The following is a 71,076-nucleotide window of genomic DNA, read 5'->3' on the forward strand; positions in this document are numbered from 1 at the left end:
ATAGGAGTGGTATACAGAAGATAGCCCTATTTGGTAAAAGACCAAGGTTATATTATGGCAAGAACAGCTCAATTAAGCATGGAGAAATGACAGTGCATCATTATTTTAAGACATGAAGGTCAGTCAATGCGGGAAAATTTCAAGTGCAGTTGCTAAACCCATCAAGCGCTGTAAGGAAACCGGCTCTCATGAGGACCGCCACAGGAAAGGAAGACTCAGAGTTACCTCTGCTGCAGAGTATAAGTTCATTAGAGATACCAGCCTCAGAAATTGCAGCCCAAATAAATGCTTCACAGAGTTCAAGTAACAGACACATCTCAACATAAACTGTTCAGAGGAGACTGCGTGAATCAGGCGTTCATGGTCGAATTGCTGCAAAGAAATCACTACTAAAGGACACCAATAATAAGAAGATACTTGCTTGGGCCAAGAAACACGAGCAATGGACATTAGACCGGTGGAAATCTGTCCTTTGGTCTGATGAGTCCAAATTTCAGATTTTTGTTTCCAACCGCTGTATCTTTGTGAGACGCAGATCAGGTGAACAGATGATCTCCGCATGTGTGGTTCCCACCGTGAAGCATGGAGGAGGTGTGATGGTGCTTTGCTGGTGACACTGTCAGTGATTTACTTTGAATTCAAGGCACACTTAACCAACATGGCTACCACAGCGTTCTGCAGCGATACGCCATCCCATCTGGTTTGCCCTTAATGGGACAATCATTGATTTTTCAACAGGACAATGACCCAACACACCTCCAGGCTGTGTAAGGGCTATTTGACCAGGAAGGAGAWTGATGGAGTGCTGCAACAGATGACCTGGCCTCCACAATCTCCCAACCTCAACCCAATTGAGATGGTTTGGGGTGAGTTGGAATGCAGAGTGAAGAAAAAGAAGCCAACAAGTGCTCAGCATATGTGGGAATTGCTTCAACACTTTTGGAAAAGCCTTCCAGGTGAAACTGGTTGAGAGAATGCTAAGTTTGAAAAGCTGTCATCAAGGCAAACAGTGGCTACTTTGAATAATCAAAAATATATATTTTTGGTTTCTCCATATGTTATTTCATAGTTGTGATGTCTTCAATATTATTCTACAATGTAGAACATAGTAAAAATATAGAAAACCCCTTGAGTAGTTGTGTCCAAACATTTGACTGGTGCTGTATATATATATTTTTTTGCTCAGAAAACTTGGGGGGGTCAAATAAAACCACCAGTGGCCGCCAGTTGGGAAACCCTGACCTATTTCCTCCTCCCCAGAGACTCAAAGAACAGATATACAAACACACACTGCAATAAAACACCACCATCTTCATTACAAAAAATAGTTTTTATATACTGTACGATAACAAAGCACTTTTCCATGGCACTTTGTGATCACTGTGACATCTCCATAGAGTGACAATAATTGTGACATCAAGCAAATTCAATAAGCAAACATTCATAATGAACCAAATACAAAGGAACATTTTACACAATGCAACCCATGAACAACCCATGTACAGTAGAGACACAACACCAACAACGTCCATTAATGATGACTGATAGAGGCTCCACAACAACAGTGTCTGAGGGAGCTCTCTCATTGGTGGATGGCACGTTTAAAAGCAAATCAAAACTCATGCTGGAACTTCTGACCACCACCTCAATTAACATTTGACCACAACATTTCAGAAAATAATTTTAATTTGGAGTATAATTACAAAATGACTGTCATTAGACATATTTTTAGTCGGTAGAGGCCGCATCTGGGACACGCTGTGTATGACACCGCAGTAGTAGAGGGTACTCCTCATACAACATGTATAATGGCATTTAGTCCTGAATAGAACGTGGTGAAACATATGAAGCCATGAGCCCCAAAAAATCTGTATTTTATTCCAGCTAACATCTTTACATAAAGTGATCAGATCATTTCTTCATTTCTTTGTAAATATGGCAATATTGGGGRAAGAAATTCCATTTGGATTTCCAATCCTTCCTTATGGCAATAATGAGTAAGGCTGACASGCTGCAGCTGCAGCATGTGATACACATGAACTAAATGATCTGAGCATGTTTCAAATATAAATTCACATTTTAAATACACTGGTAATGGATTTCTATCCAACTGAAAACACTGACATGMTTTTTCTCCTGATAGGGGTAGAATGAGGGTTGTCTAGTMYCCATAGGCTTTCCAAGTAGGTGGGGAGCAGACCAGGTGCTCTCTTTTTRACAATGTGGTTGCTCTGCTCTTTTTGACTACTCGCTATCTGATGATGCTATTTTAGGGGGACTGRCTCCCTACTGCTCTATGTCTCTCTCTCTATCTCCCTCCTTCTGTAGATGTTTGTGTCTCTCTCTTGCTCCTCTCTCACTGTGGCCTGGTGTGGTGTAACAGTTGGTGAGAGGTTTAGCTACATGTAGCCACCACAGCAGCCAGACTTCTGCTTCTCAGACGCAATGTAGTCGTGGATCTGGAACTTGGGCTCGTTGGGCTGCTGGGCAGCTCTGTGCTTCAACTCCCTGAGAGAGAGAGCGAGTGAGAGAGAGAGTGAGAGAGKGAGAGAGAGTGAGAGAGTGAGAGAGAGAGCGAGAGTGTGTGGGATGGAGCAGTGCAGAGCAGAGAAATTGAAAACATAAGGGAAAAGAGAAGGAGAGATGAGGAACATAATTTGGCAATATGTCTTTGCCCTTTCACATACAGTGCAACTTTCATTTAGAAATGACATGAGTCGTGACTTACTTTGCTACAGCCAGGAAGGCCAGCTCTACATTGACTCCAGTCTTGGCACTGGTCTCCATGAAAGGGACTCCATATTCCTGAAAAGCATCCAGGGCTTTTAATGGCACTACTCAAGTACACCCCATTCATCATATGAATGAACTCACTACCAAACACTCAGAGTGATACATCTCTCCAACACTTGAMGGAACATCAGTTCACAAGTGCAGTTTATAAATCAACATTTCAAGCTRGTTTTCATTTCACAGTGCTGTACAGTTGCTTTTGAAGAGGTTACTTGGTGTTTTGCAGTAGGAGAGTGGAGCAAACCCTTAAGTGGGCCTTGTCTCTTACCTTGGCCAGCTTCTCTCCCTCCTCACGCTTGATGACCCTCTCTCCGGCCATGTCCGTCTGTTTGGACAGAGCAGAGGAGAGTCATGGACACAACTAGTCCATTAGATCCAGAGAGGCACCACTACATCAGCCCACACAAGCCCCAGCAGTTCCCAGGGCAGTCTCCAGGCTGCCTCTGAGTGTCTGACCACAGGCCAAACACTGCTCAGAGAGAAATGTGCCCTGTCCTGCTGCTCTCCCCAGCTCTGGGAATAAATMATGTCTGGTGGAACGTGACAGCAATGACCCAGTGTCTCTGTAGTAGCACCACCAGAGGGGGCACATGATCTATGGGTGCTGCTGAACTGGAGATGCCACCAGTTCTATTTGAAATCATCACAACACATGTGTTCACTAGTAACGTTCTAATTCAGCTTCAATATAAACTCAGAGGCTGAGACACTGTGTGTGTGGGTGTGTGTAATTAGGCTACAAAGTCAATAGCAGAGACAAATATGTTTCTGTGTGTTGTGTTCTTATTGTTACTTTTTGGTATGACGACTTCTCTTGATACACTCTACAAATCCAAAATGATGTCTAGCTCACACCTTGTTGCCGAGCAACATGATGACCACATCCTTCTGAGCATACTCATGAACTTCAGTCAGCCAGGCCTATATGGGAGGGGGGGAAGAGAGAGAGAGAGAGAGAGAGAGAGAGAGAGAGAGAGAAAGAGAGCGAGAGAGAGATTTAAAAATGAGATTAGTCAGTAAAAATGCCAGTGCTAAAGGAGATCCTCTCTACAAAAACATAATCAATTTCTCTGCTCTGCTGCTTTGGTAACTACTCTCTATTCGGCCATTCTGAGCTGCACATCCTCTTATCCCCAAACCTTCAAAAACTTAAAAGATGGCTTCAGTAACTTCAGTAATGTAATGTGGAGGCCATATATTACTTGGCATGTAAAATGAATTCTGGGTTCTTCCTCTAAAAGGGGGCTTATGAGAAGACGTGAGGAGATAAGAAGGAGGAGTGAAGAGTGACATGATAGGTTTCTCACCCTGATGTTGTCAAAGGATGACTTGCTGGTGATGTCATAGAGCAGGAGGAGGGCTGAGGAGAGAAAGGCAGAGAGTCTCACACAGCCATGTGTTCTTAGCATTCTACAACACACACAACCAGGAAGTGTTTTAATAGAGCAGAGATTACCCTGTGCGTCTCTGTAGTAGGCGTGCGTGACACTGCGGAATCTCTCCTGTCCTGCAGTATCCCAGATCTGGGGAAAAGAGGTGAAACAAATTAATTATAACAATGTAATAAACCTGGAAAACGGGACAATATCCGAACCAGCAGCAACCAATGAGCATGCAAGTCATAATGGGAATACGTGAAATTAATGATCAATATATTTTACAGTGTAATACATTAGAATAGTCACGTGGCTTATTTATTTTATATTTTACCAGGTAAGTTGATTGAGAACACATTCTCATTTACAGAAATTACGTGGGGAATAGTTACATGGAAGAGGAGGGGGATGAATGAGCCAATTGGAAGCTGGGGATGATTAGGTAGCCATGATGGTACAACGGCCAGATTGGGAATTTAGCCAGGACACCGAGGTTAATACCCCTAATCTTACGATAAGTGGCATGTGATCTTTAGTGACCACAGAGAGTCAGAAGACACCCGTTTAACATCCCATCCAAAAGACGGCACACTATACAGGGATATATCCCCAATCACTGCCCTGGGACCAGAGGAAAGAGTGCCTCCTACTGGCCCTCCAACACCACTTCCAGCAGCATCTGGTCWCCCATCCAAGGACCAACACTGCTTAGCTTCAGAGGCTAGCCAGCATTGGGATGCAGGGTGGTGTGCTGCTCAGACAAAACCCACCGAAGGCATTTAAATGTTTGGCACCTCTCAGCCAGCATTGTTAATAAAACAGGATATGATAACAACGTATTTGCAATAGATAAGCTGTGGGTACATAGGGACACTTGCGTGTTGACCACATACGCCACTGCCCACTGTGTAATATTATGATACTGACTGTGGTTTAATGAATTAGACTGGTAGGGATAGGATCACAGGAATAGTGGCATCAATGTTGGGTGTAGAGGTCCCTGCTCTCTCACCTGGAGTTTGACCTTCGCGTTGTCCACCGTAACAACTTTATTCTGATGAGGAGAGGAAACAGTTAACCACAGGACTGTCTATGGGGGTCTCTTTGCATAATAGAGAGACTCAGACAAAACACATCACAGGTATTTAAATATTAAGAAGCTTCAGAAAGCAAGAATATTCTAAAGAACAAACAGAGCGGAAATGGCACAGCATGCTGTATAGCAGTGGCGACCCGTCATTCAGGGCAGGTGGGCCTGTGAGCCCCACCTTTTTAGCAAAAATAAAAAAWATAAAAAATATATTCTGTTTTTTTGGGGGGGCTTGCCTGTTTTGCATGTTATTTTGGCATTAATATGTGTCACGTATCAGTTTGCAAACAGTGTAAAAAAAAAATATATATATCATTGAGTTAATAAAGCTGCATTTAAACAGGCAGCTCTAAAATGCAGGTGTTTCAGCCTAGCTCAGTGCTTTATGTGGTGGTGGGGCAGGCCAGCAGAAAATAGGAGCATTGCACTGTGATTGGCTCAGTGTTCTGTCACTCATGGGGACACACTGTCACCCGCTTTTAGTAAGGGTAGACATCAAGAATGTGAGCCCTTTGGGTTCTGTCATAGACTTAGACTAGAAGTGCCCTTCCAAGAAGGCTCAAGGTCATTGGCCACAGATAAAACGACGTCAAATCACGTTATATCTACAGTAGCTTTGATTGGACTGATCATGTCAACATCTCACTCTCAAAGTCTTAGCTAGCAGTCATCATCAGTTGTCATCAAGTCAACAATCTACTGGCAAATCCTTTTAAATCCTTGTCATATGAAGAGAAATAATGAAGAGAAATTATAGATAAAACATATCGGTGCTCATCGGCCATTGGACATAAAGATTACACAACAAGTTGGAAATCGCAAATTCAACAATGAGTCGTTTGAAAGGAATCAGTGGCTAACTGCAAGCGTTGCAAAGAAACCACTAACGTTAGCCTGCTATTCAATGGAGTGGCTGTGTGTTTTTTCTTCAGACCCCCCCCCTAAATCCAGAGAATGGCAAAGTTTGGGCCCACCAAGATTTCCATGCTAAAATCGCCACTGCTATATAGACTCATACAGACAACATGAAAACTAAGAGGAGCTTCAGAGGCCGGCAAAGAAAGCCAATTGCTACACCCACACTACAGAGGTTCTGGAATTAGACTTAATTGCACAATAGTGAGAAAGAAGACTGGCAAAATAACAACCCACTCCCCCGCTAATTTCCTGTGGCTGTCAGGGACGCCATGTGATTTCCTGTATAGGCAGGATTCTAAAATAGTCATGAGTGAAAAAAATAATATTAGCTACGGATATGGATTAGTGAAAAACACATCTTGTGAAAGATGCTCTTCAAGACAATATAGAAGGAATATGGAAGATTGAGGAGGAATAAGATGCTTCCAAGTGAAAAACATATCTTGTGAAAGATGCTCTTCGAGGGAGTATAGAAAGAATATGGAAAATTGAGAAGGAATAAGATGCCTAAGTCATGTGAAATGATGTGTCCCTTCTAAACTAAGTCCCAAATATGTACGTACATACACCCACCCACACACACACACATACACTCACGAACAAACCCAATGGCACACATTCTAGAGGTCAACCAATAACAGCTTGTTGTAAGGTCAGTCTGCTGTGTAGGTGTCATTATTATGCAGGTAACTGAACCAGTTAACCTCACCCTGGCCTTTTAAACTTCCTGTTTTTATATTTCAGGGGAAAACAGGAGGAAAGTCACTAAGTGAAAACATGACACAAGCAACAATGTTGATATGAAGGAAGTGAACGCTACAACTGGTACATATCACTTCCTCTAAGCTAACCTCATTACTCCACTATCAGTACCCGGGTACAGTCAGCCCCTGCCTTTCCTGTGAGCACACTGTGACAGACACACACTCTCTCTGAAGTGAGTCCAATCTTCTAAAATGGCCCCTCTTAACGGGGGTCACCACCCATTGAGACTTCCACCTTGGCAGAACAGACATGGTCCAACCCCTGCATTAGTTGCCATGGGTTTCCATTTTTCCCTCCAATTATTACGCAGATTGGCCACACACGGCTTTGCGTTGACACGCCCGCATGCTGAGTAACTGCTACAAGGAAGCAGGGCCAAAATAGCCCTGCCACGTAAGCTAGTCACAGCAGTCTTCCCATCCACACAGGGTATTGACTGGTATAGCTGGAGGCTCAGCAAGGAACATATTGACTGATGATGTATCAGTCTCAAAATCATCTCTCCTTATAATCTTCTGTTCCATACAGATGCAATGCAAGTAGCCGTGGGTGGTCACTACACACAACTCATTGTTATAATGCACTTATTTATGAATCTCATGAATAGTTATTACCTGAAGCACAAGCATGGAGAAAATAATCTCCATTTGTCTACATAAACACTCCACACATCCCTATCCATGATGTACTCCCATCCCAGGCAGTCCTAATGTCTACACCATCAACACAGAGTGGTAACACAGTACTCTGCCTTAATGCAACATCATTTCCTCAAAACCGCCATTTTACCAGCCATTAGATAGAGTGTTTTCTTTGGAGGGTGAGCGGGTCCAAATCCACTGGTGCAAGAGTATTTCTTTCTGTCCATATTCTCTCTCTTTTTCCATCTCTCACTCATTTTCTCTATCTTTTTCTCTCTGTCTCTCCAGCAGCTGGTTGGAAGCTATGAAAATCTGTCCCCCACCAATCTGTCCCCCACATGAGAGCTGCTTGTTTATTTGACCCCAGCCAGGACAGAGCATCGTTTGTGGGGGTAACGTACAGCTCCTCCAGGCTGAAAACAATCATTCTAGAGCCATATGCAGCACAGTAGCAGAAGTGCTCTATGGACTTGACTGATTTGTGAAAGGGTTTGTACATTTTGAGCCATCATCACTGCATGAAAACACTTTAAAGTGGTTATTGGATTTACAGATTTAACTGAAATAGGATGGGAAAATATTTTATGTATGGATTCCTCAACAACATTCTAGCGTTTATCTTGTAAATAGACCATTTAGAAATTAGATAGAACAGAGAGAAACAGCAGACATAATGCATACATTATGAATGTATAGACACAAAGAACCTTCCAACCATGAGTTGACCCCACTCTGAGTCTACTGACATCTCTCTCACCCTAAAGTCTATTCCCACGGTGGCTATGAAGTTGCCTCCCAAAAAGGCCCCGTCTTTAAAGCGCACCAGCACACACGTCTTCCCCACCGCAGAGTCTCCCAGCAGCATCACCTAGAGAGGCGTCACAGCCAGAGGTCAGAGAGAGGGGTTAGGGGTCATACCTGGGCCCAACACACTGGCATCAACCCTCACATGACCAGAAGAATGGTAATAACTCCAAACAAGCTTTCACTGAACAATGTTTGGTCTTAAGAGATGAATCATWMAGTGCAACTGGTTCATATGCAAATTACTTTCTGAAAGTAARCTGTTGATTATTTCATGATGRTGTGCATCCATGAGAAGTGAAAATTATAAAACTAGAATTTCACGACATCATGGTGACTAGTGTTGTTAAGTGTCAAAGCACTGACTCATGATCCTATTGCAAAATGTTCTTGTTGTTTTAGCCTCATCTGAACTTCCTGGTTATTTATTGGGCGCCTGATTTAGTTTGGATATTTTATCCACCCGTTGATTTCATCTTTATAAGGTTGTAGACTAAATGATATGGTTGATGTGTGGGACTACCCTTATTAATTTGATCATTCATATTTCAACATGAGTAGTGTTCTGCAGTAAAACAGCTTAGAGAGGATATGTATGAGAGATCATATTTGCACAAACCATCATGAGACTGATGTGTGAATGACCTGTTGTACTTCTGCTTGGTCTAGTCCATTAACCACTCTCCTMATTCTGATCAATCCCCAAACGCTCATGATTAAAAGTACTATGTAACAATATGCACCTTTACTGTAATTACATTTTAAATACAATAACATGGACTTTTCCCCCTAAGATTTGGAGAGAAATGTACTATTACGTGGTATGCAGTTAACCTGTATTACCAAGTGCTACATTCTCCCTTGAGACAATATTTAGATATCACTAAGAATGGGAGGACTGAATAYCGTGATTCATATCATATAAACCTGTGTCACATTGGATACATTATCCAGTGGTGTAAAGTACTACTTATGTAGTTTTTTGGGGTATCTGTACTTTACTATTTATATTTTTGCCAATTTTTACTTCACTACATTCCTAAAGAAAATAATGGACTTTTTACTCCATACATTTTCTCTGACACCCAAAAGTACTTGTTACATTTTGACAAGTAAATGGTCCAATTCACACACGTATCAAGAGAACATCGCTGGTCATCCCTACTGCCTCTGATCTGTAGGACTCACTAAACACAAATACTTCATTTGTAAATTATGTCTGAGTGTTGGAGTGTGTCCCTGGCTATGCGTCAATAAAAAATTAAAACATTGTCCCCTCTGGTTTATACTTTTACTTTTGATACTTAAGAATCAAAAGTAAATGGAATTGCTCAAATGTACTTAAGTATACTTAAAACCAAATGCTTTTAGACTTTTACTTAAGAAGTATTTTACTGGGTGACTTTCACTTGAGTCATTTTCTATTAAGGTATCTTTACTTTTACTCAAGTATGACTTTTTCCACCACTGACATTATCCATAAGGGAGGGGTGAAATTGGTGTGCACTGGTGTGTGGCAAGGCACATAATTGATAGTGGTGTGGTAATTAAGAGTAATGTAAACAGAATAGAAGCTTGCCACAATGATAACAGCTGTTCTTATTCCATAGTGGTATATTGTGCTACATTAAGGGGAAACTTCACAAAAGCAAGGGCTACCCTCTTAGAAAAAAAGGTGCTATCTAGAACCTAAAAGGGTTCTTTGGCTGTCCCGATTGGAGAACCCTATGAAGAACCCTTGTTGGTTCCAGGTAGAACCCTTTTGGTTCCAAGTAGACCCGTTTAGGGTTGCCTGTAAACTCAGCAAAAAAAGAAACGTCCCTTTTTCAGGACCCTGTTTTTCAAAAATAATTAGTAAAAATCCAAATAACTTTGCAGATCTTCATTGTAAAGGGTTTAAACACTGTTTCCCGTGCTTGTTCAATGAACCATAAACAATTAATGAACATGCACCTGTGGAACGGTCGTTAAGACACTAATAGCTTAAAGACGGCGAGCAATTAAGGTCACAGTTATGAAAACTTAGGACACTAAAGAGGCCTTTCTACCAACTCTGAAAAACAGCAAAAGAAAGATGCCCAGGTTCCCTGCTCATCTGCGTGAACGTGCCTTAGGCATGCTGCAAGGAGGCATGAGGACTGCAGATGTGACCAGGGCAATAAATTGCAATGTCCGTACTGTGAGACGCCTAAGACAGCGCTACAGGGAGACAGGGCGGACAGCTGATTGTCCTCGTAGTGGCAGACCACGTGTAACAACACCTGCACAGGATCGGTACATCCGAACATCACACCTGCGGGACAGGTACGGGTATGGCAACAACAACAGCCCGAGTTACACCAGGAACGCACAATCCCTCCATCAGTGCACAGACTGTCCGCAATAGGCTTAGAGAGGCTGGAGTGAGGGCTTGTATGCCTGTTGTAAGGCAGGTCCTCAACAGACATCACCGGCAACAATGTCTCCTATGGGCACAAACCCACCGTCGCTGGACCAGACAGGACTGTCAAAAAGTGCTCTTCACTGACGAGTTGTGGTTTTGTCTCACCAGGGGTGATGGTCGGATTCACGTTTATCGTCGAAGGAATGAGCGTTACACTGAGGCCTGTACTCTGGAGCGAGATCGATTTGGAGGTGGAGGGTCCGTCATGATCTGGGGCGGTGTGTCACAGGCAATCTCAACGCTGTGCGTTACAGGGAAGACATCCTCCCCCCTCATGTGGTACCCTTCCTGCAGGCTCATCCTGACATGACAATGCCACCAGCCATACTGCTTGTTCTGTGCGTGATTTCCTGCAAGACAGGAATGTCAGTGTTCTGCCATGGCCAGCGAAGAGCCCGGATCTCAATCCCATTGAGCATGTCTGGAACCTGTTGGATCGGAGGGTGAGGGCTAGGGCCATTCCCCCCAGAAATGCCTGGGAACTTTCAGGTGCCTTGGTAGAAGAGTGGGGTAACATCTCACAGCAAGAACTGGCAAATCTGGTGCAGTCCATGAGGAGGAGATGCATTGCAGTACTTAANATTCCATTTCTGTTAGTCACAGGTCTGTGGAACTTGTTCAGTTTATGTCTCAGTTGTTGAATCTTATGTTAATACAAATATTTACACATGTTAAGTTTGCTGAAAATAAATGCAGTTGACAGTGAGAGGACGTTTCTTTTTTTGCTGAGTTTAGAACCTTTTCCACAGAGGGTTCTACATGGAACCCAAAATGGTTCTACCTGGAACAAAAATGGGTTTCACCTGGAACAAAAAAAGGGTTTCACCTGGAACAAAAAAGGGTTTCACCTGGAACAAAAAAGGGTTTCACCTGGAACAAAAAAGGGTTTCACCTGGAACAAAAAAGGGTTTAATTTGGAACCAAAGGGGTTCTTCTATGGGGACAGCCTTTTTTATAAGAGTGTACTGGTGTGCAGAGTAGACAGGCTACTGTATTTTAATAGATTTTCCTTCATTTGTTTGAGAGATGGACACCTGTACCACCAGTGAAGCTTCTCAATTTGGCTACAGTCAATATTAATACCAGCAGGCAGCGCCATAACATGATCATAAGCATAATACTGTTATAGGCACATAATAAACATAGCCTAATAATATATATCCCAATAATAAGAATAGCCTAATACAGACCTTGAAGGCAATATCAAAATACTCGCAAACCGAGGCGCATCTCTCCAACACATATTTTGATGTTCCGTTTTTAGTCTCTTTATCCTTCAACGATGCCTTCTTTGTGGACATCGCAATGACTATCACCACAGTATCACCGAGATCTGTCAGCGCACCGCGCGATGTTCCTCCCGAGATGCCAGTGACTCAAAACCAGTTAACACGAGCAATGAGTCCATCGGCAGTCATTTAGCGTTGTCCAAAACCACCCAGCGCTTTCTAAGAACAGTTTCTTGACGCTGAATCAACTAATGCCAATCATAGAGTCGTGGTTAAAACTTAAAGGGGGATTCTCTTGAGGACGCGGCTACATTCGTGGAGAAAATATAATCAATATGCGGAAACATTTCTCAGTTATGCAGAACGTTGGAACGGATCCGCATCATTCTTTACGCGTTGGCAGATGAAACGACGTTGCTATTGTCATTTGTCCAATGAAGATAATGTTATTTATGTCTATGAAATGAGGCAGTTTTTTGTAATTTTCATAAATGAAAACAACTAGGTCTTCAACCGAGCCACGGCCGCAACAGGCAGTGATGGCACGGGTTATTAGTCACAGGTGGACTCGTTGATCATGAAAGAGGAGGAGTTCAGCGAACGAAAAAAAACGTCTGTCAACGTGTTGCCACTGAAAAATACACTTTTCGGTTTCAATCCTAAATTAATGCTATTCCAGTGATTTCAGAATTCAGAAAAATTCCTACAATTTAATCCACAACATGTCAGGTAGGTGGTCTTTCCTCACCAATGTCTACTTTTCAAAGGATGTATGTAGCCTTGAGAAAATACACTATAAACAGACAGTGTTCATATGAGAATCTCATTTTCTTTCACTTAATTGACATGACATAATGTCAAAAAATGTTCTCCTAATTGCCAAGCCTGCTCTGGATAAGAGCGTCTGCTAAATGACTTAAATGTAAATGTAAAATGTATGATCATGTAGATGGATACCAGCTGAATCTTTGACTAAGAGTTTGTCTCCCCCCAGTGGTCAAAAGAGAGACGAGAAAAATAGATGTTTGTGGGTGTATCTCTCTCTAGCTCCATCACTTCACATTACAGGCAGTTGTGGGCTCAGACAGACAGACAAACAGACAGACAGAAAGACTGGAGAACATTGGTTAATCTTCTATCCACCTAGTACAACAAATGTTTCTGCAAGTGCAACCAAACCATTTTATACCCACTGCATTTTCGTCACAACATTTTACTGTATGACAAAGCATTTTTCGCATCTCCAAGGTAAGCAGCTTTTTGTGTCCTTTTTCTGCATTGCTTTTGTGTGGCTTATATGCCTTCAGACAAACAAAGCCTTTGTCATCACTGTCTGTCACAGCACAAAACATTCAGGTCTATTTCTGAAAATAGCATCACCCTGAGCTTTATAACTTTTACAGTCCCGTTCTTTCTGTCTTTCTTTCTTTCTGTCTTTCTTTCTGTCTTTCTTTCTGTCTTTCTTTCTGTCTTTCTTTCTGTCTTTCTTTCTTTCTGTCTTTCTTTCTTTCTTTCTTTCATTTTCTCTGTGAATGGAAGCCCACCATACATCACCACAGTGATAATGTAGACTGTATATGCAGACAATCAATCACTCCAGTTCACATTCACAACAGTGAGTGATACATCTGCGAAACACAGCTATCCATCAGGGAACAGACCAACTGGTGCATCATTAACTGTAATCATACACACGCTTTCTAGCAACACCCAACTGTGTGCTAAAGATCATTATGATTGCAGAAAGAGGAAGATGATTGGCACCTCAGACAACAGCATTTAGGYACCCTGGAAGGGAAGACACTTGTTGTCCCATCAATCCCAGTAACAAAGTGATCTGGTCCTTCATGGTCACTTGTCCCCTATGGCTCATGGCAGACAATAACGCAGAGACTCACCGTGAAGCCGATGCCCACAGTGGCAGAGAAGGAGCCGGGTATGAACTTGCCTTGGTCATACTGGACCAGCAGAGAGGTCTTCCCCACGCCGCTGTCTCCCACCATGATGGTCTGTGGATAGCAGGAAGAACAGAGAGCAGGTTAGCCACATCACAGCACTACACAGCACTACACAGCACAGCACTACACAGAACAGCACAGTGCACTCTTATAAAAAAGGGTTCTCCGGCTGCCCCCATAGTATAACCCTTTTTGGTTCCAGGGAGAACCCTTTTTGGTTCCACGAAGAACCATTTTGGGTTCCATGTAGAACCCTTCATGGAAAGGGTCCTACGTGGAACCCAAAGGGGTTCTACCTGGAACCAAAAAGGGTTCTTCAAATGGTTCTCCTATGGGGACAGTAGAAAAAACATTGTACTTTCTAGATAGCACCTTTTTTTCTAAGAGTGTACAGTACAGAACAGCACAGCACACTGCTCATCTATAGGCCTGTACAATGAGTGGGTGTAGCGTACCCTACTGTATATGTGCATCTGTTGCTTACAGTGCGGAACATGCCCTTGCCTGATGCCATATAATGTGTGTAATATAATGTGATGCTATGAAGGTCAGTTGGGTAAATACCCGACGGGAGGAGGGAAATGGCAGTGGATGAGTCTGAATGTACCAGGGATATAAGGCAGCTGCAGCCTGAGCATCATGTCAGCCATGCTACTTGGATTCAAGACGATGCTCCCTGTGCCCCAAAGGGAGCATTAAGAGATCTCTCCTTGCCCACTCAACTGAAAAACCTCTTACACAATGACACACAGCACAGACAAACACACATCAGCAGGCTACACACACGCACACACGCACGCGCGCGCGCGCGCACACACGCACACACATGCACACAGTGGTGTAGTGGAGAGTATACCCACTTATTTTTCGTTGGGCCTTGTGTATACTCCCTTCTTAATCCCCATGATGCATATCAAAGCAGTGTAGTGGAGGTATATGCTGTATCAATAAATAAGTCTGATGGAACAGATCAGAATGTTTCGCTTAAAATGTTGATAAACTATTATTTCTTCACATTTTAGGCGCAGCAATGTGCACGCTACGGTAGGCCTATATTTAGAAAGAGGGGAGATCTAAAGATGTAACAACTATCATGGGTTGCTAATATGACTAGGATAATACCTTTGGCTGCTAGACAATGAAAGAAAGCTCAAAGAAAACCAATAGAACAGGAGTATGCATAAGAGGAAGTCTTTAGAAAATAATTACCTTCAGGTTTCTATGGTGGGATTTTGGCTATATAGGCTACTTTGAAGCAAGGTAAGACATGCCAATTAATATAAAGTGATTATTTGCATCAATTATTGCCATTTGTTTTGCAATCTCCATCTTGTGCTATATGTGCTACAGAAACACCACTAACCAAACAACAGTGCTAGGTGCCTGCACACTTGAATTAAAGGGTATCTTCACAAACAAATCTAAATGTCTTACTCGGTTGACATCCTCATTTATCTTTCAATAGTAGGCCTACTATTAGCCAACATGCACAGTACATATTGGGTACCTGACTGTGAAAGACCAATATGGGATTGATCATTTTAGGTCAGTCAGAGTATATGTCACTGTTTCTCATAGAATTTTTCACACAGGGTGCCTTTCCTTCGCCGGCCGGGCCGTTTGGGAAATGTTTGGCAAAATTAGTATAGCCACTTCTCCAGGCACCTCTGCACACACACACACACACACACAGAGAGAGAGAGACAGTCAACACTCAGTCAAGGGTCCTCTTATACGATAGGAATGATTTCCCATTGCTGTGGGTCATGCGTCATCCCAACGGGGATCTGCTGTTGATTTGAGAGGGGAGCGTTGCACGTGGGCATCAATAAGGCCCTGTTGCCATGGTTATCAGGTTGGTGGCTMGRYTTGTGTGGCTAGCCTGGGGCTCCGTGGCAGCAGTCAGCAGACGCTCTTCGCCTCTTTTGTTGACATTTATCACCTCCCAGCAGGCGGCKCCACTGRCTCTTATCTGCTGGCTCATAGAGCCTCACAGCCCACRCAGCTCCCCAACACTCTAATCACTCACATCCCTTTTTCAACTTTGTCATTTTTTAGGCCTCAGAAAGAAAATGTTAATTTCTTCATTACTGTCTCACCAGATATGGTAGATTTAGCTAAAATACATTATTTCTAGTCTTCACCCAGATTAACTCTTTCTCTTCCTACAYAATACAAAGTGGAGACTGTCTGGGGATTGGACTAGATATAAGTGCTGACATTAGTGTTGACCTTTTAAAATCTTTGATTGAAAATCTCAGATCAATTTAAAATCTCAAATCAACCAATAGACACTGACCTTTTGAAGAGACTTTAACATTCACTTATAGAAAGCTTTGGAATACATAACGTGCCATAACATTTCTTTGTATTTGCAAGTTTTATTTATATTTTATTAAAGGTTAATTGTGGGGGTGGATGCTTAGGACAGGATAGCATTCATGAATACACGGTCACAACACCAACAACAGTCTGACGCAGACTTGCGGCTTCGTCTGGTGACGCATGGAGCACAAACACACACAGTGGGTGTACCTTGTGTGAAGGCCTGAGCAACCAGAAGCCACTGTCAACCTACAACTACATTACTATTTCTTGTCATCCTCATCCAACTTTAATGTCTGTATGAGGGGGGGGGCAGAGAGTTTGGGAAAATGGAGAGGAAGTGGGGGTGTAGCCTACCACAGGGGACAGGGGAGAGATGCTTTTACCATAGCAACACACAAGCTCTTGTAGTAAGAGAGCACCAACTCCCCCCTGAGTTGTTTTAGTTAATCAGGCATAACCCCCTAACCTGGGTACCTGTCCGTGTACTCCGTTTCTTCCAACAACCAAAGAACAATCAGCTGACAGGCCAGTCTCTGTGGCAAAACTTGTATTTTTTATTTCACCTTTATTTAACTGACAGGAGTGGCAAGGAGTGGAATGATAGCTAAACAGACTGGTTCCCAGACTAATAACCCCCACAGATGTCTCACAATTAATTAAGTCAAAAACAAACTATAAGGCTATGTGATTCTGTCAACCTAGAGGAAACACCCATATCCGTGCACATCTCTCTCTTTCTAATATAGCAAAAGGTTGTTGTTTTCCTTCAGTTAATGAGAATCTACCTCTGGGGTTGTCCTCATACACCCACTGAGTCATTATGCTGCATTGTTTGTGAAAGTAACACAGAGGGTAAATGGAAACATTCAACATAAGCACTTTCTGTTCCTACACCGGAGTATTCTCAGTCAGTTGGCGTGAGGGCTGGATTTATCTAGCTGCTTTGGGGAATGGAGTTGTTATAGAATGATCAAATTATTAGCATAACACTTGATGTCTATGGATAAATAATATATACTTTCTATGAATTTAAATACTTGCCCTAAAAATAAAGTGATATGAAAAAGTATGAAGTTAATATTATATGTTGCTTACTAAAGTAATTTACCCCAACAATGTTGAAGAGTATAAGTGGGTGTATTGTGAAAAAAATGATGTGGCGTTAAAGTGAATTTGGTCTCTAAAGGAATAACATGCCCCAAGTCTCATCTTTCTTTCATGACATTTCCACCCATCTACTTCCACCACACACCCACATATTTCTTGAGGTAAAAAAAAGTCATTAAAGATGCAAATTTCTCTAGAATAACTTAACGTTGGCATCAGTGCTAATGTACTAAAAAGCAGCCTTGGTCTTTAACAGGAAGATGTTCTATCAAGGCTATGAGATTACACATAGGAAGGAACAGAGAATGTAAAGGAAGCATACATATCAGGGTTGGGGTCAATTTCATTTTAATTCCAGTCAATTCAGAAAGTAAACCAAATTCCAATTCTAATACCACATTTTTCTCATTGAAAAGCATTGAAGAGAATTGGAATTTTTATTTATGCGTACTTCCTGAATTGACTGGAATTTAAATGGAATTGACCCCAACCCTGATACATATCCCTTTAATTTCCAAGTGTTCTCACACATGAAGTACAAATAAAAATGCAGTCAATAATGACAAAGTATACATCATATGAGTAGGCACTTGCTGGTGTATGTGTGTTGTTGTGGCTTACAAAAAACAAAAGGGGAGCAGTTCAACCATTACATTCCACTTTAGAAAGTGATAGTCAGGTTACATTTTCATTATGTAACCTGGAGGACAAAGTTATATCTATTTTTTGTCCCATTGCCATTGGACATGTACAGCTGTCAGCCTGGCTGTCCAGGGCCCCTGAAACCTGGCAGGTGCTGATTCAGGTGAGAGAGATGAATGAAGTCATGGAAGCTGGCAAAGGGAATGGGTTCTCCACAAGCAGTCAACCCACACTGAGATGTCCCTGCAATGCGCAACCATTCCAAATTGCTTACCTACATAGTCCAACGTTGGTATTATTACCTCTACATTACACATACAACTGAAATATCCACTCAAGTAGAATGCTGACTGTTGTAGCACCTCCCATGTCACATAATGAAGGCATTGTTCACACAGACAGAAAAGTTTACTTTTATACTATTACAGAGACACACTTAAATATTAAAATATATATTTACAAAAGAGTACAATTTAAAAGGTAGATTCTGTATATAGAGATAGGCTACCCCAGTAGAATTGGCCAATTTAGCACATCATCTTATGTGAGTTCAGCCTCTTTGGTGATTTTAAGTTAGCCTAAGTTAAGTGAAGTTATGAAAAAGTAGCCTAATCACCTTGTGCATTAGGTCCTCGTTATAGGGGAAAGTGATCTCGAGGGGAGTCAGGCAGTCCTCTGTATCCGTGTCCACCGCAGATGACCCATAGGCACTGTCCGAGTGAAGCGCCTCGCCCTGGTCAACACATTCCATTTCAGGGGTATTCTCCATAATGATATCCATCTTTATTTGTTCCTATAGAATCTTTTTGTCAACGAGTTGATAAGCTTTTTTTTTTTAATAAGCGGAGCTATAAGACACGTCGCTGCAATAACTTTATCTCCTTTCCCCGCCTCCTCTCGTTTGCTGTCGCTCTTCTCTACACTCACCGCCCCCTCCTTGTCTAAATTCCCTTGCAGTTGCAGGTTTGATACTGATGCTCCTGGCAAGAACTATAGCCACCTAGGGGGATCATTTCCGCAGAGTCGAATAAAAATTTAAAGCAAATCGTTCCTACTGGAAGCGGACACGGAGGTGTACTATAGTATTTATGAAACCATGTCAACCCTGTGCGTTGAAGTGGAGGACGTGCATCGTGTTCAGCACCATGGTGAGCGCCTTTCTTCAAACGCAAATCATCACGTGTCTTCTCTTTGGGATTACTGCGAATTAGCTATATACTTTTGAGGGATGGATGAGGTATATTTTGAGTCATATCCTAAACCTGCTTTTAAACTAGTAATTGTGGCCGAAATAATATATTGTATATCAATAACTAATTTCACACGTGAACACACGACTCCTTAATGATTATTGATACTATCCAGCCTCTCTGAGAGCCTTGGGAACCTGCTAAAATAATCCCATAAAGCACTGATATTACTCACTAACAGAATACATTCCATTCAGCTATTTGAATTCAATCAACTAGTCAAAAACGAAATACCCCAAAAAAGCAAGACTGAACAAGATTATATATTTTTTATTCGTTTAAAAAAAATTGATTGTGCCACCAGTCAACCTGTTGCCATGTTTTACCAGAGGCGTTCTGTGATTGGCCAGCACTCCCCTCTCCAGTCCAGCACTGTCATGCCTCAGTCAGGGAGCCAGTGCCATTATGTCATCATTATCAGAGTGAGTCATGAGTGGGCTGTGGGGTGATACAGCATGGACAGAAGTGACATTGAATGAAGTGTGATGTGTCCAAATAAAATACAAGAAGTGGTTTTCAATAGTTTGACAGAGGGGTTGATATTGGATGGACAAATATATATTTCTCAAAGACTAAAATATGAATAACCTATTCCATTTACACTAAACGGTGCTCTGCTATTCTTTCTGTTAAATGGAAGCTTCACTGAAGCAAGTGTGCAAGGGAAACAAGGTCACTTGTAAACTCAGTGGCAGAGACTGAAAAAAAAACAAGTAGGAGTTTCAGCCAGTTTAGTATTAAAACATTACAATTAAAAACAAAGGTATAGGGAAGGGTTTCAGAATTGTCTAAAAAGGAAATAAGTGCAAGTCTTGAAGCTATTCTCCTATTATAAACAGTTCATATTAACAAAGTAAAGGCAGCTTTGATTTCTTAACCAGACCGTGAAATAGTCATGTTGACCCCTCTTGGACGGGAGTTTCATTGTTGTAGAAATGCTTATGGACAACCAGTAACATTAAAGTGGTAGGTAGATGACAGAAGAGTCTTCACTTTGTTGGCATACAGAGCATAGACCACATGGACAGTACTGCACTGCATATACACTGATACAGAAGAGGCAGCTAGCCCAGAGCCGTGTATTTAGAGAGTTGGGCCAACGAGGTTTCTGCATTATGATGTATTTGCATGACTGTCTAGTATTAGAACAATATTCTAAAAGTTTGCCTAACTCTAAATATATGGCTAGGCCTATATAGCATAACTGTGACTAGACCAATTGAAGCGATGTAGTCCACTGTGAATATGATGCCACACTGGAGAGCCAGGCCACTGTAGCCTAGAATATTACCCACATCAGTTAGGCACTTCCTCTGACACACAAAACCCCTGGTGGCATTGCTTTGCAGTGATAATGGACAACAAAGACATTTCACATCTCAATGTTCACGAAACAAACAAAACAAACATTTAAAAACATGATATGTCACAGTAAACAGAACTCATGAGAGAAGAGGACTCTCTCCCAGCTGGTAACTCAGAACATGATTATTCTTCCTCCTCCAGGTGAGCCAGCTGGGTCAGATATGTGATATGATAGTGACGCCGCAACGTTCTAGCAGCACTTTTATACAAAAGATATGTAAGTGAAGAGGATGCCATGTCACCATTGTGACGACCTCCACCTTGACCTTTTAAGCTCCTAATCCTCCTCCTCGTCATTCTCCAACTACTGATCGACGCTGTCCTGTGTAACCTTAGTCTTACAGTAAAGTGCACTTCCTCCATCTGCTGCTGCTGTTCTGATAATAATGCTTGAAAATAAGCATGAAGATACTAGTCCAGAGGACCCACTGGCCTCTGACAACAATACAACACAGCATTTAGTCACTGTCAAAATGTTGGCCACTGCTTTAAATTCCTTAAAGCAGAAGAAAACTGTGCATTGAACAGAATTCAAACATATGCGGGTGGGGTTCTCCTCTTTCCAAAGTTCTACCCAGACAGACCCTGAATGAAGACTTATATGCAGACAGATAACATAACAGAAATTGTCCATGTAACGAGCAATGACGTTCGAACACAAAAAAAACTTTGTCTTGCAGTCTTCGTGTGCAAATTTCCAGCACGTATCTCCTCTGAAAAGAGCATGTAGCCTCTAAACTGGGAGCATAGCCACTCCTCAGCGTATGTAGGGAGAAGCCGTGTCTATTTATGTGCCTTATGATTTAGCCTTAGAGACCAGACCCCACTCTCCCCTCAGAGCTCACACATCCTTCTCTCTCTTCTCAGGGCTCACATATCCTCCCCTCTTCTCAGGGCTCACACATCCTTCTCTCTCTTTTCTCAGGGCTCACATATAATCCCCTCTCCCTCTACTGTAGTCCAGCATGCCTCCTGTCCGGGGGGCTACCTGATCCGGCCGTCACCTTTGACAGGGCCAAGTTCTGACTTAGGGTCTGGGGCGAGGGAGCTCCAGGTGGACTTGGTYCAGGGGCCKAGGGAAGGGCAGGYGCCCGGGGAGGGCAGGGTGGAGCACAGGTCCCCGGTCACCCAGAAGGCCCCCACGGTGCGGTCCACCCAGGCTTCCAGGGGCTTGCCCACCAGCTGGGCCCTCTGCTGGGCCTCCTGCAGGGCGGGCTCCTGCGGGGGCAGCTTCAGAACAGATCTCAGCTGCTGGAAGCCCTGCTCCAGGTACAGGTTGCCTGGTGGCCCCGCGTGCAGCCAGCTGTCCTCCTCTGGATCAGGCAGGGTGGCAGAGAGAGGAGGAAAGGGAAGGAGAGGACTGTTAGGGATCAGTTCACAACATCCTCATCTGATACATGAATACATACTGAGAGTCTTCCAGTGACTTGAATACGGAGGCTGAATGGCTGCACTGAATCAAACAGAACACCAAAGGGGCAAACTACCCTGAACTACACTCCCATTGGAACCACTTCACTTCCTGGTAAAAAGTAATGAACTACCAGACCCTCAAACCACCAGGCTCACCTTGGCGTAGTGGCTCTCGTCCTTTGAAGGCCAGGGGCATGACGAGGAAGCGAGCCTTGGCCACGCACTCCCACAGCCTCAGCACCTTGACTGTCCAGGCCCCGGGGCGGAGCGGCCGCTGCAGCGGGGGCTTGTACTGCGTGTACTCTGCGTCCACATCCACACTGATGTCATAAGATGCCGCCACCGTCTGGGCGGGGTCGATCCACACAATGGTGGCAGTGAGGTTGGGCCCCCGAACCCACTTCTGTACCGCCACCGGCTCGTCCAGCGGCCCGATCACACCGCCGAAGTTCCGGAAGATTCTCTCCTTGGGGTCCCACTCTGTGCCCACCTGAGGGGGAAACATAAGCACAGACATTTCACATCAATGTGGTAGGGCAGTCTTGCATCCTTGTTGTCCTATTGGTATTCTAACTTGCTCATTTGTATCCAACATCTAGTCTACAGTATGTACTGGTATTTCGACATCAAACTAGGTCCACAAACTTGTTCACCCGTAGTCTCAGCCCTTGTCATACACCACTATCTAAACTGCAACAGCCTTGACTGCACACAATACCCATAGAAATACAGATAGACATATGTATCTCAGCTCCCACCCACCTCCAGGTTCTTGAGCCTCTCAAACTCCCTGAGGTTGTTCTCCAGCTGCATGGTGGCCTGAGGCACGGCCCACACCTCCACCGTTTCCCTGACCCTTGACCCCACCTTCTGCACCTCCTGACGGACCAAGTAGCCCTGGAAACGCTCATCGTAGAAATACAGGTGCACCGACACCGGGTAGCCTATTGGCTCATACCTGCACAAAAGGAGGAAGAGATATTTGAATAGACAATATGTGATGGTCAAATTAATTGAGATATCTTTTTAGTGTGTACATCAATAATTAAACCCAGACTTAAGTTGTCCTTCTTTTGAAGAAATCAATCTATTGAGTCTCAACTAGTCCAAGTAATAGTAAAATCTTCCACTCTGAATCTACCATTTGGAAGAATTGTAGTATTCAGGGCAGGGCCTCACCTGCAGGTCTCCAGGCTGGTCTGGCTGCTATCCAGGCTCCTGAGGCCCAGGCGGAAGAAGGAAGAGTAGGCCGTGAGGGCCACGTCACTGAGGGAGTCCACACCGTCCGCCCGCTCAAACAGGCTTTCCCAGTAGGCCTTGATGGCCACTGTCCCTGGGGCGTAGTGTCCATACAGGTGGGTGTCCAGGATGTCTATAGCCTCTTGGTTCACCATGGACTCAAACTTTCGGGCAAAGAACGTGGGCCGGGTCAGTTGCTGTGGGGGAATAAACACATGAGAATCAAGGTTAAATACTACACTTGTTGGCTGAGGAGGTGTGCAGCAGATAAGGACACTCAATTTGAACTCTCATGATAGGTACAACAGTGCCCCCTGCTGGCTGGCTGACCTGTATCCTGACGAGGTCCTGTGGTTTGAAGTCATTGGGAGAGCAGCCGCACCAGTCCACTATGTGTTTGTACTGYCACTTACAGCCCAGCTTCCTGTTCCAGTTGGTAACACGCAGGTTGTTGTCCACCAGAGAGTCACACATGTGACTGTTCCCCAGCACTGTGTGGAAGAAGGACTGGAACAAAGAGGGATTATATTAATATTTCAAACACCGGGATGTGACATTACTGGAAATAGAATTGCAACATTTCACCATCTCCACAGAGATTCCTGAACAATGAAGACAATCCAGACATGTTTCAAAACATAAAATCAATACTTTTGACTCGTGTAAAACATTCAATATTAAGATATGACCTCAACCAACCCACTTTAACTGGCAGCTAAACTCTGTGACCCCCTCTTCAGTCTAGCACCTCTACTGCCCAGAGAGTCTGTGACTTAAGCAGTCACATTGTCATCTTCACCATTGTCATTTCCCCTGTCCATTACCTCAGCGGGGAGCAGGGCGTAAGTGTAGAACTGTTTCAGGCCCGCCACCAGCTCATCCTGGGAGTTGATGACATACTCTACGAAGCGCCTGGTGAGGGAGAACCAGTCAGAGCCCCCAGACACCTCCAGGCCCTCTGGGATGGTCCGCTCACCCAGCCGCCACATGTGGTTGTCACACTCATGGAACAGCCGGTCCAGACCCTGTTTCTTTATGAACCTGGAGGTCACAGGCAGTGTTCGTTTCATCAACAACTGACAGAAGATTGTCCAATCATAAATATGCATGCCGTTGCATAATATAATGCAATATTCTCATTGATCTTTCAGTTGCGCATTCTGATTGAGCTGATCTGCCTGGCCCTCCCACACACACACACACACACACACACACAGCTACCAGGCGGCCACTTCAGTCTAGAGTTTTAAACCGATAACTAAAACTAGGAAGGATGAAATTACTCAAATTGGTAATTTTAGTAATAGTTAAAGCTATTTTAGTCAAAAGACTAAATCTAAAATAGCTGCCAAAATTAACACAGCACAGGGAAGGACAGTGATTAAGAGTTATTCATTTATCTAACCACTACTTTACAAAGCAAGTTCATTGACAACCTGTTGCCTTGTTTCCTAACTTCCGCAATAATAACTGATCTTAAATAGTTTGTCAGAGAGCTGTCCTTGACTATATGGGAAATAAACATCAAACAGAAGCTTTACATCATAATCATCATTCCTTTCATTTTCCCTTCAAACATCTTAGTCCTGTCCTCCAATATGAAAGCTTAACCATTACATCATACTGAGTGAAGCTAAGCTCGATGAGAAGAGCAGTGGAGGAAAATCTCATCCYATGTGAGCCGTGTCAGACACTAACAGTGAGAGCCAAGTGTGTCAGACAGACTGACGAGGCTGTGAGTCAGAGGTTTCCTAACTAAGCTCCCTACCTCGCGTTCTCCCGCCCATGTGACTTGAGGAAGTTCTGGTCTCTGTGCTGTGACAGAAAAGCCACCAGTTCATCGTTGGTCCTGCCGGAAGGCGATAGGCCGWGGAGAAGACAGAAAGAAAGGAGTGAAGGAAAGAAGAGAGGATTAGGTTGGGAATAAAACGCRGACTGGAGCGTGGRGCGAGGAGCAGYGAAGGGGGGACGYTGACTTTCCATGGGTGGAATTAGCCACTSKCGGCAGGATTTMGGAGGCAGCGGCGGCTCCTCRGTGTGCATTTATTCCCCCCTTTAAACCCTGGGATGGTTCAGGAGGATTGGCCACTGCTCTGGAAGCAGCTCAGAAGGACCTCAGAAATCCACCCCAGAACTGATTGACAAGAAAGAGGCGATTTAGCAGTCTGTCTCTGTGCATCAGTGACCAAAACAGTCCATGACAGCATGGGCTTTCATCTAGAAGGAACCGTGGCTCTCCTTTATCTTGTAGCTATAGGAGTCAAAGTCACTGCAGGTCAACAGAATCATTTTATCAAAAATCGCAGAGTGAAGTGAAACCAAAAAGCTCCAGCACAGATGAAAAACGACAAATCCAGAGCATGTTTCTTCTAAACAGACTGAGTTGTGTGGTAGGAGGAATACAGTCTTCATCACACATATGTCAATTAACCATCATAAACATTAAACAATAGTTTCAAAGCCCATCATATGACAGTGGTGTTGTGGTCACTGACCTGGTGGGGAAGTCAGTGGCACTGAGGTTGATGAAGAAGTCCCAATTCCAGTCCAGCATGGAGAGCAGGTCCTGCATGCTGCGCAGGTAGGCCTTCAGCAGGCTGGCACCGCCCCAGATGGTCACCATGCGCCAGGGCGTGGCACGCACATTGGGGTACTGCTGGGCGATCTGCTGCACCTCCCGATGCAGGTAGTTGGAACGCTGGGGGGGGTTAGGAGACAGAACGTTTACATGCACAGTAATAATCTGATATTAAACTGATTATGGCAGTTGGCAGATTAWGCATTAGTCACGTAAACACCTTACTTATCGGCATAAGGTCAAAATCAAAGTAAGCATACACCGATTAAAACACCTGGTTTTCTGATCAATCTTTCAAATTATTAGGACATGTAAACACCTTAAGGTAACAATCTGCCTACTGCCATAATCAGTTTCATATTGAAATATTAGTGTGCATGTAAACATACTCATTAAATCAAAAACATGCACGTGCATAGAAATCTCCTGGTATGAAATAGCTGTAGGTTCTTCTGGCAGCAGGACACGAAGAAAGAATGAGAAGAACTCAGCTAAGAGGCTACTTCCAAACCGTAAAGAAGAGGATTAATCATTCAGAGGGAACGATGGATGGGGGGGGACTGCAGCAGGGTTGGTGACAACAGGCCCGAGAGATCAGATTCTTGCATTGAGAAGAGGAGCAGGTAGAAAGTATTGTGACAGGGCCCAGCTCCAGGCTAACACAGGGAGAGTGTGGCCTGCTGTGCTGGTACAGAGACAGAGAGACAGAGAGCGAGAGGGCTGCCTGGTGGAAGTACTCCAGAACAGCCTGACCTGCTTTCCATCCTGTCCCATCCCTCAAGGCGCCTGCCTACCCGTCCCAGTGAGAGGAGCGATAAGGTGGTGGGCCTTTAGCGTCTAGTGWYGTCTCGACAGTGGGAGCCCATTGACTCCTCATTTATCAGTGCTTTCCCTTCTGCAGTGTTAAACTGTTGCTCTGAGCTCTATGGCTCTGCAGCTGTGTAGACAGCCACCTCTTAAAGCTCCCACAGTAACCAGACAAACCCCTCTATCCTGTCTAATCCTCCAAACACTTCCTTACTTMAGGGTTATTTTAGACTCTACTACACACGAAAAACAGTGACCTTATCAAGCATGCATGAGTCAGCGACATCCTCCAGGTTAGAGCTCCTGCCAGCATATGAGAACCAGAGAAGCAATTCCAAATATCATGGCGTCCTCATAAGCTAACAAGGAACGTGCGGAGTACGATAAAGCATAAGCTTAATCTTACCCCCTCTGTATCTCCTTTGTGTGATAGTTGCTTGAATTCAACCCTCAACTGAGCCAGCCAAACCAGATCATCCCAATGACAAAATACAATTTCCAGCCATAAGAGACTTTATGGTGCATCTAGGGAAGTTCAAACTAAGTAATGCTTTTTTGTGKACGTRTTTTATTGGATGTTGTTATTCAAGATMAAATCCTTCTTGAAGCCATCACAGTAGTGTGTATGTCTGCCAGTAGTTACCTTGTCCACYTGGATGTAGTAGAAGTGGTCTCGGTGGTATATGGCTTTGATGAGGCGTTTGAGCTGCCTGATGGCCCGGCCGTGGACCACCAGGACGAAGGCCACCCTGACCGGGTTCTCCACCTTGGACAGGTCATTGTCCAGCTCATCAGCTGTCTGGACCGGGCTGGAAAAACCTGGGAGGAGGACACCATTTTTTAAATGTAACCTTTATTTAACTAGGCAAGTCAGTTAAGAACAAATTCTTATTTACAATGACGGCCTACACCGGCCAAACCCAGACAACGCTGGGCCAATTGTGCGCCGCCCTATGTGACACCCAATCATGGCCGGTTGTGATATAGCCTGGATACAGCCACAACACAGGATGAGAGAGGATCATGGGAATGAGTCTCTGCATACAGATTCTTTGGATGATACACATGGGACTGATTAACTGTCCAATAATGGAAAATATATAGTCCTCAAACCCCTGAAAATATGCTATCTGGGGGGGGGGGTTTGAGGACATCTATTTACATTAAAACAAGAAATGGAACTGCAAATGTAATATTCATGCACAAATTTAGTCTTGTGGAGGCACTTCAAGACACAAATAAAAATGTACCAGGGAGAAAAAATATCCTATAGATCATTAAGAGTCTGCAGTGTGTGGTCTGTCTGGATGTGCTGTTAGTCTCTGATCTCTAGAGGAATGATGGCTAGGTAGGGGTGTGTCTCACCGTGCAGCGGGCAGAACTGAGGCAGTGCCCTTGGCATGAGCTGCCCGGCCTGATGCTGGCACACAATGTTGGCGATCTCCTGCCGGCACTGCCGAGAGCCAGCGCGGTGCAGGGCCGACAGGGCGTCCTTGCCCATGATGTCACACTTGGGCACAAAGTCGCTGCTGGGSGCTTGGGGCGCCCCCTCCACGCTGCCCGGTTCCCCTGGCATGYCTGGAGGGGGTAGTCTGGCCGCCCCCTCCCCTCCYCRCCGGGWATCAGTGAAGTTACGGCTGCTGGAGGGGTCATGGGGGGGAACGCCATCAACTGCTAACCCCTGGCCCAGGGGCACCTTCACCCTGATGGTYTGCTTCCCCCGGCGCTTGGTGCCCCTCCGGAGGGCGCTGGCGGCCGTGGCCCCCGTCCTCTCCAGCCTGCTGTTCCATCGGGCCCCGCTCCTCCCAGACAAGGCGTTTTGTCTCTCCCAGGCCACCGCCTCCCTTTTGGGGTCCTGGCTGTTGTGGTCAGGTAGCTTAGACCGCCGTGTTTTCCTCTGGGGGGGGGGGTAGAGTTAGCACAGAGAAGATTCTCATTCTCCTTCTTTCCTGTCAATACACTACACAACATACTGGGACCAATCAAATTATTAGGAATAGTGTTTGTGAAATGAGGAGATGATTCACCCTCTAAGAACGAACAAAACAACAAGTCGACAACAGAGCAGGAGCACCAGAGGCGAGATGTGTTTACAGTGTGTGTTGTTTCTGCTCTGGGTTATTTTTAGCCTCTGCCTTTTGTTGAAGTGATCAGGGAAAGACAGAGTTCAGAAAAGGCACAACATACAGGTGGGTAATGAAGGCAGTGATTCACCGCAGTGACCTCAATAAACCTCAGTCAGACCCTGGGCACAGTACAGAGCACACAGCGCATGCATGGACCGTACACATTCAGTTACACCACATGAAATTGGACATATGCTGACATCTACAATGAGAGTCCTTATCAGACCACTAAGGGGAGTGTGTGTATGTGTGTGTGTGTGAGAGACAGAGAAGTCCTCTGATGTGTAATTAGTGAGGCTTGTAAATGGGCAACGACAGGCAGGCAGGGGGAGCTGGAGGGTTACCACGCTCTGAGCTGCCCAATAAGATCACTGTCGGCCAGGGGCCAAGTGGCCTTATCAGCAGCCACCCCTGCAGTCCCAGGAGCACTCAGCGCTGCCCACTTCGGCACCCAGCCCTGAGCCCCTGCCGCTTCAACTGTACAGTGCACAGCAATGGCCCTCCACCATCACTAGGACCAGTGCTACCTAGGGAGGAGGGGATGTATGCATGTGAGGATATATGTGTGTGTGTGTGTTTTTGGGGGTGGGCAGGGACACATTAATTCGGAGCAACTCACATCACAAAAAACCATCATGACTCTTCTTGCTCTAACATGCTGACCAGACCGGACTCATCGCGTGCGCCGCAAAATAAATTTAGAAATCCATGTTATTAAATTATTGCGCGCGCCAACGAGCGTCTGCGATGCCAAGGGCTAAAATAGAAGTCATTCCTATTTCTGACGCAGATCGCGCTGAAAGTCTTGCCTCTCCCATCTCCTCATTGGTTTATAGAAGCAGGTACCCACGTGCCATCTCCTCATTGGTTATACCCACGTGGGTGATTGAAAGACGAACTGTTTTGCCGGTAGTCGTGGTAATACTATGAAAGTGTAGATGCGATCACCATATAAGTTCAACGATGAAAAAGCCTGGAAGGAGGAGAGATGACTAAAAACGATTCGGTTGGCAGTTTTATGTGTGGATTAATTTGTCGGAGTAGAGGACCTTGTGCAGTTCATGTAAAATAACTCAATGTTTATATCCCAGGACAAATTAGCTAGCAACAGCAAGCTAGCTAAATAGGACAAATTAGCTAGCAAGTGCAAGCTAACTAGCCATACATGTTTAATGCTTTTCAACCTGTCCCCAAATTAATGTCAGTGGTTTGTTTTGATATTTTAACCTGCGTGTCGTGATCGCGTTTGGTGTAGGGGGACAAAATTAATTTATGCACGATGGCGCACGGGTTTGGGTTCCGTGTATGGATGCGTCGAAAGAATCAAACCCCCAGCTATTTTCACTTCTGACAGGAAAATATCACAGCTTATTGGAATTGCACAGAAAGGCCCCAAAATATGCACCCGGAGAGTGGACAGAAAAACAGGGAGTGGGCCCTCGCCACACGCCGCTGGCACAGAGACAGACCAGAGCAGACTGTGGGAACAGAGGCTATGGCCTGGGACAGACAGCACAGGGAGCTAGACCAGTGCCAGTCAGCCAGACCAGTGCCAGTCAGCAGCCAATCCAAACAACACAGCTACTGATCACTCAGTGGACCACAAATGGTGTTCCAGTTTAAAAAAGCATTTGTCGACAGTGATATTACAGCCCAGCCCCATTGAATGTGTTTTGTGTCATGGAGTCTATTGAAAAGCATCACATAGGGCCCCAAAAAATAGTTGAGTTTGGAGAGAAAAGTCCATATTTTAAAAGACTGTTACTCTACTGGTGGTTCACTGGTTCAAAACTGCTACCAAATTGTAAGTGGACTTATCTGGGCAATGTTATGTTATCATATTGAAAAAAAAACACAGCCATTTCAATTAAATTCCCTATTTTTCACACTTTTTAATTAACGCCCTCACGTCAGAAATGCTTCAACCCAAAGGCGGGTTTTTCTTTTCTTTTTTTCGTTCTAATTAGTTGAAGCCATATCACTGCCATCACCACCATGTGAGGAGAGAGGACCAGCACGCCCCAGCAGCTCTTTATGAAGCCACTGACTGGGGACGACTGAACTGAGTGTGCGGTTTTCTTCACTTCTTCTCAAGTCCTTTTCTGTGGGGGCTATAATAGGATGCATGTGGTTGTGTTCACACATGCACAGCAAGCAGCCAGCTTCTGATTAGAGCAGATGTGAGTTATATCGAGGCCACTGAGCAGAGAGGGATTCAGTCCAATCACTCAGCCCTACATAGGCCCCAACTCTATACCCACTCACTCAAAAAAGGGAGTGCCACTGCTATTGTGTTAAATAATTGTTTTCCCATTTCAGTCATTTAGCAAACACTCTTATCCAGGGGGACTTACAGTAGTGAGTGCATACATTTTTCATACTGTTCCCACTTGGGAATCACGTTTCAAGCGCCATGCTCTACCAACTGAGCCACATGGGAACTGTAAAAATGCCTCCTCCAGCCTCCCAATTACCTAATTTATCACATGATTTACCTAACAAAAAAGTATGTCAGGTGTAGGTATAAGATTCAAAATGATGTTGCACCATTGGGCGGTGGGAGCGTATACATGTGCCTTTGTTTAGGCTGGCTGACTAAGGACTGAAGTGATAGCAAGAGCTGGATGCATCCTCATGACATGAACATGGAGAGTAACATGTTTTAAAGCAATCTACTAGAGGTCACAATGGGAACATCCTGCTCTCAGAGGGATCTCATGTCATGTCACATTTCCTTTTTACACTGTGTCCGTCCAAAGGGAAATGCATTCATTGCATCTTGGCTGTTATTGATTCAGACAGATTATGTAATGTTCCTACTGGTCCAAGTAATAACATCTTCTTGATTTTTGAGAAAGGACGTAACATAGAAACACAATAAGCAGAGAATGGCTAATAGTGGGTTTGCTCCATGAAATAACATAGATTTAAACCATCACCAGTGAAACACAGAGTCCAGACACAGAGTCCAAAGAGTCCCAGAGCAAACCTATGCACAGTACCTCTTCTGGGCCCCTCCTTAGATGCTTCCTCTCCCTCCAGGTATCCACAGCTCAGTGAGACAGCTCTATGTGACCACCCGAGCCACGGGCTGTTCACCACGCTACCATCCAGGTGCATCAAAGCTGGGACCGAGACAGAAGCTATTTTTCAGTCTCGAGGCCATCAGACTGTTAAATAGCAATCACTAGCCAGTTACCACCCGGTTATTCAACCCTGCACCTTTGAGGCTGCTGCCCTATATACAAACACATGGAATAAGTGGTCACTTTAATAATGGACCACTAGTCACTTTAATAATGTTTACATACTGTTTTACTCATTTCATATGTATATATTGTATTCTACTGTATTTTAGTCAATGCCACTCCGACATTGCTCATCCTAATATTRATATATTTCTTAATTCCATTCTTTTAGATGTGTGTATTGTTGTGAATTGTTAGATACTACTGCACTGTTGGAGCTAGGAACACAAGCATTTCACTACACCCGCAATAACATCTGCTAAATATGTTTATGTGACCAATAACATTTGATTTGATCAGTCTGGAGGGTTACGCACACACAAGTAACATCATGAAAGGCAGAGCGGGACTTCCGACTCTTTCAGCACACATTCCTGAAGCGGAATCTGTATCAATGCCTCAAATGATAACTAAATGCAAGCCCCCGGGGCTAAATCTGTTGACAGCTCACAGTGACTTTATTTGAAGAAGAAATGGGATGTTCCAGGCCACTGCCTCTAGTAGTGTTCCAGGTGTGCATGTGAGATTGGAGAGCCAAGATTCCCATGGATAAGTATGTTACAGGTCGGTTCAGACGCTCTACTTCAATGTGCTTTAGAAAATATAGACCAAATTGACTAAATGTGTTGTTTACCTAGAAATAGTTCAGGTGTAGTTTTATACTTGGAAAAGTCAATTACTATGCTTATATCAAGACCAATAAATGGTGAATCAAACTATGAGAGTAAATGACTAAGATGACTATGGTATGCAATGGACCATGAGCCAACTCAGATAACTTGGTCCAAGGATGATAAGTAAAGATGAGCCAGAGGGAAGCACGACCGCACATTCCATACGCTCGCTCCAACTCGTTGCATGTCATAAATGTACATTATACTGGCTAGTCTTGACACCTACTTTGAATATTCACCGAATCTATTAACCCAGTTGGCAAGCCCGATAATCAACTTCGCCATGTATTTCCGTTCTCTTCATCACTACACGACACAGTCACACAATACTAATTGAAGTGACAGTCGCAGAACCAATCAACATTCATCCAAGGACATGCCAAGTCACAACAGAATGAAATGAGAGCCTAAACAATGCGACCTGTTTTTAAATATTTGCTTGCTAGCTGGTTGGCAGATTACAACACAATGACCTCATACACAAGTTCTTATGAGTAACGTTACACTCAGGAAACGTCTAACCTGAATTATGGAGACAGGTTGGCCAAAMAAGTGGTTTACTAGTCTGGTGTGGTTTATCTAGCGAATTGTTTTAAATGTGCAATTCTAGCTATAATAAGCGGAATAAGCTTACTAATAACTAGCTTTGGTTAACTACAGTATATTTACTGTAACGTTAGTTAACTACAGAGTACTAGAAACAGCTAGCTAACGTTTACGTTAGCATAGTACTGTACGCTAGCTTGCTAACTACCGCTACCAGCTTTACAGAGACCAAATCTTATTTTAACCAGCTAAACAAAGTCAAATTAAGCTTTCTTACCTCCGCCTCGCCCTCTTCGAGACTTCTCAGACTCCATACTACTAGCCCTTGAATCAGAAGAATCGTTAACGCGGCGGCAATCGCTAGTTTGTATCGTCGGAGGAGCTTCTGCACTCTGACGCTGGCCACCATTTTTCCAATTCTAGTTTACATGAGCGTTTGCTAGGGGAGGAGAGAAGCAAATCTGAGCAACGCGCACGCAACGTCATAGACTTGCATTTCCTCAGGTTAGAAGTTGTAGGCAGGCTACTGATTGCACATTTTTGGTTTAATTCTGAGTTTAAGTCTTATACAATACGTTTGATTATGGTTTAAAAGCATTTTTTTTTCAAGAATGTTATAGGTATACAGCTAGATAGTTCTATAGAAAATGTGTCATTTATATGATGAACATAATCAGAGACCCTGTGTGAAAAAGAACAAATACAATTAAAGCCTATCATCATTAGTAATAACATTGCATAGAATGTATTTAAATGTTAATACAAAATGCTATTTGCGTGTTCCTAATTACATATAAGGATGAAAAGTGCGGCCCTTTCTACAAAACGTTTTGTCAATACTCTTGTGGTTTATTCGATTATGAACTAGTATGATCATTATGAATCCTTTTTAAATRATAATGATAATCAGAATCTATAATTTTGTTATAGCTTGTAGCAGCTCAGTGCCATATCTTTAGCTACAGTGCCTTCGGAAAMTATTCAGAACCCTTGACTTTTTCCACATTTTGTTACATTACAGCCTTATTCTAAAATTGATTAAATAAAACATGTTCCTCAGCAAACTACACACAATACCCCATAATGACGAAGCGAAAACAGGTTTAGACATTTTTGCAAATGTAATAAAAATAAAAAACAGAAATACCTGTCTATATAAAGGTCCCACAGTTGAAAGTGCATGTCAGAGCAAAAACCAAGCCATGAGGTAGAAGGAATTGTCCGTAGAGCTCTGAGACAGGATTTTGTCGAGGCACAGATCTGGGGAAGGGTACCAAAAAATGTCTGCAGCATTGAAGGTCCCCAAGAACACAGTGGCCTCCATCATTCTTAGATGGAAGAAGTTTGGAACCACTAAGACTCTTCCTAGAGCTAGCCGCTCGGCCAAACTGAGCAATTGGGGTTGAAGGGCCTTGGTCAGGGAGGTGACCAAGAAACCGCTGGTCACTCTGACAGAGCTCTAGAGTTCCTCTGTGGAGATGGGAGAACCTTCCAGAAGGAGAACCATCTCTGCAGCACACCAATCAGGCCTTAATAGTAGAGTGGCCAGACGGAAGCCACTCCTCAGTAAAGAAACATGACAGCCCGCTTGGAGTTTGCCAAAAGGCACCTAAAGCCTCTCAGACCATGAGAAACAAGATTCTTTGGTCTGATCAAACCAAGATTGAACTCTGGAAGAAACCTGGCACCATCCCTACGGTGAAGCATGGTGGTGACATCATTATGATGTGAGGATGTTTTTCAGCGGCAGGGACTGGGAGACTAGACAGGATCGAGGCAAAGATGAACAGAGCAAAGTACAGAGATCCTTGATGAAAACCTACTCCAGAGAGCTCAGGACCTCAGACTGTGGGCAAAGGTTCACCTTCCAACGGGACAACGACCCTAAGCACACAGCCAAGACAACACGAGTGGCTTCGGGACAAGTCTTTCAATGTCCTTGAGTGGCCCAGCCAGAGCCCGGACTTGAACCTGATTGAACATCTCTGGAGAGACCTGAAAATAGCTGTGCAGCAACACTCCCCATCCAACCTGACAGAGCTTGAGAGGATCTGCAGAGAAGAATGGGAGAAATCCCCCAAATACAGGTGTGCCAAGCTTGTAGCGTCATACCCAAGAAGACTCGAGGCTGTAATCGCTGCCAAAGGTGCTTCAACAAAGTACTGAGTAAAGGGTCTGAATACTTATATGAGGATTGACGCTGGAGATGAATAAACAACGGACATGAAACAGAACAGGAACAGCGTCTGGACAGGGGAAAAATAACGACATCAATGCTGACACGGGGATCTGACCGAGGAACAAACAAATCAAATCAAATGTATTTATATAGCCCTTCTTACATCAGCTGATATCTCAGTGAACCTCTCGAGCCAGCTAAGGCGTAGAAGCCCGACAAGCCAGCTGAGGCACCCCCGGTTCCATCGGCGACGGCACCCGAACCCGACGTTGCCAACAAAAACAAGAACTCCCTGATGCTTCACATATTGGTGTCAGCATTCTGTGAGGATCAACGCTGGAGACGAGAAGCAAGTACAGGGGGTGAACATTTAATAAACAACAGACATGAAACAGAACAGGAACAGCGTCTGGACAGGGGAAAAATAAAGACATCAATGCTGACACAGGGATCTAACCGAGGAACAAACAGATAGGAGGGGCAATCAACAAGGCAATGGAGTCCAATGAACGCTGATGTGCATAATGATGGTGACAGGTGTGGTAATGATGGGGAGCCTGGGCCTCCCGAGTGGCACAGTGGTCAAAGGCACTGCATTACAGTTGCTAGCTGTGGCACTAGAGATCCTGGTTCGAGTCCAGGCTCTGTAGCAGCGTCCGGGTTAGGGGAGGGCTTGGCCGGCAGGGATGTCCTTGTTCCATCGCGGTCTAGCATGGAGGGCCGGGCGCATGCACGCTGACACGGTCGCCAGGTGTACGGTGTTTCTTCCTACACATTGGTGTGGCTAGCTTCCGGGTTAAGCGGGCATTGTGTCAAGAAGCAGTGCGACTTGGTTGGGTCATGTTTCTCGACCTTCGCCTCTCCAAGTGCGACTTGGTTGGGTCATGTTTCTCGACCTTCGCCTCTCTTCGCCAAGTCCGTATGGGAGTTGCCGCGATGAGACAAGACTGTAACTACCAATTGGATACCACGAAAAAGGGGTAAAAGTATTTTTTTTTTTAAATATTAAACAAAATGATAGGCAGGAGGAGCGTGAGCAGGCGTGACAACTTATGTAAATGTAATATTTCGTTTTTTAAATTTTTATAAATTTGCTAATATTTCTAATAATCTGTTTTTGCTTTGTCATTTTGGGGTATTGTGTGTAGATTGATGAGGGGAAAAAACGATTTAATACATTTTAGAATAAGGCTGTAACGTAACAAAATGTGGAAAAAGTCAAAGGGGTCTGAATACTTTCCGAAGGAACTGTACATGTAGCAGAGATGCAGTTTTGGACTCCACCAACAGGCTGTTCCCTCTCATTGCACACTATCCCATCACAGGCATCTCCAAGGTAAACTGTGACTACAACGCTGGAATGTGATGTCCTCCTGGCTGATTTGGACCCTAATATTGGGATTCCCAACCAAGAGAACTATTTAGGCTTCTTACTTTGTAAACTTTAAGATATTGTAAAGCGTGATGTTGTGTGAACGTAGTCAATAAGTTACATTTAATCAAATAAATAAACTATTTGCATTAGTGTGTTATATAGTCTGGTTGATGGTTAAGCCTATCTAGTCTGTCATGAAGAATACAAACTAGTGCATTTCTGAATGATTGATCAAGAAAATGCAACAGAAAAACCTTTATTGCATTGTCCCAACATTATGAAAAGGCTCCGGTGTGCTGCTATGAGTTCAGTGGCTACTTAATAACCAGTGTCAGCCAAGTTGCCTCCTTGGCGACTGCGCGCGCGTGTCTATCAACATCGTACAAGGACTGTTTGTTGTCCGGTGCCCGGCGACGTCACGGAATTTGAGAGCGCGACAGTGCTCTCAACAAACAGTCCTAGGACTCAAATACTGTGGCAAGTTAACCGACGTGAGTTTCCTTGAACCGACTCTTGTTTGGAGCTCGTCTCTCTTGCATTGGAATAGTACAAGGGATAAGGAAAATAATCAGAATCTATGATCTCGGTCCCTTTGAGGAAAACAGTCCCCTTTTACCCTCTGACTTCATGATCCAATTGGGTATAGATAGTCTATTCGCCAGAGATGTCCACCGCTGCAACTCCAACCACCCCCTCTCAGTTAACATCGGATCAACTCACGGTCATTGTGGCAGCATGTAAGTAAGATTTTAATCTCTCAAAATGTRACATTTTCCATGAAACTGATGGTGGCATTTGAGCATAGATCAGAATCAGATATAATCTTAGGCATATTTTTGTAATTAACCCATCTGTTATGATGAACAGGTGTATTGGCATGTCACTTTTGCCTGTTACATTAATAGCAGTTGTATGTGTTCATTAGTTTTCTTTGGACAAAACACAACTATTGTAAAGTTGTAGAAAACTGCAACACTGTAGCCTATGTGGACCACTGACCTATGCTATAGATCTAGATGGGGAGTCTGTTGCCTCAGCAGGTTGTTCACACCAGTGATGGATCCTTTTACTTCATCAAATCACTGCTGTGGTGGTGTGATAAGGAATATGTCGAATACACTGTTCGCCAGCTGCTATCACTGTAGATAGCAGCCTATTTGCCTACCATGTTAGATATGAAGCTTTCTATTTTTAGAACCTATCTGTATTATCTTGAAGCTGCTACTGTTCCTCTTGGACTTGTTTTGCATCAGAAGATGAATTACATGGTTGACTTCACATTTATATTTGATAGTAAATGAATTTGAAGTGTGGAAAATTGACTGCGACTAACATTACGATAGCCAATTATCCCTGTCCACAGATTGAAAAACATATTGTGAACAGCGTTCCATTAAATAGTCTACACAGTATGTCCACACAGCGTTTCAACTTAATTACCTGTGACCTGAGCAGGAAAAGCTCTGTCCCCTTGCAAACGCATATTACAGTGTTCTGAACACTATAATAAACTATTACTTAACATGAATTAGACTGGGGCATTACGTAATGTATCTTTTGTACAAGTGCATGTCCATTGTCATTTTGATGCATTGTTAACAGCGGGTGATGAGTTTTCTCTTCTCTCCTTTACTAGTTTCAGCTCTGGTGTTCTTTGTGGTGATCGTGGTGCTGCTGTCCATATACCGGAAAGAACCTCACTGCTGCAAGGACACCCATGGAGACATGGTAAGGACCTTGAGCTCTCTCACTATATTTTATTGAAAGATACAATTAATGGTTTGTAAACAAACCATAAATTAAAGTTAGGCACAATACAGAGTAGATGTGACTGAGGCCAAATGTACCATGCAAATTAAATGTAGCGCCATTAAGAGGTGTCACGTTTAATTTGCATGGCTATAAGAACAGGCCCAGAATAAACTTGATATGATAACTTTAAAACCATGCATTTGCATTTAATGGAATTAACAGTGCTTTGGCTATGAGCTCCGGCTTCCATAACTATCCCTGAGTGCCAAAGCAATCATGGGCCATAGTGTGTGGTCAGGCAGCATTGACAAATGCTATTGATACCTGCGCCAATCTTGTGATGTGTCAACACCACTACAATGAGAATATTACAAACAGATTGTTTAGCTAAACATTTGACTCAAAACATGTTGTATGAAAACATATGAATGGCTAACACAGGGCGGAGGAAAATCTGATCTTGACTGCATACAAGCATATCCTGCACAGCCTACTGGTAAATCTCACCCAGAAACCAGAAACTGGATACAATATTCAGTGTTCCCCTGAGTGAGGAACACAAACACTGGCACAGAGGAGGAGTCTTCTGTATCACTGTTGACCTCCTTTCCTCTCCCTCCCAGAGAATAGAATTTAGCAGACAAAGAGTATCTTATATGAATGGTACCATGATGGATGCCCAAAGTATGGAGGTTTATACATATCAATACTATTTAACAACTTCAAACTATGACCAATATTCAAGTCCCTAACTTGGTACAGGAAATAGGGAACAGGAAGTATAAACTCTCCATGGAGGTCAGTTTTCAGTTTCTGCCCATCCTCCATGTTTCCTCTTCCTGACCTGCGTCCCTGGGGTAGGGTTAGTATGTTATCTCTGGAGCACAGGGACACTACTCYCACCTTCCAACTCTTTCCCTTTCTCAGAGAGACAGGAAACATCAACATCTCCTTTGTCTCTGCTATGTTTGGCTCTGGCCTGAACAGATTAGAGAAAAGTTTTGCTGTCTCTTGTCAGGAATAGACAGGCTTGCCCTCTTGTACATGTCAGCCATTTTGACCTGCTGTCAGCTAGAGTAACCCACACATGACAGATCAGACAACATTGCTCGTCACTATTTCCTACCATATTGTCAGTGTGTGGAGTGGAGTCTAGTCTATATAGTAAACAGTGGGTGACAGGGTGTAAATATGGAAAGATCTTGGTGGGTATGGAGATGACCTCTGGGAACTGTACAGGTGACAAAGTGTTACTGGGTGAAAGAATACACAGCTAGCTGGCGGTGTGAGCAAAGTAAAAAATCAAGTTTCCTGATGATTTAAGTTGTTTTTTATATAGAAACAGATTTGTTGAAATCAGTTTGTTGTTTTTGGTGTCCTTGTTATGTCGTTTACACATTCCCTGAAATCCTATCCAGTCACCCATATAGTCATAGTGACTGGTTAACTGAGGCATGTTGCAGAAGAGGGTGGTTTTGTTACAAGATCATTACAAGGACACCAACTTGAAGGCAAGCCAGATTGTGAGGGAGGCTCACATGGAAAAAAGACTCTATTATTGTTTTCTATGGAACGTTTACTTTCCTCTATATGTGTTGTTGCCACATACCTTTCCCTGCTTCAGTTTGAATAATGGCCAGACCCTCCTGTGGGTGTTGGGGACAATGGCTCTCCTTCAGGTCGCGTCACTGAAAAAGGCACACTGCCGATGGGGTCCTCCCCCCACTTCAGCTCTGATTTTACACGGTTGTGCTTTTTCACGCTGGGTGAATCAGAGGCAGTAAACAAAAGGACATCTCCCCTTTTTATCCTGAAGACTTTTTTCGTCCCTTGAAAGTGCAAACTAGCGAGGGAAGGTGACCTTTGACATCAATGTTTCTGTGGCGTCTCTCTGTCACATGCTGGAGGGGTGGTGACAAAGGTCAAACTGCATCACTGGGAACGTGAGTGATGTCCCTGTTCAGGCAGGCATCAAAAACTGGCCCTGATGTTTTGAAGGTGACCATTTTGTCAATATGAACAAGCTTACTTCCCTATGCGTAATTTGCAGTGGGGGCAATTTTCCTATGTAAATTGCTACAACCGTTCTCCTACTCATCACGCATCCTAATTTTTATTTATTTTATTTGACCTTTATTTAACTAGGCAAGTCAGTTAAGAACAAATTATTATTTACAATGACGACCGAACCCTAACCCGGATGACGCTGGGCCAATTGGGACTCCCAAGCACGGCCGGTTGTGATGCTGGATTGAACTCTGTCAGGCAAAAAATTCCTTTGTTGTAATGCTGTGTATTGTCATCCAAATTAACTATGGGGGACATAATGTGTATTTGAGCATGCTTGTTAAGAGGAACCTGCTACAGTTACAAGGGAAGAGAGAGATGCTGAAAAGGTCACACTGTGTGGTTTCTTGCTAGGGACCCTGGTGACACAGTAGGACGCATTGTCCCCAATACAAAGAGACTCATTTAGGCCCAGGGTAATCACCTAGTTTTCCGGCAGGGCTTTTGAAGAATTCCAGCACCTCATACAGTGTGAGCCTGCCTAATCTTGTTTGAAATGGGTGGGACTGGGAGGAGGCACGGAAATCGTAGGGTGGTCGTCTTATAGGCTAGATCATTTATGGTATTGCTAAAACAGTCAGGACCAAGACGAATGAAACAAGGCATGACAATTGGTCAATGAGGCTGAAATTAGGGAATGCCTTCCTAATTGGGATGTTGGGCTAGCCTCGTAATTACCAGACTGATTACCACTGCGTTATCAAAACAGAATGTAAGCTCGCAAGACTTTCGGAATGTTGTACAAGGTTAACGTTGGGCAGATCGTCGACATTCAATCTCTATTTGAATTAGATTCTCGTTGAATCTCAAATATAAATGTAGGGTTGTTAGAAGTTGTTCAGTCATCTCTGTAGTTAATGTGCTAATGGAGGGTTCATCATACTATAGTCTAACTCACATTAATCACTGTTCCCTCTGTCCTCCTGCAGGATGCCCCTCAGTACTACAGCAGCAGACAGACACTGGTGGGAAACCCCTGTCTGGAACAGACTCACGACAACACACACTCACAGGTAAGAAGGCCCGGCACTGGGTGGGTCAATACGTTTTCAGTCAATACGTTGTCAGACCCAGTGATACCTGTGTGTCAGGTGCGGAGCTAGGGGGGGGGGCTTATCATTTCCAAAGTCGCTGGTATCATAAATGCATTAATACTTGAATGGTCGTCAATCATCATTAAGTAGCTTATACCTGCACCAGGATTATTAAGCGCACAGATTGATACAAGGCAATGTGCAACGAGCAGACAAGTCAGAACCATGGAGAAAGAATTAGGCCTAGGCTACACCTTGCTCTTTAGATAAGTCAGACAGTAAACTAAATAACATCAATCATGCATGATCAGGTAGACCGCAGTCTACAACATAAGCAGCAAACACATCCACATCAATTTGATAGGCTATTGCTTTCTGCAGTCAAGCACAAGGAACTGAATCCCATGTGTCTACTAACTACTGTGCTATAGTTCAACCTAATTAGGTAATATAGAATAAACTACTTTTGCTTTCATATGCCATTTAAAAACCAGTTACAGGGAAGAACATTATAGTAAACCTACTCACCAAACAGATGTGTCGTGTCATGTGGTAAAAGGTCATTCATGCGTAATCATGCAATGTAAAATTGTAAATACATTTTGAAATGTCCAAAGATCAGGCAGAACCAAATCCGAACTAACATCTATATATATTGTCGAAAATAATAAATTATACGGTCTTTATCCCTAAATAAATTGTCTTTCAACTTAAAATTGAGCGCATGAGACCCTTCTCAAATTGTCACTCTTTTTAAAAAGTAACTATTCCAGTCATGAGAGGTGCATCTCACTTCACACTTGCAATTCTTTGCTTTTCAAAAATATTATTTTCTATTTATTTTGTTATGTATTCCGTAATATTCTACCTATAAAATAGGGTGTCTTGACTGTGATAAGGGCACAGGAATATAAAAGTGTATTTTCTACTAAATTAACAAACAAGGCTATTGCCAATGCAATTTCATATAGCCATAATCACCAGCAGCGCAGCGCCAGTCTCAGGCCAGGGGGCCCCCTCAAGGGGGTATAGCGACACACAGCTAGCGGTACATTGCTTTATAAAATAAGCAATACCAGCTCAGACCAATTCCAAGATTTAACAAAATCATAGTATACAGTATATCATATTATATATACATTTGTCATGTTTTATAGTGTTAAATAATATTTTTTGAATTTGGTTTTTGGTACAATGTTTTTCTTGTAAAAAATCTCCAGGAACAGGAGGCCCCGCTTCTGCTGTGTGTGGATAGGTCTATTGCTCTGATGCGTAAAGTCAGCAGTGATGCACTGACAAGGATTCTCCATGACCAAACTGACACCAGCAGTATCTTCCATCAAAGTGTTTGTGACATCTCTCTAACTGTTCCATTGTGTTCCCCGGCTGTCTGCGTCTTCTCTCCATCAGTCAGGGCAGCTGTTCCTTATCGGCCTGCCCTCCAGCTACCGCCTGCCCTCCCTGGAGGCGCCCCTCCCCAGGCTGCCCTCCTACGAGAGTGTCAGGAAGAAGGACCGCCAGAGACAGATACACATGATGATCGCTGACCGTTTCGGCCTCAACGGCTCAATGCTGACTGAGGTAAGATACCGGGGGGTGGACGGGTAGCATTGAGATAAGTGGCATGTATCCTCATAAGTATTGAACGCTGCCTCAGCTGCCTGAAAGTGTGGGTTATTGAACGTTACCAAAGTTAATCTTAATCCATTATTAAAGAGCCTCACATATATAATCTGTTGTTTACTCCAAAGTGCAGTGACCTATAAAAGAGAATAAATGAGAGGTTTTGTTCATTATGAATGTGCTGTCACAGGATAACTGGAGCTTGTTCTAAGATGAAACACTATTCAGAACGCCGTAAATAGGAGCCCTATCATCTCATCTTCTGCTGTAGTGATGCACAGACTGCGCATTCCCAGGTTTTACCGTGTTGATCTTTCGCCGGGGCTTTGACTTGCGTAACGCTCGAGCAAACAAGGTAATGAGAAAAGGGCAAATCAAACATAATTAAAGCTTGCATCCTCAGTGTAAACAGTGGCAGAGAATGCAGCTTTGTGCTTTCTTTCTCCTTTACTTGTCTTTTTTTGCTCCTCTTTTTCTTTAATAAATGTCCCAGCGAATAAGTGCCCTCCCATCAGTCTCCCATTCTGTCACCGGTAGCTCAAAGTGGCCCCTGTCAGACTTTAGAGGGGGTCTGATGGCCCATAATTGCCCCGTCTGTGCTGTGGCCGTAGGGGCTGGAGTGAAACTTTGTTGCGTTGTACGTGTGTGGTGTTTTTATAGGCGTGCAGAGCTGTCCTTGCCGCCCGCGGGGGTCCCAAGCAATTAAAAGATAAGGAGTTAGTCAGGGAGTGAGGAGCTGGCTGATGACGGAGATAGGCTCTGTACTGGAAGAGTGATGCTAAAGGCAGCCCGGGTGCTGCCAACCTAATCTGTCATGTAAACGCTAACATGATGCCATTAGGTTTGATGTTAGAGATCATGTATCAGCCAATACACGCTAGGAAACACCTACACCTGGGAAATGGAGTCTCTAATCTTAGATGGGATATCATTTTTGAAGCTCATGGGTTATTTTATTGTGTATGTGGAATGTATAGCGTTTAACATTTTCAGTACGTTTTATAGCCTCTCAATTATGAGTGTTAACATTTTTTAAATATTTTTTTATTTCACCTTTATTTTAGGAGGGTGACTCATTCTAAGTGGCTCACTTTGTCACAAAGTATAGCTTGATATGATGAGTCGCGACACACTCAAATCAAGCCATTCACTCACCCATTTTACTCGTACCCACTTACCCTAGGTTCTAAAGCAGTGTTAACCAAAGCTTACTCTTTCTCTCCCACAGCCCCCTCCAACGTATGAGGAGAGCATCTGCCACTCCATTGAAGTGCCCTTTGACATTCTGGGGTCTGTAATAGACACCCCTCATCCCCAGAACATTTACCCTCCGCACCCTGGCACAGACATTACCACTCAGTCAGAGGTAACCACTCAGTGCCCGTCCACTCAGGATGCCAACAGTGCCACCCTACCAGTCTGAATCCTCAGACTCGCTACTGACACACGATGACAAGGACAACTGGAGTATTGATGCTTTTTATCCACCTTGATGTGCCAAACTAGTCAGAGGATAACAGACAGTGGAAATGCACACATTCTCAATAGGTTGAATCAGATCCAGGAGCCAATGGGTTGACTGTACTGTAGGAACATCCTGCAGTGACAGTATGCAGGAAGATAGTGACCAAAGATAGTGAAATTCTACATTGCGGGTTACTCCATACTGACAAACTTGAATGTCTAAACACCTCTTGTCAGTTGTGATTTTAAACTGGAGCCTAAATAAGATTGGTGAACTSGGAAGACTTGGATTGCCATTCTTCAGTGAAAAGGGAAACCGTCCTGTAGATGACCAATACCATGACTATATGTGTCTGAGATGGCAGGTTCTAATGCCAAAGTGAACTGTAAGAGGAGACAGGCCAGGTAGAAAGACACTCCATGGCAAATGTGCTGCTGAAAAACAAAGACCATTTTGCTGTGAACAGAAAAAGCACCAAAAAGGGAAGAACGATCTTTAGATTTAAAAAAAATGTTTCTCATATTTTCTACATTTGATCATTTTATGGATTAAAGTAATCTGGATTATTGTTTTTTGGGGAACTGTGTTGTAGCAAGTCCTTTTCTGAGTAAAACCACTCTCCTCTTTTAGTGCAATGTCCGAGCCAAAAATGTATAAGCGTGAGTTGTAAAATGCTCCTATGTCCTTCCCTGCTGAGCTTGGGTTGTACAGCTGAGCCAGCTACAACTTGTGTGCTAGTCTTGGAACCTGTGAAGGGTGAGTCAACAACACCAAACCTGTGTTGGCTCTGGTAACGGGTCTTAAAGGCCCAATGCAGCCGTTTTTATATCAAATCATTTATGGGTAACAATAATGTACCTTACTGTAATGGTTTTCCATAAAAATTATCAAAATAGTTTTTTTTGTTGCTTTTAAGCGTTTTAAGCGTTAAACGTTTTAACAAGCAATAATTGTGGTCTGAGTGGGGAGGAGAAAAGGGAAAAATAGTTGTTATTGTTAGAGAGGTTTGGAACTCTTTGTTATTAATCTATTAACTAATTTACCACCTGGTGATGTCACCAGGCAAGCTGAAACTCCACCCATGCAAAACCTGCTGTTTAGAAGGTCCAATGTAGAATGTATTTTCAACCAGGAAATAATACTGACCAAATCTTGTTAGTTTCATCAGCTGTTGTACAATATGATGCAAAACACAGAAAACTGAATTTTGACTGCACGGGGCCTTTAAGATACAATTCAGCATTGGGATTCTGGGAAGCGTTAACTAAGTAGCTAGCTTTGTTTATTCAAGAGCTCTGTGAACAGTGAATGAGAATAGTTGTGTAAAAAGCTTTTTTGTTGTTGATTAATTGGGCTGCCTGTCTTAACAGTCCCTGCACAAGCTTGAGAAGAAACCAGTATCAATGACAATTTCCCTCACATCATGTCTGAAACAAAAGTATGAGGTTTCAGCAGCTGTTAGCAAGTAGAGACAAGTCTATTCAAAAGACAGCAATTGTGAAATACTTGTATGTTTATACAAGTGTAAGAGTGAGAATTGGAGTTGATAATCATTTATAGACCTGTGTCTATAAATTCCTGTCTGTCACGTAAACTAATTGAGATGGTGGTGGCTTCTAGATAAAGACATGTTTAACATAGCGCCTGTGTGCTGTCTCTGTCTGGCCTTAATGTCCACTAGTTTCCTTTTCACCTCATTTAACACATGATTTACTTAACAAAAAGGCACATCTCAATAGGTGGTCCAGGTATGACATGACATGGAACAAGCAGGGGGAGGGGCAGGTGGTGCTTTCCTCTTTTGTTCTCTATTGCTCCTCTATTGTTCCTCAAACAAGGAGGAGGCTGATGAAATCACATCTGACCATTTATTTAACCTTTATTTAACCTGGCAAGTCAGTTAAGAACATTCTTACTTACAATAACAGCCTAGGAACAGTGGGTTAACTGCCTTGTTAAGGGGCAGAACGACAGATTTTTACCTTGTCAGCTCGGGGATTCGATCTAGCAACCTTTCGGTTACTAACTACTAGGCTACCTGCCGCCCCAAACCTMRCACTCCAAAATCCTTGAAGTTAACTTAAAGTTTGCGGTTGTCTCAAAAACACAATTTTACTCAAAACTTATTTTTTAGCCCTTTTAGTGTATGTATTTATACTTGGGATATTTGAACAGGAAAAGTAAAACAAAATCACTGGAGGACGTCTAACTTTCACTTTCCGAACCCTCTAAACTGCACATTACATTGGTGGGAGCAGTGTTTTTGTGCATTTTGAATGACCCTGGAACCTAAGTATTATACAAGTGAATTGATTACCTGTAAGTTTACTTTMAACCCACCACCAAGTTACATCTGACCTGTGCACACACATTGAATATATGTATGTAAAGATAAACTGTTATTAAATCAAATTGTATTAGCCACATGCGCCGAATACAACAGGTGTAGACTTTAGTGAAATGCTTACTTACGAGCCCCTAACCAACAATGCAGTTGGATATACGGATAAGATTACAGATAAGAATAAGAAATAAAAGTAACAAGTAATTCAAGAGCAACAGTAAAATAACAATAGCGAGACTATATACAGGGGGGTTTTCTTAATATTTTCTTAATCATGTAAATTGTTACTTGCAATGGGTGAATTGTTTTTAAAAGTCATGATGACAGTCTAAGGAGGAAAATGGATGCATTTGTTTCTGTATTAATGAACATATGTTACCTCTGTGCCTTGTCAAAGTCCTTCTCCATCCATTGTCACTCAAAAGCTTGACCTCTGACATCTGGTGGCCAGCTATAGAATTGCAGTCTTGAAGATTACACCATTTTAACTGAAAACTGAACCAACCCACCCCATACTTTTGAGACAATACTCTCACATAAACATGATGTCACAGTCAGTAATATATTTAACTCATTAGATGAAGTGTCCACAAGGGTTCCATTGTCCTGCTGTTGGGTGTCTAATGAGAGAGAGCGAGAGAACAAAAAGAGGACCTCAGAGGTCATTAAGCTCCTCACAGTTGGGCAGCACAGCTGGAAACAGCCTAGGGGCAGAATGAGAAGACACTACAGGATGAACAACTTCCATCARCGTCTTCTGACTGACAGACACAAAGTGCAACTGTTTGGTAATCCCCTTGAGCTCTTGTCGTAAAAGATGAGCCCCATATAGCTAATTAGGTCTTATGGTCATTTGATCCCGTAAAATACAGACCACAAAAAGAGGTGACATGGGGTTCTCTCTTCATCATTGGCATCTCAACAGCTAATTAAGCATAGAGATTTGGCATTTAGGGGATTAGCACATGCTATATTGAAAGACAGGCTTTGTTAAATTTACAATTACTTTCTGATAACCCTTCAGATTTCAATGAAGGAAAGCAAATAGCAGTGGATTGTTTCTTCAATAAACGTCCTAATCTTCGTAGCCCTTTATACTCGTACCTGTGTATGGATTGAAAATGACAGATTTGGGCACTAATAAGTGCCTAAATTGGAATGCAGTTACTGTACAGTAACATGCTATACATGACATCAGAGCTCTGGCTCTGAACTTCACAGTGCAGTATGGGTTTTGACTGACAGCCGTTCTGAACTTGAGCACCACGCGTGACAGAAGTTTCCTCAATCACTCCCAGTAATTGGGCAACTTTTGCAAATAGTTTGTTGTCTGAGTGAGGGAAATGCTGTAAATTAAGATTAATCAATGTATTCTGAAAGATGAGATGTTGAGGAATATAATAAATACAGCTTTGATGTCATACGAGCAACACAAACATCCATGAGTCCAAATGTGAACTTCACATTTCCAAATCATAAAACTCATGTCAGTGTCAGTGTTTATGATCACTATGTRTGATGTACAGTTACCGGATGACATGGCATCATACCCTGTTTTTTTTTTAACAGAATGAGACGATTTGTTTATTGGGAAGAATATTCGCCGCAGTACACACACCTGAATGTACTCATGACTATTTTCTGTGCCCACCAAGATTACAATCTGTTTCRCTGAATTGRCTTGTGAAAGCCTAKCACTGTAAGATGTTATTTTATAACTTAGCTAGTCGTGTTGGCAATAGAACAAGCTTTCAAATGATGCCCACCTGACCCAGATTGTGATTAGTTAATGGACCGTTTTTGGATTGCGTAAACAACAACAGTAATTGTGTGATGGCAGGAATGCAGGGTTGTGTTCCAAACAAAACAACTACAAGTTTGCTTGCTCTAGTTCTTCAACAGCACAGCTAGGAGAGCTAAAAAAAATCCTTATAGTTGAAGATTCTTCTTCGACTCATAAAAGTGCATTGAAAATGCTTAGGAACTGTGCACACTTTGGAGAGGTGTGTGGCCACTAAGTCCTCTCGAACCTACTCACTCAGACCCTTGCAATTTTTGGGGGTCTTATGTTACACCTACCCCATATTCTCCAGGAGTAGTCTCATCATGTTACAGAATGTATCCAGAGTAGTTTTAGATTTTGTTATCAAGAAATGCTTCAAAAAGTACAGTAAATGTAAAATGCACAGAAAGTAAACAGTGTAATGTTTGGATTCAGTCTTGTGTCAGGTGAACTGTTGCGTCCTCACCTTTCATCTAATCATTTTCCCATCATCTCCAAGCTGTTCCCTTTCAATTGCTACCATGATTATGGATATGCGTTTTATATKATTTATATTGCGCACACACACACACACAAACACACACACACACAAAGTATTTGAACCCCTTGCCTTTTTCTACATTTTGTTACGTTACAGCCTTATTCAAAAATTGATTAAATGGTTTTCCCCCCCTCATCAATCTACACACAATACCCCATAATGACAAAACAAAAACAGGTTTTAGAAATGTTTTGAAAGTATTCAGACTCTTTACTCAGCACTTTGTTAAGACCTTTGCAGCTTAAGCCTCGTAGTCTTTTAGTTATGATCGGCCTACAAGCTTGGCACACCTGATTGGGGATTTCTCCCATCTTCTCTTCAGTCCTCCTCAAGTCGTCAGTTGGATGGGATGTGTTATGACAGCTATTTAGGTCTTCCAGATGTCTCAACACGTTCAGTCCTGCTTCTGCTGGGCCACTCCAACGGACATTGAAGACTTGTCTCCGAAGCCACTCTTTTGTCTGTCTGTGTGCTTAGGTCGTTGTTCCCGTATGAAGGTGAACCTTTTGCCACACGTTAGGTCTGAGCTCTCTGAGTGGTTCATCAAGATCTTCTCTACTTTGTCTGTCATCTTTGCCTCGATCCGTCTAGTCTCCAAGTCCCTGCACTGAAAACACCTCACAATCTAAATGATGTTCCGACCACCTATGCTTCACCGTAGGATGGGTTGCCAGTTTCCTCCAGATGTGATGCTTGACCATTTCAGGCCAAAGATTCAATCTGTCTCATCAGACAGAGAACTTTTTCTCAATGTCTGAGAGTACTTAGGTGCTGCACCTGTTTGAACTCTACCTGCATAAGGACACCACTTTCACCTACCAATCAAACAGACTCCAACCTCTCCACAATGGCCAAGACCAGAGAGCTGTGTAAGGACATCAGGGATAAAATTGTAGACCTGCCACAAGGTTCGGATCGGCTACAGACAATAGGCAAGCAGCTTGGTGAGAAGGCAACAACTTTGCGCCATTTATTAGAAAATGGAAAGAGTTCAAGATGACGGTCAATCACTCTCGTCTGGGCTCCATGCAAGATCTTCACTCTGTGGGGTCAATGGTCATGAGAAGGTGAGGAATCAGCCCGAACTACACGCAGAACCTGGTCAATGACCTGAAAGAGCTGGACCCAGTCTCAAAGAAAACCATTAGTAACCACTACGCCAGGGTGTCAAACTCATTCCACAGGGCCTAGTGTCTGCAGGTTTTTTGGTTTTTCCTTTCAATAAAGCCCTAGACAACCAGGTGGGGAGTTCCTAACTAATTAGTGATGTTAATTCATCAATCAAGTACAAGAGGAGCGAAAACCCGCAGACACTCGGCCCCCCGTGGAATGAGTTTGACACCTGTGCACTACGCCGTCATGGATTAAAATCCTGCAGCGCAAGCAAGTCCCCCTGCCTTCAAGCCAGCGCATGTCCAGCCCCGTCTGAAGTTTGCAATTGACCATCTGGATGATCCAGATGAGGAATGGAGAAGGTCATGTGGTCTGATGAGACAAAAATAGAGCTTTTGGTCTAAACTCCACTCACCTGTTTTGAGGAAGAAGAAGGATGAGTACAACCCCAAGAACACCATCCCAACCGTGAAGCATGGAGGTGGAAACATCATTCTTTGGGGAAGCTTTTCTGCAAAGGGGACAGGACGACTGCACCGTATTGAGGGGAGGATGGATGGCCATGTATCGCGAGATCTTGGCCAACAACTCCTTCCCTCAGTAAGAGCATTGAAGATGGGTCGTGGCTGGTCTTCCAGCTTGACAACGACCCGAACACACAGCCAGGGCAACTAAGGAGTGGCTCCGTAAGAGCATCTCAAGGTCCTGGAGTGGCCTACCCGTCTCCAGACCTGAACCCAATAGAAAATCTTTGGAGGGAGCTGAAATTCCGTATTGCCCAGCGACAGCCCGAAACCTGAAGGATCTGGAGAAGGTCTGTATGGAGGAGTGGCCAAAATCCCTGCTGCAGTGTGTGCAACCTGGTCAAACTACAGGGAACGTATGATCTCTGTAATTGCAAACAAATGTTTCTGTACCAAATATTAAGTTCTGCTTTTCTGATGTATCAAATACTTATGTCATGCAATAAAATGCAAATTAATACTAAAAATTCAAGTACAATTAATTCTGGTATTTGTTTTATATCCATCTCTCACAGTTGAAGTGTACCTATGATAAAAATTACAGACCTCTACATGCTTTGTAAGTAGGAAAACCTGCAAAATCGGCAGTGTATCAAATACTTGTTCTCCCCACTGTATATCAGGTGGTGTGATAGGAAAGCCAAGAAAAGTGTTAAAGACTCCAGCCACCCAAGCCATGGACTATTCTCTCTGCTTCCACATGGCAAGCAGTATTGGTGCATCAAGACAACAACAGACTCCTGAACAGCTTGTATCTCCAAGCCATAAGAATGCTAAATAGCTAACAGAATGGCTACACAGACTACATATATTTTTTTGTTGCTCTGTCTCTATGCACACTCACAGGACTCTACACACTCARGCACACTGACACTCCAACACACACATAACATGCACACACATTTATACTGACTACAGACACGCACACATACTCACATAGAATCATTATTTAAGCTGCTGCTACGCTGTTTATCAAATATCAAATCAAATCAAACTTTATTTGCCACATGCGCCAAATACAAGTGTAGACTTTACTGTGACATGCTTACTTACAAGCCTTTAACCAACAGTGCAGTTCAAGAAGAAAAAAAGATTTACAAAGTAGGCTAAAATAAAAAGTAACACAATAAGAATAACAATAACGAGGCTATATACAGGGGGCATTGGTATCCTGATGTTTAGTCACCTACCCTATACATATACTGAACAGAAATATAAACGTTTTTTTCTACCTTATGTTATTTTTTAGTGCTACTTTGATATTGATTACTGCATTGTTGGGTTTGGAGCTTGCAAGAAAGGCATTTAATTGCATGTGACATTAAAACTTGAAACTAATGGATTCTCTCTTTAGCCATGTTGTAATGGAACTTGCTTTTGAAGTAACCTGAAATATATCACAGTTAACTACTCAGCTTCTGAAACTCAGATTCTCATGTCAAGTAGTGAACACTGGTTCATACTACAGAGAGGATGCCTTTACAATGTATTGAACGGGGCCCGGTTTCCCGAAAGCATCTTAAGGCTAAGTTAATCATTAAAATGGTTAGATGAACTTAACCTGAAGATGCTTTTGGGAAACAGGGCAGGGTCAACAATTTATATATACACACTAGATGATGTCAGGGCTGTTTTGATGCCACCGTGCCTCCATCTTGGCACTCCCCCAACGGAGTKAAAATATTTTGGAAGCTATAGAAATGCATTTATTAAAAGTATATATTTGTTTTTATCACGTTTATTATATTACAGACACCTTCATTCTCCTCTACTGATATAAGTAGGACATGGTGACATCCCGCCAACTTTGAGAAAAAAACACTTTATATCAGAGTTGTCTCGAGATGGCTATGCATATTCATGAAATMAGGCTAGTAGCATAGTATCTCTTTCCATTGAATACAGGCGGTTGACGTCAACAAACCTCATCGAATATTCAAAACGGGATTACAATAATGCTATGTATCCACCAATCCAAAGAAAGGATATAGGCGGGAGCTAGACAGCCCGGCGTTCCACTTCGTGGACAACTGATGTACCACAACAATCATGGCGACGCTGTTTGTCTGCCTTCGGATTCAGAAAACGGAGAGAGCCGAACCATCTTCGTTCCTAGGAAAATCTTGTATGTAAACAAGGTCAGTCATACTGCAGCATACAGTCAACTTGTTCTCCAGTAGAATTACTCCTGTGTATAGAAGACACCAATCGGCTTACATTACAACATTGTGACAGGTATGTCTAACTGCATGATTGTGTCAAATTTTCCATAAAATATGATACATTAATTTCGATTGCATGAAAATCCACAGACGTCACATAACAGCATGGCATTGTTTAGTGTCGCAAAAATAACTTAACTATCATGCATAGTGCAAAATTCGACATGTTGCAATGTCAACCAAGGATATATAGGATCAAACTCTCTGGCAGTGCCGCAAAGTCACACGACCCTGCTCATTACTTTTTGCGCAGACTGCGTGTGTTTAGACTGGTCTGTAACTGGGTCACTGTCACTCAAACAAAAGATCCAATACACATAGGCCTACTCTGAATACCTGAACAATGTTTCCTGTTTTTGTTTTCATGATTTAATTTGCCTACTCACATTTTTGTTGCATTGTATTCCATTTCCTTCCATTGTATTTATTTGTATTCTATTACTAAAGGTTGACATGAGTTTACCATGGATTTTATAACAAATGCCACCTGGTTTTGCTCTCCACAATGTGTGCTGATGAATATGCATTTCATTTAGTAATATTATTATTTTGCGCCAGTCATTATTATTTGGTCTATATTGTGCTTGCCATCCTCTATCTGTTTGTGCTTGGCTGTATCAGGACCCTGTTTGGAAGTCCTCCTAGGTAATCTGCTAAGGGCTTCAGTGGCACACTGACCTAACTCACGTGCCACATTTACCCTGCTGCTGACAGCAGACTTACTGGCTTAGCCCACAAGGTGTGTGTTTGTGTGTGTCTGTGTTATGGAAAAACAAAGGCCAAACACATTACTGCTGGCAGATGAGACAGCAGCAAAGAGCATGCAGGGCCAGTCACGTTACAGAGAGCCAAGTAACCTCTGCTCWGACTCATCACTGATCCTAACCAAGTTACTGATCAGTTGATGCCCCAGGCTCTAAAAGTGGGTAGGACCCCGTGCTTACCTCACAATGATATGACTTGAATAACATCCACACAATAACTAGGTCAGAGTATCATTAAAGATTCCAAAGGGGAGGCATTCTTCATGTTATGATGACCACAGAGGTGTTGCTGTTATGATTTGGTCCAGTATGATTAGCCATGTGTTGCCTGTCCTCCACCCTATGATTAACGATTTAAAGCAATCTTCTTAACAGTGGAGCTGCGTTACTCCTTTGGCCATAATGCCAATGTCTTTTAACTTAACTCCGGACAGAATATAGGGCAGTAGGGTGGAACAGCTGACACATTTCTAATGAAAGTCCCCTTAGAGAATTTAGGTGGTCCTGCTACCACTGAATCAGATCAGTGGTGTTGTTTTAGTTCAGCAGTAGCACCTGTCYATCTGAAATCCTTACACGGGTAGTGTATATTCTGTCAAGTAGAGGTTCCCTGTCTGTCAAGGTACATTTATAATGCTATTTTATCTGTCTTTTTCTTTGTAGAGTCTCAGCACAGTTTCCAAGATGATGCAGTGTTTCCACTTTATAGTCGAGCCGGTCAAGAACATCACAGCCAAGCTTAAGGTACAGTAGGTCAAACTCCTGTCATGCATTACAAATCCTACAAACAACAAAAACACKATTTACATGGTTTTTTGTTAAAATCTTTTTTGCTACGGTCAGAGATTTTATCATAAAGGAAAGTGACCTTGAAACGGCTGTGGAGGGGTTGTCATGGTAGCGTCACCAGTCACATGCTTACTCAAGTAGATAGGTTTTAATTGTTTCTGTAGTTTGATTTAATTACCTATTGATTTATATTTAAAACAAATCAAATCAAAGTTGACGTGTGTGTGTGTGGTATGGAAAAACCCAGGGAAAACAGATTACTGCTGGCAGATGAGACAGCAGCAGTGAGCATGCAGGGTCAAGTAACCTGCACGGACTGTTGATTTGATTTAGTTTCATTTGATTGTCTGAACAAGTATATGAGGGTGTTGTTGGGTAGATAATAGATGCTGTCAGGGGGGTTATGGGAGAGAGGAGATATCTTTCTTTCCTGCTGACAGGAGAAGAGCATGGTGTGCATTTTGATAAGGCCAAGTGGGTCCTTTTCTGGGTTGACCTTATTACTTTCTAAAGCACTAGTAAAACACCAATTTCTGTCCCAAATCTGTTTCCTTTCCTCTTTTCCTAATATTTATATTTCATTGCTACATTCTGTGTGTTCTATGGCTAACTCTTTTCACTCTTTTTTTTGTCTGTCAGGAATCTCGCAAGAGGGCGAAAAATGAGAAGAGAGAGCCACTGGAAGAGAATCAGCTGTTTATAGTGGAGCTGGCTAGAGACCTCAATCGAGTGTGCCAGGTACCCTGAAATATATACACACCTTTTGTAACATCCATTATACCAGTATCCATTGTCAGGTCTAGTTTGGAGGATAAACAAGTCTACTAAATCCCACACTTGTCTATGCCCTCTCTGCAGAGGTCTGAGGTGCTGGGGAACATCTGGAAACTAGAGGACATCTGGCCCACTCCTCTTTGCAGGGCCTTCATCCTGGAGTGGGCGTCTCTGCTGGAGAGCAAGGTATGGKGAGCAGGAGCCAAWATWCTGTAACAGCTATTAATATATACTGTATAGCTTGCAGGTGACTTTCTCCAAACACGTGTTYAATGAGTCTTCACCTGTTGTCAGCAGAAGAGYCCCATGCAGTCGGATGGCTGGCCAGAGGAGAGCGAGTGGAGGGAGCAGGACCTGTTCAGTGAGAATGAGATGGAGAACGCTAAGAGGACCATCATCAACTGGACCAAGGACCTGAGAGCCCAACCTGAGCAAAGTGTGTGGCCTGGGGAGGCTGTGGCTCAAGTTCTGGAGGACCTCCAGGCTGCATGGAGGAGTCGCKACATGCCCAACCTCRTGACAGCCATGGAACTGCTCATGTGGGTCTTACTGACACAGGGCCTYGARAAGGTGMGGGCCTCCTTAAATATCAATTGTCCCCCTTTAAAATAWATTAATGTATATTCATGWTAACAGCTCTGATATTTACCAAAMCCGCTWTTCTCCCTCTCCATCTTTGTGCTTYCAGGAAGCCATCCCTCAACAGTGGCTCATATGGAAGCAGAGGACTCAGAAGATAGGTGCTGCCCGCTACATTCCTCACTCAGGTATGTAATGCCTTGGACAGGCATTGACAGAGCCAGATGTAATGTTCACAGAACGTATTGTTAATTTGACTAATATTTGTTACTAATCTGTTATGTATATTCCAGTATGGGACTGGATCTCTAATGCAGCAGTGGAGATTTCCCTTGACCTGGACACGGCCAACCCTGACCTGCTGATCTCCAACGACGAGAAGAAGATGCGCTGCGGCTTCGAGAGAAAGYATGTGCCAAACTACCACCAGCGCTTCGATGGCTGGTGGTGCGCCACAGGGGTGGAGGGTTTCAACTCTGGCCGCCACTACTGGGAGGTGGAGGTGGGGGAGCGGGACTTTCGGCTGGGTGTGGCCAAGGAGTCAGCCCTGAGGAAGGGCTTCAAGTCCCTGAACACAGACACGGGCTACCTGACCCTGCGCCTYGAGAGGGGCACGGAGCTCAAGGCCCTGACTGTGCCCTTCACTGCCCTGCCGCCTGGTCTCATCCCCCGCAAGGTGGCCGTCTACCTGGACTACGACCAGGGCCAGCTGTCCTTCTACGACGTAGACAGCCGCTCCCACATCTACACCTACAATGAGAGCTTCAACGAGAAGCTGTTCCCTCTGTTCGGCACGACGGAGTTCATTAAGGACCTGGTGATCAAGTCCCCTGGGAGCAAGGCCTATTGCCTCTGTCCCACCCTGTGCCTGTGGGGCTGAACTTTCCCTCTTAACACCATCCCTCCACCCTATGGTTACCCTCTCATCACTCCTATAGAGTAATCAGAACCTTCATTACTGTAAAGAACTAGACCATCATGATATTGGATAGCTATGGGACCACTGATGTTGCTGCTTCTATGTGATTCTTTCWGCCTCTTCCTTACTCGAGTTATGCTATGCACTCACATGCTCTGTATTTTCGTACATTTGAAAGAATACCGTAGTATTATTGTAATCTATTGTGAAATATTAATCCTGCAATAACAATGRACTTTCRGTGATGAATAAATATACYAAYCTCAAAGGTTRTACTTTTTGTGCTGTGTTTTATTGAAGTCCTTCAAATTTGATCATGTTATTGAAGACCACTGTGATCTGAAATAAAAACACAATAACTATTTCATACTGAACTGTACAATGTCATAAGGGATCAAAATAGGTAATCCTGTTAAAAAGCTTAGCAGTTCTAGATTTGTTTACTTACCAAGTGGGGGTGTTGATGAGAAGACCTCCTCCTTCTCCTTCTTCTCCTTCTCCTTCTCCTCCTTCTCCTTCTCCTTCTCCTTCTCCTCCTCCTCCTCCTCCTCCTCATAGACCACTATGACAGCACAAAAATACCAGGTATCATTTGAATTGAACTTAAAGCCAAATAAAGAACCGAGTCCCAGCATTGACATACAAATAGTTTCTGATGAATATTTATTTTCATGCCATTCTCTCGACAATAACATCATTTTCTCATATCTCAATTACTTACATGTCAAATGCTGTCCAGAAATGAAGAGGGGGCCCTGCCCAGAGCGAAGATGACAGGTGGCATGAGCTCAAACCCACTGAAACTGACCATAGGTTGGCACATAGGGTGAAGAGTGGCAATGGGCACTGGCTTGCAGTATTCCCCAATTCTGTCCTGTACCTCCACTACATGCATCTCCTTACTGGCCTCTGCACTCAGACACATCTATACACAAGGGGAGCAGAGATTAGGGGTTGGGCTGTCATTGGACTATGTTTAGTTTTGTGTCACAGACTAAGTCAAAGTGATCTCTGCTAATGGGGTGTGTGGAGAGGGCTGGAGATGGACTAAAGACTTGAACAGACTGACCGTTCGGATAAAGAACTGATGCTCCAACAAATCCTCCGCTATTTCAAACACTGCCTTTCTCTGGGTGTCATTCAGCTCACAGCCTAGTCAGAGGAGAGAGGAGACCCTGGGTTTACAATACATCGTTGTGCATCTAGGTCACCAATTTCAAACCATCTCAAAGTGGCATTAACCTCAGTACATACCCCAGAGCACACAGACAGTGTCAGAAACAGAGGGTGAAAGGGAGAGATCCGTGTAGATTAAGTGGAGTGGAGTTATCCTCCTTTTAATATTCTGCAATCCTATGCCTCTTCTCTCCCTGCTTTATTGATAAATAAATCTGGGTTTTTGATTGTGTCAGTGTTTTTGGTTAGGGTGTTGATAAAGTGGTCTATGGAGGTCACCAAATTCAACCAGAAATCAAACGTAAACTGAGACTCACCTCACCGATCGAGACAACAAAAAAATTCGAGCATTAAAATCTGTCCTGGCCTGGGTCGTGCTAATCAGGTGCTAATCACAGCGCATTCGACTCTCATTTGCAAGGAAAACAAAGGCGTGTACCCATGGATGATGAATCCAATCAGAGTTGTGTGTGTTTAATGTTTTTTTGCACAAAACATAAACAGATCTGTTTCGGTCATTTGACATTAAATAAAAATGTATATTTAAAAGAGAACCGTAGATAAAATATGTTTAAAGAGATTCACTGGTAAAAAATATGGCTTCCTTTATTATGTGCCGACTGGCATGATGTCATCGATACGCGACGACGAGAGAATGAAGTTTGTTGTCAAGTTGGACGTTTTTCTAAATAAGAGATGACTTCCATTAAAAATGCGTTAAAAAACAATTTTGGGTTCGATAAGTTCCGATCCCAGAAGCAGGAGGACGTTGTTAAAGCAGTTGTTAAAGGTGAGGACCATAATAGACATGTTGGACTTACAATAACTTAACTTACCTATGAACGGCTCTTCTAGTTTTAGCTAARCTTAGCCAGCCGCGGGCTATCTAACTAGCTAGGTAGCTAATTAGCCAATTCTTCAACCAGTTCATTGACTGTTACCTACTACTAGCTAGCATGATCAYTTATTGTCATTAAACATATCTGAGTAATGCCATTGCCCAAATCGGACAGTCGATGGAATATTGTAAATTACTGCCCCTGTTGTGTGCAGGTGACAGGGATGTTTTTGTGTGCATGCCCACCGGGGCAGGGAAGTCCCTCTGCTACCAGCTTCCTGCAGTGTTGGCTAAGGGTATTACCTTGGTCATATCCCCTCTTATCGCTCTCATCCAGGTCAGTCTCTTCTTTAGTATTTTCTTCTGTTGTGTAATTTGTCCTGATTACATGATTGATTCTGATATAGACTGAGCTATCCTTAACTGCATAGCTAGCTGTGTATTTAGGTTTCTTCAATTATGATCCCTTTCTCTGTATCCACCATAACAGGACCAAGTGGACCACCTAAGGGACCTGAACATTCCTGCATGCTCCATCAACTCCAAGCTCCCTGCAGGGGAGCGCCGTCTGATCCTGGCTGATCTGGAGAGTGAGAGCCCCAGGTTGAAGCTGCTTTACATCACCCCAGAGATGGTGGCCTCCCCTGCCTTCCAGCCCTGCCTTACAGGCCTGCTCTCCCGGAGCCTCCTCTCCTACCTGGCTGTGGACGAGGCTCACTGTGTCTCCCAGTGGGGGCATGACTTCAGACCAGACTACCTCAAACTGGGCAGTCTGCGTGCCCGTCTGCCCGGGGTACCCTGCGTGGCGCTGACMGCCACGGCWCCCCAGAAGGTGCAGGAGGACATAGCAAAGTCCCTGAGGCTGCGATCACCGCTGTCCTTTGCCACACCTGTGTTTCGCAGTAACCTGCATTATGAGGTGGTGTACAGGGAGCTACTGGAGGACCCCTACAAGCACCTGCATGCCTTCATCAGGGAGACCCTGACCCTGGGGGAAGGCCCCAAAGGACAGGTTGGTGGACTAGATTCCCCTCTGACTCTCTCTTATATGCAGTATCTCTTCCTACTGTACCCTATATCTAATGGATGGTGTAATCAGTTAGGGCTGGGCGATATGGCCTAAAAATCATAAGTCCATTTTTTTATTATGGGCGATTCACAATATATATCTAGATTTAAAGGTCAAATACACTGCATTTCAAACAGTCAGCAATAATCTAATGAATTCAGGTCTTGTGATATTATACCTAGGGTAAATATAAGCCTTCCACAACCATAAAACCCACTAATAATGTAATTATTTGATCAAAATAGTTTAACCTGCCTTTTTGCAATATTCACTGATCTGGCTGAAAATGCCCGTTTTGCAACAAACTGAACATAAATTTAGCAGAATCAGTGTTCATTGATTCTCTGGTTTTAGTAGTGTCTGCTCTGCATGCAATTTGAGGAGTTGAAAGGTTAACTTCTCCTCTATTACAGTAAAATCATGGATGGTGTAATCAGAGTAATGTGTTTCGGTGACCCTATGACCGATTCTGTTGGAACAAACCTTAAATGCAAATAGCGAGTTGAAACCACTTATCAGGGAGGAAGTGATCTCTGTGTGTGTGTGTGTGTGTGTGTGTGTGTGTGTGTGTGAGAGAATGGGAAGGTGCATAGAGGGAGCAAAGGAGACAAGACCAAAAATACATGAGAAAAAGCAGACATAAACGGTCATAAAATACAAAAAAGTGATTGTTGCGATACAGGCATTTGGAAAATTGCACGAAAACATATATTCAAATGAATTCAATATGTCATCCAGCCTTGTAATCAGTGCATGGTACTTAGCTTGGGATATTTATCTGTATGTCTTTCTTCAGGGTTGTGGAATTGTGTACTGTCGGACCAGAGAAGGCTGTGAGACGGTGGCTTACCAACTGACTAAGCTGGGAGTCCTGGCCAAGCCTTACCATGCAGGTGAGACATCCCTCAAGGGCTTACAAACATTGTGGGGTAGGATAGTAAATGTTAAAGTTTAATAAAGACAAGAATCAAGCAGATTATTTTATTGATGGAGAGATGAGACATAACAAAGTGGGTGGCATAAATCTTGACCTTTAACTCCTGCTTGTCTAGGGTTGAAGGCAGGAGATCGCACAGAGGCTCAGACTGATTGGATGCAGGGTAAGGTGCTTGTCATTGTGGCCACGATCAGCTTTGGCATGGGGGTGGACAAATCTAATGTCAGGTTTGTGGCCCACTGGAACCTTGCCAAGTCACTTGCCAGTTACTACCAGGAATCTGGGCGTGCGGGGCGAGARGGGCTGCCCTCTTCRTGCAGGACYTACTACTCCCCCAAGGACAGGGAGCAGTTGAACTTCCTCATCCGCAAGGAGGTGGCCRGCAAACAGGTTACGTCTAACTACACTGTCAACCTGCCTCACAGGCTTGTTATTAGCATAGCAATATGATGGTGCTGTAAATGCATGGGGATTGCAATTGGTGTGTACAGTGTTCAAATKTTTTTATGTTTGTTTATTTAACTTTGAGCGAATGATTGTGTGACTTCTCTGCAGGCAAAGCGTGGCTCRGAGAAAGATCAGGACAAGGCTTCCATCACAGACTTCGAGGCCATGGTGTCATTCTGTGAGCAAGAGGGGTGAGTTATGTAACACAGGGGTTCCCAAACTTTTTCACTCAGACCCCCCCCCTTCCAGCATTGGGGAACATCTCTCGCTCCCTCTGCGCTCGCGCGCAACGTCTATTTCTGTGGGCACAAGCACTGTTCATGACACACCCCTCTTGTTGGAGGAGAGAAGATTTTGCAGGTTTAAAAGCTTACAATATTTCCTGCAAATCTACACATTTTGTCATGGTGTGGGGAGAAACCTTTGCAGTTTTAAAGCAAATTTTCTTGCAATTCTATATGTTTTGTCATGTGATATTTGAGTGACTCTCATTACAAAAAAATCAACAGGCTTGTTGATCTGAACATTTCTGACAAGTTATAAATGGCTCTCTAAGGTCTGCAATGACTGAGAAACTGATGATGCACTACATAATTATGACATTGCAACTTGTGCATTCTATTATTTAAATGTTCAAGAGTGTGTGTGGGGGGGCACAGCAGCAGCCCACAGTTTGGGAACCACTGATATAACTCACCACAATCATCTGCGTTTTTGTTTTATTTCATGCAAGAGAGATACAAAAGCATATTGCACTATTTTAGGCAGGCTAAGAAAATGCTTTTTCAGAAGGACGAGATGCCCTTTTTAACCTATGCAACAACTATACGGATATGACAGCATTACTCTTTTTCTGTTTTTGTGTATAACTGTGAAGCATTTTACAAGGCTTCCTCACTGCCCCAGTTCCATGTTTGTACAGCAGAGGGCAGGCATGGTCCTCTGAATCCCCTGAGGAATGAGATAATGGCTTGTTTTTGCTGAACTAATGCTGTGTTCACGTGCTAGTCGGAACTAGGAAACAGACTTTTTCGACTTGCTAACTGGTTGTAGTTATACACATGCCGCGTTCAACCAGTTAGCAAGTTGGACATTTCTGAGTTTCCTAGTTCCATCTAGCACTTGAACAAGGCAATAAAGCAAAGGAAGACCTTTACATAGAAGACATGGCAACACTCTCGCAAGGTGTTTGGCAAGATGCCTCCATTTAAGTGAGTTGTTGATGCGAACTGCAGAGGGCTCTTTCTTAGAGTCTCTGAGCCTGTGGCAGAGGTTGAGTTGACACCCATACAGCCTAGAACTGACAGACATTCATCTCCCCAAGCAATCTCCTGTGCTTCTATTAGGATCTTTTAGCTACATGTCCAGTTTGTATTACTTGATGCCTTTGTGTGTGTGTGTGTGATTCCATGCTCCTGTGTTCCTTGTGTTGTGTGGATCAGTTGAAGCCGTCCTAGAGGTCTAGTCTTGTCCATCTCTCACGTCAAAGACTGCTTTATTAGCCAGCAGAGCCCAGGGATGCCCCATGGAATGTTGATACTCCTGAAAGCCTGGAAGRCGGGCCTGTTTGGCTGCTTCTCAGGGAGGCTCTGTGTGTGTTTTGTATGGAGGTGTGTTGTTCAAGGGCCGGGCTCCTTTATAGATGGGCTCCACACCCTCCCCYRGGYWCCTCCTCATTCCTCCGGGGTTAAMAGGCCCATAGAGTGCRTCTCCAGAATGTCTCTCCTGGTGATACAGTGGTGACAGAGGGTTTTCAGTTCACACCACTCTGCATGGGTCRTCATTCTTCTGGGGTTTAGAGGTCCATAGAGTGCCTGTTGATAATGTCTCTCCTCATTATTGGGGGAAGTGGGGATTGTCTCAGGTTAGCTGACTATGTGGCCCCTTGGTTCTGGTTCTGTGACAGCAGCAGCACGTCAAACAGGTCATCAGCAGCATGAGCAGGAAGACCACTAGGAAAGAACACACCATTGACAACACCTTTTTATAGTAGCTGGCCTACATATTTGAATTATGTCTAGGCTATGTCCAGACAGGATGATTGATTTCACACTATCTAAAGTGATATTAAAGATGTTGGAGTTTCAACCTTTGCAAGACATGTTCTGAAGCACATGGTTAGGTGTATGGAGTATATGTCCACTGAGAGGTGTGTGTGTGTGTATATATATATGAGGTGTAGCTTACCGATAAAGAGGACGAGGACAGCGAAGGCCCCCATCTCCAGAGGGCTGGCGGTGGGGAGACCCTGCAGTTTGGCCCAGAGCTTCTGTAGCAGGGTCAGCATCTCCTCCCTGGCATCCATCATGTTACTCACACTGGGTGCAACTCTGTAGTATCTGGGTGCAGGTTGTGTGATGTGACCACTTTGCTGAAATAAAGGGATACAAGTGGATGGAAGATGGATGATTGATTATTATTACAATATATTGTTAGAATTATTAGAATCTAGGCATTTGTTTCATTCCTTATTCTTCACCCATAATAGACTGTGAGTCTAGAAGTCAGAGATGCTGTATGTTACTGTCTAACTATGTAGATGACCTGACACCAATGGAATGTTGACAAACCATTGTGTTCATCCTTGAATATATAGGCTAGCTGCTAGTGCATGTGTTTCTGATGAGTAGGTAGGACAGAGTGAAATCAACTGATTCCAGCTCCTCCTATAAGAAAGAGGAGGATCTAGAAAGTGTGTTATAATCTGGTAATATGTTGGTGTGTAAAGGATTTAGTTTTTCTGGGCCAGTGGGATTGTGTCTGTTCCAGGCTTACTAGAGTAATTATAGGGCTCTCCCAGCAGCATAGCTGTGAACTGACACACCAGAGTTATCACAACAGTCATGAGACCGATAGGAGGGTCCCACTGGCTGACTGTATAAAGGGAGGACTTTTATCTGTTATTTCAAGGGCAGACATCGATGTTTGCCTTGTTGTGTGTTAAAATATATTCTAGGTTTCTGTCAATTCTTTATGTACATATGAGTAGGCCATATGTTGCTGTTGCTATGGGAAAGTATGTTCCCTATGAACTGTAAATAGCAGTTGGGTGTGACAATTGATGCCAAGACAGAATCTTGCTCATATGAATTATCTCATGATCATCCCTCCACAGTTCTCCTCCTCATCACACTCTCTTTATCTTCTTCTCTCTAGCTATGCAGTTACACCAGTGTTACTTCTCTCCCAACCCTGATCACACTGTAGGCTACTTGATTACATTACATGTCTGTTCTCTTCATCACAACACTAGATTGACTTGGATTGGGATAGACTTGAATGTATTGATTCTATTAAAGGGGAAGTCTTTAGAAAAATAGAATAGTGCTTCAATTCATTTGACAGTAAAATGCTTTATTGACTATAGGTGTGGCATGTAAAACAGATACCAGACTGTTGGCTCAGTCTCTTTGTCCTGCTGTCTGTGTCCCTTTAAAGAGTTTCTGTTCCTGTTGTTTTGCTGGACCAGACCGAGTCCATCGTGGTGGAATGTGTTCTGTCCGATGTATTTTGTATGAATTTCACTGACAATAGTTTTTACTTTAGTTCTGTTTCCCACAGCTGCTCTGTCTCTCTCTCCCAGGTAGACTCCCACCAGCTGGTGTAGTGATAGATCCCAGTCAGACTGGGCTTTCACCAGTCTCAGGTTTCATGGCTAGGCTGGGGGGTATGGGAGCAAGTCTTCCCACAGTAGTAAAGTCTAGCTAAATATTCAGCTGTTAGAAATGTCATTATGGTAATGACAAACAGGAAGAGAGCTCTCCTTCTAGAGCTGTTCCAACTCTGGGCCACACTGTGTTCACATGTAAATAGCCTCCCTATTAATACACAGCTGGAATACACTGGTGACCGCTAAATTACTCTCTTCACATTCTTTTGGTTAGGCTATAAAGTATGCTAACACTGTTATTCTGGCCTGTATTTGCTGTATGGGTAGTTTGCAGATATGCAACAGAGTAAATAAAGGTGCTAAACTGTGCTTGTCGAACAAAGCAAATCAGTTAGTGATGTAACACAAGAACCAACCCCTACCTGAGTGAGTGGGGAGAGCGAGTTCCCTGTGTGTTGCTGGGTGAGCTGGAGCCAGCAGTGAGACAGAGGTGGTGACCTCGCCTCCTCGACCCAGCGGTCTTTTCAGGATTAGGGTTAGCAGAGATAAGTCCTCAAGTAGCGATTAGCATCGAAGCCAAGAGTTGACCAAAACCCCATCCGCTGTCCTCTGTACAGTCTGTTCTGGGTTTCAGAAAGGAAACAAATCGGGCTCGAAGTGAGCTTTCTCCAGCTGTCATTGGTTTGCTTTCCACTGTCTCTCGCTCCACTCTTACTCTCTCCTTTTATTCTTGCTTCTCTCCCAGTTAGTAGTAGCTGTTGTCATCTCTTGGTGCCAGTGGAAAAGGCAGCAGTTGTGCAATAGCAACACTGTTTATCTCCACTTTCAAAGGACTCCTGCTGTGTTTTTGTGCTCTCTGCCTGTTGTATTAATGCTAGTTCATCATGTATATATGCTAGTTCATCATCACCTCCTTCTGCTGTGAGTCGTTATCTTCTTCCTTCACTCCTCCTCTGGAAAGACTCTGTTGCTTCATGAGCTCTCTCTCTCTCTCTCTCTCTCTCTCTCTCTNCCAACCCTGATCACACTGTAGGCTACTTGATTACATTACATGTCTGTTCTCTTCATCACAACACTAGATTGACTTGGATTGGGATAGACTTGAATGTATTGATTCTATTAAAGGGGAAGTCTTTAGAAAAATAGAATAGTGCTTCAATTCATTTGACAGTAAAATGCTTTATTGACTATAGGTGTGGCATGTAAAACAGATACCAGACTGTTGGCTCAGTCTCTTTGTCCTGCTGTCTGTGTCCCTTTAAAGAGTTTCTGTTCCTGTTGTTTTGCTGGACCAGACCGAGTCCATCGTGGTGGAATGTGTTCTGTCCGATGTATTTTGTATGAATTTCACTGACAATAGTTTTTACTTTAGTTCTGTTTCCCACAGCTGCTCTGTCTCTCTCTCCCAGGTAGACTCCCACCAGCTGGTGTAGTGATAGATCCCAGTCAGACTGGGCTTTCACCAGTCTCAGGTTTCATGGCTAGGCTGGGGGGTATGGGAGCAAGTCTTCCCACAGTAGTAAAGTCTAGCTAAATATTCAGCTGTTAGAAATGTCATTATGGTAATGACAAACAGGAAGAGAGCTCTCCTTCTAGAGCTGTTCCAACTCTGGGCCACACTGTGTTCACATGTAAATAGCCTCCCTATTAATACACAGCTGGAATACACTGGTGACCGCTAAATTACTCTCTTCACATTCTTTTGGTTAGGCTATAAAGTATGCTAACACTGTTATTCTGGCCTGTATTTGCTGTATGGGTAGTTTGCAGATATGCAACAGAGTAAATAAAGGTGCTAAACTGTGCTTGTCGAACAAAGCAAATCAGTTAGTGATGTAACACAAGAACCAACCCCTACCTGAGTGAGTGGGGAGAGCGAGTTCCCTGTGTGTTGCTGGGTGAGCTGGAGCCAGCAGTGAGACAGAGGTGGTGACCTCGCCTCCTCGACCCAGCGGTCTTTTCAGGATTAGGTTCAGCAGAAATAAGTCCTCAAGTAGCGATTAGCATCGACGCCAAGAGATGGCCAAACCCCCATCCGCTGCACTGCTGTCCTCTGTACAGTCTGTTCTGGGTTTCAGAAAGGAAACAAATCGGGCTCGAAGTGAGCTTTCTCCAGCTGTCATTGGTTTGCTTTCCACTGTCTCTCGCTCCACTCTTACTCTCTCCTTTTATTCTTGCTTCTCTCCCAGTTAGTAGTAGCTGTTGTCATCTCTTGGTGCCAGTGGAAAAGGCAGCAGTTGTGCAATAGCAACACTGTTTATCTCCACTTTCAAAGGACTCCTGCTGTGTTTTTGTGCTCTCTGCCTGTTGTATTAATGCTAGTTCATCATGTATATATGCTAGTTCATCATCACCTCCTTCTGCTGTGAGTCGTTATCTTCTTCCTTCACTCCTCCTCTGGAAAGACTCTGTTGCTTCATGAGCTCTCTCTCTCTCTCTCTCTCTCTCTCTCTGTCTTTGTCTCTCTCTTGCTCTCTGTCTCTCTCAATCCTCTGTCTCTCTCTCTCTCTCTCTCTCTTACTCTCCCCTCCTCCCTTGGTGAGACTGCCTCTTTCCCCCCTCTTTGAAAACTGTGGAGACTGGGTTTCCATCCGAGGTAGTCTTGCTTTGTGTGTTATGGAGGTGGCTTGATTAGTATTCCTCCGAGACACTAGCCTGTATGAATGTGTGTACGACTGAGTGGATCTCTGTGTGTGTATACATGACATAATARTGTGTATTGAGTGAAAGAGCAAGCTGTTATACAAAGAAGCGGAACAGCCATACTCTAAAGAGTGAATAGACATTCAGATGTTTAAATCTATTTAAAAGTCATTTAGAACAGTAACATCCTCACCAACCACCACCCATGGCCAATCTCACTCACCTACAAGTCTCCTAAATGTTGGTTTGCTATTCAGACTAGACTCTAGGGAAGCAGTTATTTTATAGAACCTCGTCTCTGTTTCACATTATTCACACAGGAGTCATTCCACACCCACAACCCCTTTTTCTCCTCATCAATCAAGTTTGTCAGAATAGAAGGGAGTGGTGTGTCTGAGTGAGCAGAAACCACATCCAGTTCACAGACGTATCGTTAAACTGGTGTTTTACTGGAGAATACACTTCACACTCCTGCAGAGTCACTGCATCTGATTTCAATAACTGTTTGACCCATTTTGATTTGAATGAATCTTTCCATACATATTTGCCCATGGTAGAAGTGGTCAGAAAGTGTCTTTTTTTTGTTGTTGACCAAAACATTCTAGCTCAAAGTTACCCATTGCTCAAAGTGGACCCGTTTTGCGTCCCCCACAATTCCATGAGACATCCATGTCTTCATCACTGGAAAAGATAAACAGTTGAGTTTTAAATCATTTAAAAGCTTACAAAAAGGGTTGTCAAAATATTAGATTATTTCTTCCCAAAACATGTTTTACCTTTGATGTCAATCATTATGGTGGGGCATGCAAAAGAAGTCACCTTGAGCACCTATATCGCCTAAATGTTTTGGCATTCAGGTTTCAAAAAGCAGTGGTCTAAAGTACTTAAGTAAAAATACTTTAAAGTACTACTTAAGTTTTTTTTTTTTGGTATCTGTACTTTACTTTACTATTTTATATTTTTGACTACTTTTACTTTTACTTCACTACATTCCTAAAGAAAATTATGTACTTTTTAATCTTTACATTTTCCCTGATACCCAAAAGTACTCCTTACATTTTGACTGCTTAGCAGGACAGGTCAGGAAAATTGTCCAATTCACGCACTAATCAAGAAAACAACATCCCTGGTCATCCCTATTGCCTCTTATCTGGTGGACTCACGAAACACAAATGCTTAGTTTGTAAATTATGTCTGAGTGTTGGAGCATGTCCCTGGCTATCCGTAAATGTGCCGTCTGGTTTTCTTAATATAAGGAATTTAAAATTATTTTTACTTTGATATTTAAGTGTATTTTAGCAATTGCATTTCCTTTTGATACTTAAGTATATTTAAAACCAAATACTTTTACTCAAGTAGTATTTTACTGGGTGACTTTCACTAATAAATGGTAGTTATTGGTAGTTATTAATCAATGACGATCCTCTTTTGTCATTTCTCCATGACACAATCATTGTATAATTCCTCCTATCAGCAGCATTAGCTACTTTTCTGATATCATACTGTGTCGTGCACTTTTCTGTATTCTGAGTCTTAATGAGGAATGCACAATATCTTGGCTCTGAGCATTTTGAGACGCTGTGGGCTCTACTGAGCTACTCTGTAAATGCAAGGCCTCCTAGGGGTTTGACGTCTAGCATGTCTGTGCAATATGTTTTCTCTCTCACACCTGTATTTCTGGGCTCTCTCAGCTGCCGCCATGCCACCATCTCCAAGTTCTTTGGGGACCAGAAGCCGGACTGTGCGGGAGCCTGTGACTACTGTCGTGACCCCAAGGCTGTGCGGGCCCAGCTGGAGAAGGGGGCTACTTTGTGCACCAAGACTGGAGCAGCTCGGAGCACACAGCCCAGGGGCCCGTTTGGGTTTGACCGTGACCTCTACGCCGGGGGGAGGAAGGGCTACGGCTTTGAGAGGTCAGAAATGCAACGGTCTAGTAGCCTGGAGGCCAGTCTAAGTCTGTTGGTTAAAGTAGAAACAGACTGGCATCCAGGCTAACATTTGTTGTAGTTTTTAGTTGCTAACAGGGCAAGATGGGGGGTCTTTCCTTCTGACTTGCTATTCATGTTTTGGTTGCACTATTTGGTTGGGTTAGAATTATTTTAAAATGTATTGTTGATTTTAAAATGTGCTTTCTAGCTGTCACTCATAGACAGTACAGTAGGAATGCTGAGGTCTGTGGTGATGTCATCTCCTCAGGCATGATGAGGAGGGCTGGGAGAGCGGAGGTGATGATGATGGCTCCGAACATCGGAGGAAAGAGTTTGGAGATCTCTTCAAGAAACAAATTAAGCTGCGCAAGGTGAAACCTCACATTCATGTACTGTGTACATGCTGTACATGGACAGCCCTGCTGTCATACTGTTATACACAACATCTGACTCATAAGCATTCCATTGCTTCAGTAAACAAACCTTCATACACTGTAGCAGCTCCCTCTCTCTCCACATCTGTGTTCCAGCTGTGGCCAGCCAGTCAGCCAGGCAAGGAGGCTATGGGGCTAGGGGCCCCTGTAAGGCACCATGTGGTAAATCTCTCCCATATGTGGAGTCAAATCAGCACAACAGGGCTATTCAAATCCATACTATTAATCCTGACAAACAAAAGATGTGTTGAGTTGAGCCATTATTTTGAGACTGTTGGTTTGAGATGCTGCCAGCAACAGCATGGGGCTTGGAACACTGAAACACTAGCAACTAGGTGAGAGAGGCAGCGGTCTAGTGCTGGAGTGAGGAATTTGAGGGGCCCTCTGTAGGTTCTCTGCTCTAACTGACAATCGCAGTGTGAGGGGGGTGTCTTATTTCCCTTTGTTTTCTTTTCTCTCTTTCCTCTAGGTGTCTGAGGGACACACAGATTCATTTATCCCCCCAGGTGGGTTCTCTATTGTTGTAATATCAGTGTAGACAAGCAAAGTGACTGACTAATAATACTGTTATGTGACTGAATGGGTTTGGATATTGTGTTCAAATGTGCCTGCAGATGATAACTGCCCACTCAGGGAGGCCAGCAGCCAGAAAATCCCCAGACTCACTGTCAAGGTACAGCTCRACTATGGAAACGTCTCACACACGCGCATGCTCACATGCATGCTCACGTACGTGCAAAGCAATATGCACATTCACATGTGTTTGATGTTTAATGCACATGTCCTTGTGTATTCAGCYTCTCCACC

The 71,076-nt window shown here is 43.5% G+C and overlaps 4 protein-coding genes, 2 long non-coding RNA genes and 1 pseudogene across 13 annotated transcripts in view; 3 read left to right on the top strand and 4 right to left on the bottom strand.

The window, feature by feature from the left end:
* Positions 1–1,311: 1,311 nt before the first annotated feature.
* LOC111981788 (ras-related protein Rab-37) lies at positions 1,312–18,950 on the bottom strand. Of its 4 annotated transcripts, none has more exons than XM_024013225.3 (9): positions 18,711–18,950; positions 13,958–14,068; positions 5,182–5,223; positions 4,250–4,316; positions 4,101–4,153; positions 3,649–3,714; positions 3,062–3,118; positions 2,729–2,805; positions 1,312–2,508 (listed from the first exon to the last, which is right to left on the bottom strand). In XM_024013225.3, the coding sequence occupies exons 1-9, from the start codon at positions 18,873–18,875 to the stop codon at positions 2,400–2,402; spliced, it is 747 nt and encodes a 248-aa protein (XP_023868993.1). In that variant the 5' UTR covers positions 18,876–18,950; the 3' UTR covers positions 1,312–2,399. The 4 variants fall into 4 exon arrangements, with proteins under 4 accessions (XP_023868993.1, XP_023868994.1, XP_023868992.1 ...); XM_024013226.3 differs by lacking the exons at positions 13,958–14,068; positions 18,711–18,950 and adding exons at positions 8,341–8,451; positions 12,021–12,622; XM_024013224.3 differs by lacking the exons at positions 13,958–14,068; positions 18,711–18,950 and adding exons at positions 8,341–8,451; positions 12,021–12,624 and having other exon boundaries at positions 4,101–4,316.
* Positions 18,951–19,598: 648 nt separating this feature from the next.
* Positions 19,599–33,772, bottom strand: LOC112081339 (xylosyltransferase 2). Its single transcript, XM_024147756.2, has 11 exons — positions 33,618–33,772; positions 28,112–28,643; positions 27,390–27,565; positions 25,857–26,059; positions 25,130–25,210; positions 24,186–24,402; positions 23,692–23,868; positions 23,302–23,558; positions 22,885–23,080; positions 22,279–22,612; positions 19,599–22,022 (listed from the first exon to the last, which is right to left on the bottom strand). The coding sequence occupies exons 1-11, from the start codon at positions 33,747–33,749 to the stop codon at positions 21,694–21,696; spliced, it is 2,634 nt and encodes an 877-aa protein (XP_024003524.1). The 5' UTR covers positions 33,750–33,772; the 3' UTR covers positions 19,599–21,693.
* Positions 33,773–41,475: 7,703 nt separating this feature from the next.
* On the top strand, positions 41,476–46,476 carry LOC111982107 (uncharacterized). The gene is made up of 3 exons (XR_011473751.1): positions 41,476–41,726; positions 43,158–43,328; positions 44,599–46,476. It is a non-coding gene; the product is annotated as an uncharacterized lncRNA (long non-coding RNA).
* A 6,682-nt stretch (positions 46,477–53,158) lies between these two features.
* On the top strand, positions 53,159–57,459 carry LOC111980323 (butyrophilin subfamily 1 member A1). 4 transcript variants are annotated; one of them, XM_070433726.1, is made up of 7 exons: positions 53,159–53,278; positions 54,790–54,870; positions 55,555–55,653; positions 55,774–55,875; positions 55,984–56,259; positions 56,378–56,456; positions 56,562–57,459. In XM_070433726.1, the coding sequence occupies exons 1-7, from the start codon at positions 53,174–53,176 to the stop codon at positions 57,146–57,148; spliced, it is 1,329 nt and encodes a 442-aa protein (XP_070289827.1). In that variant the 5' UTR covers positions 53,159–53,173; the 3' UTR covers positions 57,149–57,459. The 4 variants fall into 4 exon arrangements, with proteins under 4 accessions (XP_070289827.1, XP_070289828.1, XP_070289830.1 ...); XM_070433727.1 differs by having other exon boundaries at positions 55,987–56,259; XM_070433729.1 differs by having other exon boundaries at positions 53,224–53,375; positions 55,987–56,259.
* On the bottom strand, positions 57,458–58,998 carry LOC111981119 (nucleoplasmin-like; annotated as a pseudogene).
* Positions 58,920–71,076, top strand: part of LOC111980319 (ATP-dependent DNA helicase Q5) — a 15,741-nt gene continuing 3,584 nt past the window's right edge. Inside the window, exons 1-10 of one of the 2 annotated variants that reach the window (XM_024011044.2) lie at positions 58,920–59,153; positions 59,417–59,538; positions 59,692–60,213; positions 61,067–61,163; positions 61,323–61,597; positions 61,763–61,845; positions 69,599–69,820; positions 70,104–70,206; positions 70,739–70,775; positions 70,884–70,942. In XM_024011044.2, the coding sequence (XP_023866812.1) occupies positions 59,060–59,153; positions 59,417–59,538; positions 59,692–60,213; positions 61,067–61,163; positions 61,323–61,597; positions 61,763–61,845; positions 69,599–69,820; positions 70,104–70,206; positions 70,739–70,775; positions 70,884–70,942 (1,614 nt within the window). In that variant the 5' untranslated portion in view covers positions 58,920–59,059. The remainder of the gene's footprint in view (positions 59,154–59,416; positions 59,539–59,691; positions 60,214–61,066; positions 61,164–61,322; positions 61,598–61,762; positions 61,846–69,598; positions 69,821–70,103; positions 70,207–70,738; positions 70,776–70,883; positions 70,943–71,076) is intronic. The other variant, XM_024011043.2, reaches the window with a different exon arrangement.
* LOC111980324 (uncharacterized) lies at positions 61,238–66,267 on the bottom strand. The gene is made up of 3 exons (XR_002879424.2): positions 65,687–66,267; positions 63,842–64,025; positions 61,238–63,606 (listed from the first exon to the last, which is right to left on the bottom strand). It is a non-coding gene; the product is annotated as an uncharacterized lncRNA (long non-coding RNA).

The sequence above is a fragment of the Salvelinus sp. IW2-2015 genome, linkage group LG20 (genome assembly GCF_002910315.2).
Source record: "Salvelinus sp. IW2-2015 linkage group LG20, ASM291031v2, whole genome shotgun sequence".
In the NCBI taxonomy this organism is placed as follows: domain Eukaryota; kingdom Metazoa; phylum Chordata; class Actinopteri; order Salmoniformes; family Salmonidae; genus Salvelinus; species Salvelinus sp. IW2-2015.

What these genes read in the sequence shown, in the direction of transcription:
- LOC111981788 (XM_024013224.3), bottom strand. Translation starts at nt 12,131, where the DNA reads ATGTCCACAAAGAAGGCATCGTTGAAGGATAAAGAGACTAAAAACGGA. An exon ending in ATTTTGATATTGCCTTCAAG is followed by an intron (nt 8,452 to 12,020) that starts GTCTGTATTAGG and finishes ACGCCTCTCTAG; the next exon opens with GTGATGCTGCTGGGAGACTC. An exon ending in GCCTTCCTGGCTGTAGCAAA is followed by an intron (nt 2,509 to 2,728) that starts GTAAGTCACGAC and finishes TCTCTCTCTCAG; the next exon opens with GGAGTTGAAGCACAGAGCTG.